The sequence below is a fragment of the Cervus elaphus genome, chromosome 9 (assembly GCF_910594005.1).
Source record: "Cervus elaphus chromosome 9, mCerEla1.1, whole genome shotgun sequence".
Classification (NCBI taxonomy): domain Eukaryota; kingdom Metazoa; phylum Chordata; class Mammalia; order Artiodactyla; family Cervidae; genus Cervus; species Cervus elaphus.
This window is the reverse complement of record NC_057823.1, coordinates 30,233,839-30,305,927: the sequence shown is the minus strand read 5'-3', so window position 1 is coordinate 30,305,927 and position 72,089 is coordinate 30,233,839. Positions and strand designations below refer to the sequence as shown.

Below are 72,089 nucleotides of genomic sequence, written 5' to 3'. Positions count from 1 at the left end.
TCTAGTAAGACTAGGTCCGTGCAGCTGTTTAGATTTAAATATATATTTATTGAACAAAAGTTAAATAAAATTATACATTCATCTCCTAAGTCACACTAGCCATATTTCAAGCACTTGATAACCATTTCCATCATTACAGAACGTTCTGTCAGACAGCACTGCCCTAGATTCTTATGGGTAGCACTATTTTTATCCACTCCTCCACTCTGGGATGCTTGTTTTTGATTTACTGTTTTGACAAAGAGGAATGGGGTGTTGTTTCAGAGGCTTTTTTTTGGAATTCCCCAACATGAAAACTCCATAAACCACAGACCAAAGACTCAATGTAGAGGTTAATCCAACTGTGACATGTGTCACCCCAATCCAACTGAACATTCAAGGACCAGAGAATTGACCGCTGGATAGGTTAACACACCCAGTGGACCCACCTTAAGCAAGATGTTGGTCAAAACTCCTTTAATTACTTGTTCCTTCAATGGGCTCCACTCTAAGAGGGGAGCCATGACACTTTGCTTCTGAGGGTATTAATGTCAACTTGGACTCTAAACCCAACCACTCCTAGACAGGCTGGGGTATTTCCCTTTCCTCAAGGTACAGCTACTCAAGTAAATTAATGTAGATCTTTATAAAGAGATCACCACAGTGTATACTTGCTTTAAGCATCCTTTCTCAGGTTTCCTGTCTAAAAACCAGCTTGATTCAGAACCTGGATAGAGGATCATGATTCTTTATTAGGGCAAAAGCACTCAGCCTCTGCACAGTGTATCTTTGCTTTCTTCTGATGGCTCAGGGTTAGCAGTACCCATGTTGACTTCTCAAATATTTTGCCTCTAGGAATACTTTATTACATCTCCATATTCCCTATAAGTCACATCCTCTTGTCTGTCACGCCAACCCTGCAACTCACTATGATAATTGTATGCATGTGGCTTCCTGCATGTAAGAGTAGCCATTTGGCCATTATTGTTTCAGGGTCCTATCTGTTCTGTAAGGCATTTCCCTACTATCAGTCCTGGCTAACAGAAGAGAGCCACAATCTAGCTTTATACTGATATGTGTGCTCCTCTCACAAGTGCATTTCTTGTGGCCTTTCCATGAGACACAATCACCTGGTGGGTTTTCTAGCTTTATGTATCACGTATACTCTAATATGCCCACCTTCTTGAGTGTCTCCATTTCTTTCTCCACCATCTGCCAAGACAATTCTGGCATTTCAGTGTTACAGTGTGAACCATCATTTCTCTGTGCTTTTAGGAACCATCCTCGTCACCAGTTCACCCATTTCCTTGGATTGTTCCCAGGATATTTCAATCTTGTGTATCTCAGGGAAGTGCTCCAATTTAAACTCTTCTCTATACAATCTTATAGTCTGCTCTCCTTAACCAAGGACTCCCAGATTTTGGTCCTTTCCAATACAAGCTGGCTACTTCTTACAGCCCCTTTGGGGAATTATCCCTTTCTTTCCTTACCGGACTCACTTGATCATAGCTGGATTATGCAATGACTCAACCCAAGTTGCAAAGCTATTAGCCAAGAGGCAGTAGAGGGACAGATTCTGAGGCTGGTATTGTCCTCAAGTAAGGAGGAGAGTGCTAGGAATTGCTCTGGCCCAAAGAGAACTCCCTTACCCAAAAAGAACTCCCTTGCCCAAAGAGAACTCCCTTGCCCAAAGAAATGCCCCCTTGCTGCATTTGATGGCTGGTTAAGTACGGTATGTGTGTAAAGGGTCAGTACAGCGCCTGAGCTCTCTGTGGACCATCTAAACTCTCAGCTGAAATTGTATTGCAGCTTAAGTTCTCCCTCTAATCTTGGTTCCCTTGTGTTCTCAAAGATACTTTTCTCTAAGGTACTCTCCAGTATCCTCCCCGCATGCACTTTTTTGTCTCAGGGGGTCTACTTTCCAGGGAAATGTGAGTTAAGAAAATGAACACATTTTATTTGTGCTCTCATGTCCCATTATGTACCCCTTCATATAATCTACCCAAATTATAGGCAAAATGCTGAAACTCATTTGCAAGTAGCAATATCAAAGACCAAATAGAATAACAAATTAATGCATGTGTAAAATACTGAAAATGTGAAGAAGAGTTATATAGTGCTTCTAAGGAGAATAACTAGCAGGATGTACTTGTTTGCAAATGATGAAGGAGTGATTTGTAGGCAGACAGTGAAGCAACTAAAAAAGAGAGAGGAAGAAATTTGACATCATAAAGGTATATGTGAAAGAACAATATTTAAGGTGATTGAAATGCAACCGGAAGCCTGATTAGGGGAGTAGCACCTATTAGAGGTCACTTGGGTATAACATGTGAAGAGACTGTGAGTCAGGAAAGCTTGCGGGCGCTGCCCTGCAGTACACCCAGCCCATGTCAGAACTGATGGAACACCTGGAGCTTTATACTCCTAGCCAAGCTACATCACACCTCATTAATGGTGTATCTATTCCCTTTCTTCCCTCAGCAAAACATTAAAAACTTGAGATGAAAGCATGTCATTCTAAAACATATTTGGCTCAAAGAAAAAGATGCTTCCCAGAACTACAAAAGATATTTCTGTAATGAAACTTTAATTAAACTTTGCTTTAATTTGGATCACAATGCAGAAAATAAGGGGCTTTTCATCTTGCCCCAAGTGGAAAGTGTCAGTGTGTGTCGTGAATAAAACGGCTGGCATGGAAATCTCTTACCATCTTTTAGTTTTGTGAGCCTTGTTGATAACTAACTATGACAACAAACCAATTGTTTGCAATTTCATCTACAAATAGATATATCTTTAGGATTAATGAACTACCAGAAATATAGTTTTGCCTGCCCTCTAACACTCTAATAAGAACTATGGTAATTAGAAGGAACAAAGGCTGGGAAATATAATTTGGAGGGGATCACAGCTCCATCCCTTAGGGTTAATGAAACAATAGTTGACATCATTTAGTCCCACTCAAAAGGAGCAGTCAAATGGCAACAGACAATTAGCAAGCAATAAGGCTATTCAGAACAATTCTTAGGTGCTAAACATTTAAAATTATCTATAAAGAACACATATTTGAAAAATGTCAACTTTAGAAAAGACTCAAGCTCAGCAGTTGAATGGATCATGTTTAGAACTGGGTCTGGTTCATAGAGAATGTTCTTGCTGTCAATAGTGGTGTCTGTTACCTCTTTACTGAGAAGTACTCCATATGTCTCAGATTCGCCCTGGACCACAGACACTTGCCAAGAATATGTAGGATATGCCTCCTCATTTGTGTGAAGTAGGAGTAGAAAGTTTTTTGTTGTTTTTTTTTTAAGGAACTGAAATGCCTCCTGTATACTGAACATCATGTCGGATGTGGGTTACAGAGTGGAACAAGTGAGATGCAGACTGGTCTTGAGAATTGAGAGATGTTATTAATGGGTATCTTTTCCCCCAAACACATCTTTCTTAATCATTTTGCTCCAGTAAGACAAACATTGAGAAAGGACTGCTTTCAAAACTAGAGAAAGGTCTGCAAATGACCAAAGCCAGCCCCTGTTTTTGGAAATAAAAGTTTTACTGAAACAGATTCATGCTCAATTTTTTATGTATTTTCTATGATTGTTTTTATGCTTTTATGCTACAAAGACAGAAACAGTATGTTTTACAAAGCCTAAAATATTTACTGTCTGGCCTTTTACAAAACAAGTTTGCAACCATTGATCTAGGGAAAGAAAAGCACATTTGAAATCAGATTCTTCCTTTTAGGTGGCCAGTACCAACAGCAAAGCAAAGTAATAGCCAGAGCAGTCACTAAAAGACCTAGACACATGTTGCTTATAATATAGTTTAAATTTATGAATGCTTCTGATATGAAGTAATTTCCATAAATTCATGTCTCATTCTTTTTGCTTTGGTTGTTACATATATACACTGAATAAATAATTATAACTTGCAGTGAGATTAGCAAACAGTCACTATACTGTCAGCACACTATTCATTTTCCACATATTCTATTCACTCTAATGTAGCCACAGTTAGTATTCTCCTAAGAACTAAGTAATGTGTTGAGCATCAGTGGAGAAAAAGAGCTTTCTAATAGAAGAGCACAAGGTTAGATAAGGTTAGAGTGCTTTCACTCAGAATTCAGGAGCTGTTCTTTATACTCTAGCCCGTGTTTCCAGAATACCCTAACAACGGTCTTCACTTAGAATGCTTTCTACTCTTTCACAATCTTAGAGGTAGGAGCAGGAGATTCCTGGCCTGCATACCTATAGTTTCTGGGCATGGCAAAGAGAGGGCATTGAAACATCAGCGGTGTAGTCAGGAATGAATGTCTCACTCCTTCTGGGTGATGCCTCTCAAGACGCCTAGAGCTCATAAAGGAGTGAGAGGAGATCCCTAAAACAAACGTGCTCACAATGGCAAGTTAACTAGGATATTATTTTGAGATATTTATAAGAAAAATGCAGAATGTATGGACCTGAGGCTTGAGAAGTGGAAATTATAGCATGAAAATGAGGACCAAAAAAGTAGAATTACATCTCAATGATGTCCAGGGCTTCAGAGGGTGACCTGGAGCAGACCCTCATCTGGAAGCAGTGATGCACATGAGCACTGTCTACTCTCCCCTATGAACTGAGTGATGATCACAGACAGAAGGAAGGGAGAGGGAAGAATGATGATGTTGCTGAATATAAGCCCTGAAAAGCTTTTTGAAAATTCTGAATTAACAGCATTTAAATGTGGGCTTAAATGAGTTCGAATGAGTTTAAGCTTACTCTGACAATTAGCTGAAATGACCTCAGAGCTAAACTAAATTAGAGAAATTTCAAAAGGTGCAATTTTGCACTTATATTTGTGACTAGAAATTCATGCCAGCCCATAGATAATATTTCTAAAATTCTCCCTTCACTTTTTGCCTCTTATCATACTGTGTGAGTTTAACACATGTCGGATTTAGAGCAGGTTAAATTTGAGAACAGATCTCAAGGTAACTCGGCTGTGGAGGGGAAATCGCCACAGTGGGGAAGTGTTGGCCAAAGAATATTAATCACAGTCTCCATTGTAGCCTCCTCAACTATTACTCGCTAAAGTCCTGGGCTGCTGTCCTCAAAGACTCTTCATTGTGTACAGATAGCAAACATCCTCAAAGGTGCCAAGCCTTATCTTTTTTTTAAGCTTTCAGGACCCCAAAGTCCATGATGAGAGAGAGAACCAAAGTAACTTTTTAAAAGTATGTAAGGTAATCTTGAAAAGACCCTGATGCTGGGAAAGATTGAAGGCAAACAAAGAAGAGAGTGACAGAGGATGAAATGGTTAGATAGCATCACCGACTCAGTGGACATGAATCTGAACAAACTCTGGGAGATAGTGAAGGACAGGGAAGCCTGATGTGCTTCAGTCCATGGGATTGCAAAGAGTCAGACACGAATTAGTGAGTGAACAGCAAGTTAATCTGGTTGGCCTGCTGTTATCTGTGGGCTATGAATCTGAGGATTCAACAGGCTGGACCACAGATCTGATTTCCGTTGGTTGAGTGGTGAACTCAGGGATGTGGAGGGCCAGGCTTACTATACCATTTTATGGCCTTGAATAACCCTAGATTTTGATATCTGCAGGAGGTCCTAGAACTAATATCCCATGGATACTAAGGAAGAATATTACTTTAGATAAGGGAAATACAATGTCTTTTCTCCCATCCAACAGTTTTGTGCTTACTGCTATAATAGCACAGAGTAAACTTCATTTTAATTATCTCTGCCTATCCCTTGCCTCTAATGGAATATGAACTCCTTAAAGATAGAAGTAGAGCAATTTCTTTCATTGCTGTAGCCCAGTACTAAACCAGCCCCCCACAAATAAATGATTCTTCATTCCCCTTCACAAATCCCCCAGAGCCAGTCAGTTTCTCTCTCTCTAAATCTCTCTTTCTCTCTCTTGTTCATTCTGTGTAATTTTTCCAGGGGACTGGGTATTTCCAAAATGGAACCTGCTACTTTAAATCAGCATAATAACAGAAAAATATCATTTTCCAATGGGGAAAAATCAAATTTATACCTCTGCTTCCTTGTGTGAGAAAGGTGGGATGGTTTAGCTAAGAAAGGTCATAATTCTCAGAGTGAAAGAGCAGGTTTTCCTCACAGGGTTGGAGCTATCATGCCGAAGAACTGGAAGCAAGAACTCCCAATGGCAGATGGGAGATCCTCTCAGCCTTTGGAAGCCTGGGTAGGGCCTGAGGCACCTGAAACACTGGGACTGGTCTCCTTTGGCTAAGAGTGGCCTTCTCTGTTCATTGTGTTATATTCTACAAGAGTTACAGCATAAGGAAGGACAGGAAACACTGAAAAGTGAGGAGGTTTCCACAGCTTTGAAGCTGCTACGTGAGTATTGATAGGCATCTGTGGCATTTGAGAAATGGGCCTCCTAGTTCATGGCAAAAGGTTATAGACTCCAGCCTAGGTGGAGGCAATGACCCCAGAGAACACACTTTTTGCTTCTTCTCAGCACACACTTCCTCTGTGGGTATTTGGCTCCAATGAAGAGAGTTCTTACTACAGTGCGTCCTGATCCAGTCACAGCATGTTGTGAACTTGCGTTTCATCATTCTTAATATAACCTAGTGGGCTTTATAACCCAAGGGTTCTGATTAAAAAAAAAAGAAAAGTTTCTTGTACAGGAAAGAGTCAGCAGGCTTGGTTGATCAAACTTTGCACATTCTCCAAATTAACCTGTTTTCAAGTCAGCCCTTGGCCAGCTTCTGGGATATGAGCTCTGAGCCTTGGAATATTCTGCTTTATGATAGTCATTTTGTATGCCTGAGACTTAGGTCACAATTTACCACTTTGATACTTTATGCTAACTGTGGGGTTTTGTGTGAATGCCTGGCTTTTCTGTGAGACTCTGGAGTCTAAATAGCTGAGGTAAGTCAAGTATGTGTGACTGACCTCCAGTAAAAATCCTGAACACCAAGGTAAGCATTTCAGGAAAGCATTCTTAGCAGCATTTTGTTTTGTTACATTTTAACACGGAGTGAACATCTAACTTGACATGACTTGAATTTTCTCCAAGCATCTCCTTTATTACTGTCAGTTTGGAAGTTATAAATCTAATTTCCTAGATTTTTATTTTCATCCCTAGTTTTATGTTTAAAACCTTCACTCCAACATCCTTTAATCAGTCTGAGAGTTCTCCTTTTTCTTTGGTTCTGCCCAATCCCTCTTCTTCAGCCTTCCATTCCCTCAAGCCTTTCACCTGCCAAGGTATTGTATGCAAGCCTGAGTCTTTCCTGATTAACCTGACTCTGACCTGTTAATATGCTCAGTCACCCTTGAAGCAAGTTCCATTGTCAAACGAGTACACCAAATGTGTTCTTTTCTTTTAATTTTTACCCACCCACGCCCACCCCATCCCCTGATATAATTTACTTATTATCAACCTTTGGCACAGTATTTGTTCTCAAGATAATCTGCTTTTCTATCATTAGGAAATAAATAATCTAAAACTAACCACAACATTCTAAGACATCAAGTATATTCCAGAACAAATTTTCTGTATTTTCCTCCAAGACTATGACCATTTTATACTCAAAAGAAAATTCATTTTTTCCAATATTGCAGTATATTTGTGAACAAAAACAGTCATACATTCTAGACACTTTTGTTAAGAAAAACACCAAATCTTCCTTAGTAACTATATTAGCTTTTCTATTGTTGCTATAGCTAGTTACCATATATTTAGCAGCTTAAAACAACACATGCTTATTGTCTCACATGTCTGTAAGTCAAAAAGTATCTCTGTTCTAGGTCTTATAATGTCAAGCAGTCTGACTTTCACTGGAAGGTTCTGGAGGAGAATAACTTCAAAATAGAGTCAAACTGTTAGCAGAATATTCCCTGTGCTTGATTGTATGACTGAGATCCTTAATTTTTTTGTTAACTTTCAGCTAGGAACAATCTTTAAGTCCCCAAAACTTCTCTGCATGTGGGCCTACATCAGAAACTGAATTCTTCTCACTTTGGGATCTCTCAAACTTTGCTCTGTTGCATGAATCTTCTAATTCTAGCCAGAGAAGGTTCTTGGCTTTTAAGGGCTCAAGTGATTATATCAGGTCTACATTTAAATTCAGAATACCTTTTTATTTTAAGATCTGTTCTCTTAGTTATATCTGCAAAGTTTCTTTTGCTATAGAAGGTAATGTGTTCACAGAGAATTAAGGGCATGGGCATCTTGCCATTATTCTGCCTACCATGGTAATTGCAACTCAAACAACGAGACTGAAAAAATCTAGTGAGTAAACTGACCTTTAGAGAGAGCTGAATCTATTGATTGAAAAACATCCACAGGACTCTGTGACTCTCTATCTTGGTAACATTTTTTTCTGATTTAACTTCATTCTTAGCACCCCCTCTCCAATATAATGAAGAAGAAGGCCATCACAAGACCTCAGTTTATACAGGTTCAGTTAAGAGGTACATGTGCTGAATGTTTGTGAGATGAACATGGGGGTCATATTTTTAGTTCTATTCCCAGCAGGATGTGATACCCTATCACAGAAGTTGAAACATCCATCTCATCACCACAAGCCTAGAAACAACAGACTTGGATATGGGATATTAGAGCTATATTTCTTTAAGAGGACATGAACTGGAAGACTGTAGAAAGTGGTACATTTGTTGTTAGAAATAGAATACAGGTATGATATCGAATGTGATCTATCTTGTCATTTTCCATCCTTACAATGTAGGAAGTAAAAGCTTAGGACAATCAAGTAATCTCAGTTCTTACAGTGACACCAATTGATCAAGTAAAAATGTATTTCCTTCAGGTTCAAAATTGGGCTGACGTAATCTTTGTCTTGACATCATTATACTTTGAAACCTTAAATATCTTTAAAGAAAGATAGGTGAGTTAGAAGATATTTTGTCTACACATCACAGAAAACACAGCAAGCAAAGTAAAGAGTACATATATGTATTATCCAGCTAGCAAAAGAATCAACCTACAATGCAGGAGACCCTGGTTTGATTCCTGGGTCGGGAAGATCCCCTGGAGAAGGGATAGGCTACCCACTCCAGGATTCTTGGGCTTCCCTGTTGGCTCAGACAGTAAAGAATCTGCCTGCAATGCAGGAGACCTCGGTTGGGAAGATCCCCTGGAGGAGGTCATGGCAACCCAATCTAGTATTCTTGCCTGGAAAATCCCCATGGAGAGAGAAGCCTAGTGGGCTACAGACCATGGGGTCACAAAGAGTTGGACACAACTGAATGACTAAGCACAACACACAGGTATGTGTTATTTCACTTAACAAAATGCCATCGGAGGAGGGTAATTCCAGGACTGGGAAAGCAAACATATCTTCCAAGAGAAATCCTTTCTGTTTTATTTACTTCCCCAGAGTTTTGACTTGTTGTTTTAAGTTTTTTTCTGTTCCAGATCCTCCTGTGGCTATCTCAGCTCCAGGAATCACATCCAGAAACAACGTTACAATGAAGAAAAGGAAATATTCCTTTATTTGTCTTTTTCACAAGTGAGGAATCTTTCTGGAATTGCCTAAACATCTCATTGGCCAGAATCTGTCACATGATCACAACCTGATCAATTAATTACCATGGGAGATAAAGTCACTAAGTGGCTTCAAGATTCTCCCTTAGGGATACTTTTCTAGAAGTACTTGAACACTCTTTAATGAGGAAAAAAAAAGTCAGGGTATTGACAATGAGGAATAAGATGGAAATGACTACTGGTTAGATGAGAATTTGTGTCTTTCACAGAGTGTGAAAAATATTTTTGTTTTCAAAAACTTCACGGATCATAAAGTAGTGAAAATACACTGGGTTAGAGACTCAGAGCAGACAATATTTACCTGTCAGCAGTCATGTAACCTTTTTTAGTGTATTTAGAAGAATTAATGTCTTTCTTTATAATCTAATGACAAAGTCTTAGTTTTTTTGAACAAATACAAAGAAGGCCTTGGAGCATCCTAAGAAAATGCAATGAGATAAAAGGTACAGACACATAAGATCCAAATAGCAAATATATTATTGCCATATATGTTCTCCTAAGGGTTTATCATCAGGGCTAGAGGGAGAATAAACTACATATGAGTATTAGGGTGCATGTGTGGGGATCTTTATGAAAGGAAGAGTACTAAAATTTATGTATTATTCTCATGGCAGAGTCTGGTTCAGTCATAGTCTATATATTTTTAGAGTCCACATAACCTTGTTGGTTAAATAATCCTTTTAAGTAAGGATTTTTGTATGTATAACCGCTTTCATTGTTGGTAAAAACTTAGAAAATATGAGGTGAAAAATTCAAAAAGCCCTGATAGGCTATCTGTTTCATTTACTACTCAAATCCAGAGTTAATACAATATAGATAGATTGGAGAAGGAAATGGCAACCCACTCCAGTATTTTTGCCTGGAGAATCCCAGGGACAGAGGAGCCCGGTGAGCTGCCGTCTATGGAGTTGCACAGAGGTGGACACGACTGAAGTAACTTAGTAGCAGCAGCAGCAGATACATAGATAGATGATAGATATATAGACAGAAAGATATTCTGCTGCTTAGGACAAAAATCTGGAAGCACACCAATTCATAGCTGACTTAACAAGTATATTTGTGATAGAAAATATTTTAATTTGTCCTTACAACAAACTGGTGTCAAGACTAACATCTATTTTGCATAACTGATAAATGAGTTATCTGATTTCAGATAGTTTTAGAATAAAGTTGAAGCACTATTTTCATTACAATGGCACAATTCTTACATTTATATCCTTCCATAAATCTCTGACTCAAGTTTTGTTAAACTAAAAGTTATTTGACATAGAATTAAAAACAATACCTTCAGTGTTCTACTTTCCTCAGTCATTGTCTACTACTATTATTTTCCATATTATGCCTGGATTTTATGAAATAAAAGTTGAGTTACAAAACCCATAAAGCATATGTAAGTTCCAACCAACGTAATAAAATCAATGAAATTCCAAGTATGTCTGTGGCCGCATCCAGAATTCATCTCAGATCCCAAGTGATACAGTACAAATGAAATGGAACACTTCCTCCCATTCTACAAATTCCCTCTGAAGCCTTTACAGCAGGATGAGTTATGGACCAGCTGAAAGAGTCAGAAGCTAGGTGCTTTGTACTGCACTCGTTTTGTTACATGTGAACATGCTGGGTCTGTGAGAGTCTGGACTAAATTACGGTTTGCTCTAGGTTTGAAACAGCAAGCACTTACATGGATCAGTTCTTCCTTGGGGAGTGAAGGTGGGCAGACTGAATCCTCTCAGAAGCAGCATCATCCTACTAGGACCCAGGCTGAGGCCACACTGTGCCTGTTGCCACACTGGGCACATTGCCTGCATCTATTTCATACATTTTCTCTTGGCCCCCTTTTCTCACAAGCCGAATGCTGGAAAGTGACAGGTGCACGGATAGACCTGGCTGGCTCAGTGTCTGACTGTGTGAATGGCTGGGACTTTCCATCTGACAGGATTTATCTAGTCATGATGGATGGCAGCTAAAGCAGAGGAAAGAGAAAGGGAAGGTAGAAAGGAAACTAACTGTATTATACCATGGGGGTCTGTAAAATGCCCACCTATGAAATGATATGAGGAGCTCAATATCTGACAAGAGTTGAGGGAATTAAGAGTAATTTGATTACAGGTGCTCAACTGGCATTCATTTTCCTCTTATTATCTGAGAATCCTCCCTCGAGAGAGAGCACTAACCTTCAAAAGGAGCAGATGAATGGCTCTATTAAAAGCACTGTAGTTTGTTCATGGCTCTGTAGCATCTGACCATTTTATGAACCCAGTGGAATTGTAAATAGGATACAGAAGAGAGGAAATGTCTTCCTCAAACAGTGTACAGATGACTCTATCTGTCTTTAGTGATTTGTAATCCTGAAAGAGAGTTTGCACATGGACAGAATAATGTGGAATAGCGATATCTGCTCCCACTCCTCAGAGCCCCCAACCCTGAGTATATCTCTTACATGTCAAGTATTTCAATACTGTGTTACATAAATTTGTGATGGTTTCTTATAAAAAACAAATGAACAAAATGCCTGTTAGATGAGCTTGATTTTAAATCATTTTTGTTAATACTTTATATATTTGATTCATTTTAATCTCAGTTAAAAATAAATCTCTAGGTATATTTTGCTAGCTACTTTCAAATACAATTTTTCCAATAGTGACAACCACTAATGAAAAGATCTTACCTAAATGATTCATAAATAAACCTCACTGGTTTACCTATAGTGAAACCATATGACAATACTAACTTTCCCTATTCTAGTAAAAAGCAGGAATAATAAAACTTATTTAAAACTGTGTCTCCACTATTGGTATTAATCTTAGTTTATGTTATCTTAATTTGGAAAAAAGGTAAAAATTTCACTGGTGTTAAAACTTGTTTAACAGCTCCCTTCTGATGAGTCACTGAAGAAGGTAAATTAGTATCTATATGTTATCAACAAGAATAAGAACTCAAATACTAATCTACATCATATGAAAGAGTGCTCCAGGATTCAAGAAAGTCAGAACTAAAAATTTATGTGAGGTATAAATAACTATGTAAGCTCATTTATTCTCTTAAACAAACCTGGAGTTGGGATAAAATCTAATGTCTTAAAATCCTGGTAATAGAAGTAAAGAAGCAAAGTTTTCATCTTTAATCAAAGTACATTAAGTATATATAAACTATAATCATTATTTAAATACATTAACCATAAAGCTTGCTATAAATGTGTATATTTATACACACTGTAATTAACGTATCTAAAGGTGGTAACTGATCAAAAAGATTCTGCTTAAGATTCAGTTCAGTTCAGTCGTTCAGTCGTGTCTGACTCTTTGTGACCCCATGAATCACAGCACGCCAGACCTCCCTGTCCATCACCAACGCCTGGAGTTTACTCAAACTCATGTCCATCGAGTCGATGATGCCATCCAGCCATCTCATCCTCTGTCGTCCCCTTCTCCTCCTGCCCCCAATCCCTCCCAGCATCAGGGTCTTTTCCAATGAGTCAACTCTTCCCATGAGGTGGCCAAAGTACTGGAATTTCAGCTTCAGCATCAGTCCTTCCAATGAACACCCAGGACTGATCTCCTTTAGGATGGACTGGTTGGATCTCCTTGCAATCCAAGGAACTCTCAAGAGGCTTCTCCAACACCATAGTTCAAAAGCATCAATTTTTCAGTGCTCAGCTTTCTTCACAGTCCAACTCTCACTTCCATACATGACCACTGGAAAAACCATAGCCTTGACTAGATGGACCTTGTTGGCAAAGTAATGTCTCTGCTTTTTAATATGCTGTCTAGGTTGGTCATAACTTTCCTTCCAAGGAGTAAGCGTCTTTTAATTTCATGGCTGCAATCACCATCTGCTTTGATTTCGGAGCCCAAAAAAATAAAGTCTGACACTGTTTACACTGTCTCCCCATCTATTTTCCATGAAGTGATGGGACCAGATGCACTCAATACTTTTACTACCCAAACTAGTTCTGAAACTCTCTCAATGTCTTCAAAATTTGTAATATTTTATTCAAAACATGACAGACATAGCCAAAAGCTAAAAATTAATATTTTGCCCAAAGAATGAGATGGGTAGCACAGAAAAATGATCTGAATTTCATTTTGAAACAATAATAATGACACTAACTTTTATTAAGCATAATCTGTGTTAACATGAATCCAAAAATATTTTCATAATTTAAGAAAATCACACACTGTGTAGTAACCTTATAAATAGTCATTACTTATAGTACTACACTAGAGATATAGACTCTAGACTAGAGATATAGACTAGAGATATAGTCTATAGAGTATACACTAGAGATCTCTTCAAGAAAATTAGGGATACCAAGGGAAAATTTCATGCAAAGATGAGTTCGATAAAGGATAGAAATGGTATGGGCCTAACAGATGCAGAAGATATTTAGAAGAGGTGGCAAGAATACACAGAACTGTACAAAAAAGATCTTCACGACCCAGATAATCACGATGGTGTGATTGCTCACCTAGAGCCAGAAATCCTGGAATGTGAAGTTAAGTGGGCCTTAGAAAGCATCACTATGAACAAAGCTAGTGGAGGTGATGGAATTCCAGTTGAGCTGTTTCAAATCCTGAAAGATGATGCTGTGAAAGTGCTGCACTCATATGCCAGCAAATTTGGAAAACTCAGCAGTGGCCACAAGACTGGAAAAGGTCAGTTTTCATTCCAATCCCAAAGAATGCTCAAACTACCGCACAATTGCACTCATCTTACACGCTAGTAAAGTAATGCTCAAAATTCTCCAAGCCAGGCTTCAACAGTATGTGAACCATGAACTTCCAGATGTTGAATATGGTTTTAGAAAAGGCAGAGGAACCAGAGATCAAATTGCCAACATCCGCTGGATCATCGAAAAAGCAAGAGACTTCCAGAAAAACATGTATTTCTGCTTTATTGACTATGCCAAAGCCTTTGACTGTGTAGATCACAATAAACTGTGGAAAATTATGAAAGAGATGAGCATACCAGACCACCTGACCTGCCTCTTGAGAAACCTATATGCAGGTCAGGAAGTAACAGTTAGAACTGGACTTGGAACAACAGACTGGTTCCAAACAGGAAAAGGAATACATAAAAGCTGTATACTGTCACCCTGCTTATTTAACTTATATGCAGAGTACATCAAGAGAAATGCTGGGCTGGAGGAAGCACGAGCTGGAATCAAGATTGCCAGGAGAAATATCAAGAACCTCAGATATGCAGATGACACCACCCTTATGGCAGAAAGTGAAGAGGAACTAAAAAGTCTCTTGATGAAAGTGAAAGAGGAGAGTGAAAAAGTTGGCTTAGAGCTCAACATTTAGAAAGCTAAGATCATGGCATCTGGTCCCATCACTTCATGGCAAATAGATGGGGAGACAGTGGAAACAGTGGCTGACTTTATTTTCCTGGGCTCCAAAATCACTGCAGATGGTGATTGCAGCCATGAAATTAAAAGACGCTTACTCCTTGGAAGGAAAGTTATGACCAACCTAGATAGCATATTTAAAAGCAGAGACATTACTTTGCCAACAAGGTCCATCTAGTCAAGGCTGTGGCTTTTCCAGTGGTCATGTATGGAAGTGAGAGTTGGACTGTGAAGAAAGCTGAGCACTGAAAAATTGATGCTTTTGAACTATGGTGTTGGAAGAAGACTCTTGAGAGTCCCTTGGACTGCAAGGAGATCCAACCAGTCCATCCTAAAGGAGATCAGTCCTGGGTGTTCATTGGAAGGACTGATGCTGAAGCTGAAATTCCAGTACTTTGGCCACCTCATGGGAAGAGCTGACTCGTTTGAAAAGACCCTGATGCTGGGAGGGATTGGAGGCAGGAGCAGAAGGGGACGACAGAGGATGAGATGGCTGGATGGCATCACCGACTCGATGGACATGAGTTTGAGTAAACTCCAGGCGTTGGTGATGGACAGGGAGGTCTGGCGTGCTGTGATTCATGAGGTTGCAGAGTCGGACATGACTGAGCGACAGAACTGAACTGAACTGATAGTACTTGTATGATACACATACATGAGTTTTCAAGAGATCATACATAGGTAATTATCTAATTCAATTAGTTATATAATCTAAAGAGTATAAATATTAGATTATTTTTCCAAACTACTTAAAAAGTTACTGCCTACTGTAAAAATTTAGTTTAAACCAAATGGTAATATTGGTGCTGTATTTTTTTTTTTTTACTACAGCTTACTTCTAACAAACATTTTAATATTTAGTGATTATCTACTGTAAGAGCTTTCCTTTTATTATCATATTTATTTCCCACAATGTACTATCATTGTCTTCATTTTACAAATGAGAAAACTGAGTCATAAAAAGATTAAGAAACTCGCCCAAGGGTTTAGGAGCCTCTTTAACAACCATAAAGGCCTTTATCTTCAGTGTACAACTGATGCTACTTTATTTCTCATGGGAAACAAATAAAATTAATACTGTATGATTATTCTTTTGTTCAAAGGTCACACTAAAATCTGTATCTTTCTTAGAAGGGAGAGGTTTCATTTTCATTATTGTGAGTAGAATATCTAAAGTCTGTGAGTTTTCTGTAGAGGGAAAAATCTCTTCAGAAAAGGTAAAAAAAAAGTATGTGTTTTTAAGATTATTACTGTAAATTATAGAGACTTGTCCATTGAACTTACCTCAAATGAGAAAAATGGAGTGATTTGTTGTCATCACTGCCATTTATTTATACCCCAAGAGAGGTTACAAAAGCAGATGACACCTTCTTCCTCAAAAGCATGTAACCTGTTGTAGTCAAAATTCTTCACATCTCCAATATCTAAAAGGTGGTGGCACATATAAAAGTTAGATGACTTCTCATAAGTTCATGGCTGAAACTAGAGAAGAAATATCTGATGTTTCATTAAATTTCTTTTTTAGTTTTGGTGTTCTGAAATGTCCCCTTTGTTGCCCATGTAAAGAACAGAAAGTTCAACTTTGCCCTATAAATGGAATCATTCCCACCTTTGTCCAGGACCTAAAAATTCAAAGTCATCAACAAGTTGAATGGGATTGCTGGATGTGAATTTTCTGACTCCAGAAACAACTTTCCATTCCTGTTTTACACTGATTGACTCTTCTATGGCAGTATAATCAGGTAGTCATTATTGGTTCAATTTCAGGGTAATAAATGACATCTAGAAGTAGCAAATAACTTGCCATTTTTATCCACTAATTAGGTGATGATACATGGATTCCAGCCCTGTTCTTCAGGACTCTTACTACTATACCACTGTTTCTGATTAGCAATCTCATTATTAGGGAATTAATTCCCCTGGAGACAGGAATGGCAACCCACTCCTGGTTCTTGCCTGGAAAATTCGATGGACAAATTTGCCTGGCAAGTTACAGTCATGGGGTCACATAGAGTTGGACACAACTGAGCAACTAACACTATTTGGGAATTGACATTCATTTAGTGTCTATTATGTGCCAAGCTTGTGTTATATATTTTATTCAAAATACTGCATCTGTAAAATAACAGAACAAAACAAAACTCCTTGAGGAAGTTATGGTCAAGGAGGAAGAAAATTTTCTCTACAATTCTATTTTCTTTTGACTGGTCTAAGAATTAAATTGACATGAGACAGGTGGACAGTAGTAAATCAAACAAAAGCTTAATAACGTGTACATTGGAGATTACAGGAAAGCTGTATAACTCCTCAAAACAGCTAAAACACTCACCTTTTACACCATTTCCGGCTAAAGACAAAAGGACACTGGGGTATGGATTTGAGACTTCAAAAATGAGCAAGGCAATTCACACAGAGGTGAAAAAAACAAATGTTTGGTAAACAAATGTGTGCTAGCCTATGCAAAGACAATGAGACACAAAGAGGAATTTTAACAAACTTTGGTAAGATCCTCCCTGTCTTCAGACCTAGTTTATACCTCATAGTATAATATCTATCATGATAGCTCCCTTGCTGGGACAGGTTCTCTATCTTCATTCTTTTAGGCAGTCAGTTCAATTCGGTTCAGTTGCTCCATCGTGTCCGACTCTTTGCGACTCTATGGACTGCAGCACGCCAGGCCTCCCTGTCCATCACCAAATCCCAGACTTTACTCAAACTCATGTCCATCGAGTCGGTGATGCCATCCACCCATCTCATGCTCTATCAGTTAAGTGAAAATGAAGTCACTCAATCGTGTCCCACTCTTTGTGACCCCAAGGACTGTAGCCTACCAGCCCCTTACCTTAAGGGGAAGGTAAACTTTCTTTCTGAGTCTTTTGGGCCTTGACCTCAGTGCGAAACAATACACAAATCAAAGAGACATTTTGAGTTCTGCTACATTATTATAAACCTCATTTTAAATGAAAGGAAACAGGATCAGAGGTAATTTAAGAAATCTTTTAGGTCATTCAGCTTAAATAATGAAGCCATATTACAAAAACAACACAGAGGACAAAACATGCTGCTGCTGCTAAGTTGCTTCAGTCGTGTCCGACTCTGTGCAACCCCAGAGACGGCAGCCCACCAGGCTCCTCTGTCCCTGGGATTCTCCAGGCAAGAATACTGGAGTGGGTTGCTATTTCCTTCTCCAATGCATGAAAGTGAAAAGTGAAAGTAAAGTCGCTCAGTTGCGTCCAACTCTTCGAGACCCCATGGACTGTAGCCTACCAGGCTCCTCCGTCCATGGGATTTTCCAGGCAAGAGTACTGGAGCGGGTTGCCATTTCCTTCTTCAAAACATGCTAACTACCCAAAATTTTTGCTTTGCCTTACAACTTACTACAACTCCTAGTGCAATACTTTCAAAAAGAAAATAAAAATTAAATAAAACTAAACAAAATTTATATAAAATTAAAAGCTAAAGAAGTCTCAAAACAATAAAAAAAACTCATGAGTAAGGAAGTATAAATAAGAAAATAAAAATCTCTAGAATTTTTAAGAAAGTTCCAATAAAAAAAACTTCAGGGAAATGTAACAAGATATCAAACTATAGATAACATTATGATTACTCTGGTATGTCCCTTGGAAAATCTCAGTCAAAACATAAGAAACTTAAACTTGGGGCTTAGTTTTATCTATGCTTTAGTCACTTGCTCTCGAAGGTAAATGAATAAGTAGAGAATTGGTCCGGGCCATTTCATACACAAATACAGAGTAGATATGCACACAAATTCCTGCATGCATTCAGTTATATTCTGCATAACATTTACTAGAAACATCTACATGTAAAGGATCAGTGAATAATTTACTTAAAGAATGGCTACTGTGGCAGAGACATTTTTGGTTCAACAACTACCATTTGTCCCTTAAGATTTCCTAAAACTCAAGCAGTTGTATGGACTTACATGACTGGATTCAGACAATGAACTATGAGCAGAATTAATGAGAGTCATTTCTAAGTCAAAGCATGGAAGAGCAGGTACAATAACTCCATGCACTCTCTTCTCTTTGCTATAGAGAGTGGAAAGGTTCCAGATGGCAGAGTCTCAGTCAGTCTGAGTTCCTTAGTAACTATGTGGAGCAGAGTCTCCTCCATCAAACAGCATTAGAAATATAGCATGAATGATAAATAAAGCTTTTAGTGTTAGACCATTGACACTCTGGGGTCAATATGTTATTTCAGCGTACTTGGCTTGTTTTGACTAGTGCAAATACCTTCCTATTTATAGACCTAGAGATTTAAGAGCTGCCAACAAACACAGAAATTCTTACTTATGCCGATGCCAAATAAATTCCAAAAATGTCCATGTTGTGGTGAAAATGTAAAACGAGTTCTATGCCAAAATTAAACCTTGTCTTTTCAGCACATTTTGAATTGCCAAATGATCTCATAGGTACTTCCTCTTTGAGATCATAAAAATAGAGATTACTAGTTCAGTATGAGGTATATTGAATGAGACACAGGACTATTAAGGAATCCATTTATTTAAAAAGTATTGATTGAATACCTACTATATGGCAAGTACTCATTTCAGTGTTGTACATCATACTCAACTGAGAAAAGTTGAAAGCTTTTTCTCTAAAGTCAGGAACAAGACAAATGACGCCCCCTCTCAACATTTCTACTCAACACAGTGTTAACAGTTCTAGCCACAACAATCAGATAAGAAAAGGAAACAAAAGGCATACAAACTGAAAGAGAATAAGTAAAACTGTCACTGTTTGCAAATGACATGATATTCTACGTACAAAACTCTAAAGTCTCCACTCCAAAACTATTAGAGCTAGTAAATGAATTCAACAGAGTTACAGGATACATGGTTAATACACAGAAATCTGTTGCTTTTTTATGTGTTAAGAATGGAATGCCAGAAAGAGAAAGTAGAAAACAAGCCCACTTTAAATCACATCAAAAAGAATAAAAGACAAAAAATAAACCTAACCAAGAGAGTGAAAACTCCCAATGAAAACCATAACATATTAATGAAGGAAATTGGAGATGGTACGAAGAAATGGAAAGATATCTCCAGAAGAACAATTAGGAAAAGATTGTTTGTATGACTAAGGAATAACATTTGTGCTTTCCTGTATATTTTCTTAAGTGGCTGCTCCATTTGACATACCTACCAGCAATGAATGAGGATTTCAACTTCTCCACATCCTTACCAGTATTTATTTTTTGTCATTTTGATTTGAGCCATTCTGGTGAGTAAGAAATGGTGTATCATTGTGGGTTAGATTTTCGTTTCCTTAATGAGTAATGATTCTGATCATCTTTTCAGGTACTTATTGGCTATTTGTATATTTATTTAGTAAAATTTCTATTCAAATATTTTACCCACATTAAATGAGACTATTTGCTTTCCAAATAAGTTACAAGAGCTCTTTATTCTCATATAAGTATTTATCAGATATATTGTTTGCAAATATTTTCTCCTAATCCATGGCATGTCTTCACTCTCCTTATAGATCTTTGAAACACAATTAAGCATACCAACATATGTGTAGTGGTAACTTCAAAGGAGACAAGAAAGAAAAAGACACAGAAAAATATTTGAAAAAATAATGATAAAAATTTCCCACATAACATTAAAAATATTAAATAACACATTAAAACAGCTGATGAATTCCAGGTAAAATAAAGATAAAGAGATCACACATAGGTAAATCAAAGTCAAGATGTTGAAAGCCAAAGATAAAGAGAAAAACTTGAAGGCAGAAAGAGAAAAACAAATTGACTCATATAAAGGAAAACATTTGGCTTAAACACTGCATTCTCATCAGAAGCAGTGGATGGTAGGAAGTAGGATGACATATACAAAGTGTGAATAATAATTTTTTAAAACCTATCAACAAAAAGTTCTATACCCAGCAAAATCACACTTCAAAAATAAAGTTGATATAGAGAAATTCCCATATAAACAAAGACTGAGGTAATGTGTTGCTTACAGATCTGCATTACTGAAAGTACTCAAGCAAGCCCACCAGGCTGAAGGAAAATGACAGTATGTGTTTATTTGAATCCACATAAAGAAGTACAGAAAAACATAAAATATAATTATATAGGTAAATAAATGTACAATACTATATAATTATAACTTCATTTTTTTCCCTTAGCTATTTAAAAGATCTGTATTAAAAATTATAAATCTGTGTTTTATAAATAATAAATCAGAACAAGAATAAATATAGCTATATTGGACTAAAGTTTCTAATTTTATTAGAATATGCTCATTTTAATCAGAAGAAATCACATACTGTAATTCCTAGGAAAATCAATAAGAAGATAACTCAAAAACAGTAAAAAAAAAAAAAAAAGAAGGAACTAAAGAGTACATTACTTAACACAAAACAAGCAGTAAAGGAGATACAGAGAAACTAAATAGACATGAGCACATTTAAAATAAATAGTAATAAAAAAGCTTTGATATATACACACACACAATTGACTATTACTCAGCCATTGAAAAAATGAAATAATGCCATTTACAGTAGCTTGGATATACCTAGATATTGTCATACTGAGTGAAGTAAGTCTGCTTATAGGCAGAATCTAAAAAGAAATGATACAAATGTACTTATTTACAAAACAGACACACAGTCTTAGAGAACAAATATCTGGTTACCATGGGAGAAAGGTGGGGAGAAGAGATAAGCAGGGAGTTTGAGACTGAAATGTGTACACTGATATATTTAAAATGGGTAGCCGACAAGCTCCTCCTGTATAGCACAGAGAACTCTAGCTCAATATTACATGACAACCTAAATGGGAAAATAATTTGAAAAAGAATAGTTACCTGTGTATATACCTGAATCAATTTGTGTACATGTGAAACTATCACAACATACTTGATCAACTACACTCCAGTATGAAATAAAAAGTTAAGAAATAAAGTAAAAGAAAATACCAAAACCACACACATAAATTCAAACACGTCATTAAGTGCATTAGATATATTAAACAACCAAAAAATAAGGATTGACACATTGAATAAAAATTAAGATACAACTGTACTGCACATACGAGAGACAAAATTTAGATTCAAATACACAAGGAAGATGAAAGGGAAAGAATGGGAAAATGTATCGTGTACAAATAACAACCATATTAAACGGATAGGTAAAATGGTTGCATTAATATCAGAAAAGGTAGAATACAAAAATATTACTAGAGACAATGAGGGTGACTTTAGAGTGACAAAATGATTAAGTAATCAGGAAGCTACAACAATTATAAATATATACAGCTAAAACAATGACCAGAATACACACATACAAATTGGCTGAATTTATGAGATAGACAATTAAAAACAATAAGTTGGAGAATTCAATGTTTCATCTCAATAACTGATAGAACAACTGAACAAAATCAGCAAGAATACATAAGACTTGAATTATACTGCCAAGCAATTCATCCTGACATTTACAGAACAGTACAGAAATAACAGCAGAATAAATATTATTTTTGTGCACACATGACCCAGCCTCAATGAATTAAAATGACTGAAAGATTAAGTATATTCTTCAGCTCCAACGGAACTTTTAAAAGTATAAAATTATCACTAATCATCAGGGAAATTCAAATCAAATCACAATGAAATATCACCTTCCACCTATAAGAATTGCTATTATCAAAAAGGCAACAAGTAATGCATGTTGATAAGGATGTGGAGCAAAGGGAATCCTTGGGCTCTGCTGAATTCCGATTTAGATATGTTAACTGGTCCAGCCACTATAGAAAATAGTATGGAGTTTCTTCAAAAAATTAAAAACAGAACTCCCATATGACACAGTAACTCCATTCCTGGATATTTTCCAAAGAAAATGAAAACACTAATTTAAAAAGATATATGCACTCCTATCTTCACTGCAACATTTTTTATAGTAGCCAAGATATGGAGGTAACCTAAGTGCCCACCAAGAGATGAATGGAAAAAGATGTGAGTTATAGATCAGGGATATTGAAGGATACAACTTTTAGTTACAAAGTAAATGAGTCACAAGGATGCAATATACAGCCTGGAGGACTAAAGCCAGCAATAATATAATATCTTTGTATGGTGACCGATGGTAAATAACCCTAGTTGTGGTGAGTATTTTATGATGTATAGATATATCCAATCACTATGACCAGGAACTAACAGTGTTATACGTGAATTGTACTTCAACAAACAAATAAACATATAGAAAAAGAAATCAGATTTAAGTTTATCCACGACCCAGATAATCATGATGGTGTGATCACTCACCTAGAGCCAGATATCCTGGAATTTGAAGTCAAGTGGGCCTTAGAAAGCATCACTATGAACAAAGCTAATGGAGGTGATGGAATTCCAGTTGAGCTATTTCTAATCCTGAATGATGATGCTGTGAAAGTGCTGCACTCGATATGCCAGCAAATATGGAAAACTCAGCAGTGGCCACAAGACTGGAAAAGGTCAGTTTCTACTCCAATCCCAAAGAAAGACAATCCCAAAGAATGCTCAAACTACTGCACAATTGCACTCATCTCACATGCTAGTAAAGTAATGCTTAAAATTCTCCAAGTCAGGCTTCAGCAATATGTGAACTGTGAATTTCCAGATGTTCAAGCTAGATTTAGAAAAGGCAGAGGAACCATAAATCAAATTGCCAACATCCGCTGGATCATCGAAAAAGCAAGAGACTTCCAGAAAAACATGTATTTCTGCTTTATTGACTATGCCAAAGCCTTTGACTGTGTGGATCACAATAAACTGTGGAAAATTCTGAAAGAGATGGGAATACCAGACCACCTGACCTGCCTCTTGAGAAACCTGTATGCAGGTCAGGAAGCAACAGTTAGAACTGGACATGGAACAACAGACTGGTTCCAAATAGGAAAAGGAGTACGTCAAGGCTGTATATTGTCAGCCTGCTTATTTAACTTATATGCAGAGTAAATGAAGAGAAACGCTGGGCTGGAGGAAACACAAGCTGGAATCAAGATTGCCAGGAGAAATATCAAGAACCTCAGATATGCAGATGACCCCACCCTTATGGCAGAGAGTCAAGAGGAACTAAAGAGCCTCTTGATGAAAGTGAAAGAGGAGAGTGAAAACGTTGGCTTAGAGCTCAACATTTAGAAAGCTAAGATCATGGCATCTGGTCCCATTACCTCATGGGAAATAGATGGGGAAACAGTGGAAACAGTGTCAGGCTTTATTTTCTTGGGCTCCAAAATCACTGCAGATGGTGACTGCAGTCATAAAATTAAAGGACGCTTACTCCTTGGAAGGAAAGTTATGACCAACCTAGATAGCATATTAAAAAGCAGAGACATTATTTGCCAACAAGTTCCATCTAGTCAAGGCTATGGTTTTTCCAGTGGTCATGTATGGATGTGAGAGTTGGACTATAAAGAAAGCTGAGCACTGAAGAATTGATGCTTTTGAACTGTGGTTTGGAGAAGACTCTTGAGAGTCCCTTGGACTGCAAGGAGATCCAACCAGTTCATCCTAAAGGAGATCAGTCCTGGGTGTTCATTGGAAGGACTGATGCTGAAGCTGAAACTCCAGTACTTTGGCCACCTGATGAGAAGAGCTGAGTCATTGGAAAAGACCCTGATGCTGGGAAAGATTGAAGGCAGAAGAAGGGGATGACAGACGATGAGATGGTTGGATGGCATCACCAACTCAATGGACATAGCTTTGGGTGGACTCCGGGAGTTGGTGATGGACAGGGAGGCCTGGTGTGCTGCAGTTCATGGGGTTGCGAAGAGTTGGACATGACTGAGTGACTGAACTGAACTGAGGAGGTAGAGGAGGAAGAACTGGATAAAGGTGTTCAAAAGGTACAAGCTTCTAGTTACAAGAAAAACAAGTATTAGAGATGTAATGTACAACATGATAAATAAAATTAATACTATTGTGTGTATACCATTACATGGAAGTTGTTAAGAAAGTAAATCCTAAGAATTCTAATCAGAAGGAAAAATTATTTTTCTTTTTCTTTTTGCATCTATGTGACATAATAGATGCTCACTAAACTTATTGTGGCAATCATTTCATAATCTACACAGGTCAAATCATTATGCTTTTCTCCTTATACTTATTCAGTATAAGTATACTTATTCAGCTTAAACTTAGATTCTAACCATAAAAAATGCAAGCTTTATTAAAAAGCATTAAGTTCTAAATACTATTCTTGCTTACTTATTTTCTTTAAGTGTGTAGTTGACTCTAAAGTATTTTTATCTAGGTTGTGATTTTCATCAGTTGTTTTCTACTAGAAATAACTGCTTAAAAGAGAGATGCCTTAAGACAAGTGCTCGGGCCTGGTGCACTGGGAAGACCCAGAGGAATCAGGTGGAGAGGGAGGTGGGAGGGGGGGATCGGGATGGGGAATACATGTAACTCCATGGCTGATTCATGTCAATGTATGACAAAACCCACTGAAATGTTGTGAAGTAATTAGCCTCCAACTAATAAAAATAAATGAAAAAAAAAAAAAAGAGAGAGAGATGCTTGGGCTGATGAGATTTGATGAATTGGTAAAGATACAGCAAGTAGGGACATGATTTTGGATTCATGAAGATGGAAATACATCTCTGGTATCCTACTTGGCTACTCCATGAAAACATTTTACATTACTTTAATAATGCTAATACTGTTTGTTTTCTCCAGCTTTCAGAATATATAGCCCAAACTCATAAGATATAGTTACTGATACCAATTTTGGTAATATAGAAAATAGCGGATACTAAGTGGGGACAGGAGGTAGAAGGAAGGGTAATAAACTCATGCCACAGTAAGGAGAGTAAGGAAATAATACCAGAGTTTGTAGATTTCTTACAGCACATTATACATAAAGGCATAAATGGGATCATGAAAAATGTATTTATGAAAATATGGAGGGCTTAGATATAGAGTACTTTAAAGGGGTGAAATTCTACCATTCCATTCTGGAGTGTACTTTTTTAAACATTCTGCATTTTATTTCAAATTATTGAGATGACCTAAAGCATTACAAACAGGAGTGATTAAGATTATTTATGGGAAATAGAGCAGCGAAGTGGCAGGACAGGGATTGCTATTTTTCATTCATGGTCCTTTCATATAATTTGGTTTCTGTCATGTGCACCACATTTATTTTGATTAAGTAACAAATAAAACAACAAATATAAACCCCACCAGTTCTGACTTTCACTTCATGGTTAAGGGATGTTCCACACCTCAAAAGAGAATAAATCAAACCCTATGCAACAGATATGAGTGTATTAAACTATTTCATGGTCTATACTTGTACCCATGGTCCCTTAAGGGCTGTGAGGCTAATTCTATGATATTATAGTTAAAGAAATTGTGGCCCAGATAAGGTAATGCTTCTAGCCAGGAAAATAGTAAGGAGTATAGCACCAGTATCCTAAGCTCCCAAGTTGACCCCATGCTATATATGAAGACACATAAATCTCACATATTCTCACAGCACATATTAAGGAAGAAAGCCATACTACTGGAATTGTGTTGATCTAGGTTCCCCAGATGCAGAGCTTGGGATAGTTAGTTTATCCTGTAAGCAAGGGTAAGGTGGGGGGAGGGTAGAGAAAAGAGGAGAAGTTACCATCAGCATGCACCACTGAGATTAACCTTGTGGGCAATGAAGACTCAGTTCTAGCAGCTCTTCCCTGAAAGTAAACCACATACTTTCCAGAATTGTCAGTCCAAAGTGTAGGGACTTGAGGCTTTGTCTTCAGCTGACCTTTCCCTTGGTAGAGGGCTGTCATGGAGGAACTAACTCCCTTGCACCTCAGGGCTATGCTGGTACACTTGGGCAACTACAGAGAAGCTCACAGTCAGAAATCAGAGGACAGATGATAAATATTTGGTGGGACTCTGTCAGAGCACTGAAAAGTTCAGCAGAGATCTGCCTAAAATCAGAGGTTCAAGAGGGGTTATGATGTGATATGGAGCAACAGAAGCATCTGCTAGAGGATCTTAGTAAAGAAAGGCACCTGACTTTGCCATGTTTCAAAATGATTTATAGCCTGTTCTGCCTCATCTCTATTCCAGTATATATTTCACAAAATAAATAGACATTTAAAATGCTTTTATATATATAAGTATTCCATTACATAAAAGGGGGGCATCAGTCTTATGTTTGTTTACTAGTGATTTGAAATATTCTTTAGATATTACAATTTGAATATACATTGTGAACTGAGTTTCGTTTTGCATGCCATTATAAACATATGGCTATCTTGAAGACAAGGACAAAAATTTTATATGCCCATATTTCTTTTTTGACATTCTGCTCCTCCCACAGGCTATGTTAGTCTAGTAACAAATACACAGTTCTTTACTAAATTTTATTCACATTGATTATATTGCTATCCACTAGGTGACCTTTGACACATGATTTTCATATATTTCATATTCATTACATAGAGGGTAATACACACAACAAGACATTTTATGAGATAGTTTAACACACTTATATAAATGGATGTTCACATGGAAGTTAAGCCTATCTGTAAATACACTACAAAGATACATGACAAATATAGTACCACACAAAGTTTAGGAGTGAATATGCTTTTCTTTATTACACATAAATTCCTAATAAAGAAAATATTATTTTAACAAATATTTCTGTATTTAAAAAGTTAGTTTTGTCCCTGTAGCAGGGGTCAGAGGGAAACTACAATTGCTATGCTCTGGAAATGTAATTAAAAAAATAAAACCTGCTCTCCTATATACATGAAGCCATCAGTCATCACAGGTATTGCCATGTTTTCTTTTTTCCTTTCTCACTAGTGCTGACAGATTGGCCAGATTTATCCAACTCAGCTTACTTTCCTATGATCAATGGCAAAGCCATTGTTAAGTGAGTTGAACCCTAAGCTCCTTTCCAGGTCTAACATTCTACTCTTATTCTAGTTTAGATTTATGAGGTGGTTGGCTACAGTTGGAGACATAATCTATCCTCACTGAATAGAGAAAACTCAGTAGCCTAGACTGTCACTGTATTTACCACATCACTAGTTTCATATCACCAACAAAATAAAATATCAAAATAAAAGTTTTCAGTGACTTTCCTGATTAAAACAATGTACTATGTACAAAAGAAGAAAATTCAACATTTATCGAAAGATTATTTGTTCTGCCACAAATCCATCAAGATTCTTTATCCAGTATGATTTGAGCAAATATAAGTTTCAAGTAAAGCAATGTCTAATGTTCATGTATCCTACTTAACTGTAAAATTCCTCTAATTTTGACTATATAGTTATAGTTACTTTTCTTAGTTCTGTTTTAAAATTATCACTTATATTTTACATTATGTTATTAAATGCAGCCTAACTATAAGTTGTCACAGGTCAATTGTGGACTTATTTGAAAAGAAATAAGTGAGAAAAAGAAATCTAGTGGGAAGAAAGAAAGAGGAAGGGAGAGAAGAAGAAAGGAAGAAAGGCACTTCACCAAAATTGCACCAAAATTACTGCAAATTGTCCAAGAGTTTAGGAAATATTATAACTTTCCATTAATGTGAGAAAAGATAGAGACAGGGAAGAAATGGACAAAAAAACCAGAAAGATGGATGTTGAAGAAAGATTTTAGGACTACGAAAAGGGATTCTTCCTTCCCTTGTATACTGGAATGGTGGGTCTTTCCTAGAGGAAAATATGTACAATGAACAAATTCCACTTTAACAAAACATCATGTCTCTGTCAAGGCCATTATTACGAGATTGACATATTTTACCAAAACTAACCTAAAGAAATGATGCTCATTTTTAAACTCAGTCCCCTTTAAAAGGGGGACAAAAAGAGGCTAGAAGAAACAAACCAGGGATGACTTTCATTTCATGGGAAATGGCCACATAGGGCTCTGATTTCCTACACAGTTCAGAAAGGTTTCATGTAATCCTGAGGTTTCAGATGGTCTTTTGTCATTTCAGGGAACATACTTACCCACACTCTGTTTAGAAATTACTTGCTTGGATTCTTCCAACCAGAGCTGCTTGAAGTACTGTGAGGGAGCGCTGGCCCACCTACCTCTGCATCATATTTGGGAGTGCATGGCTGCCTTACAGGTGTCTACACAGCTGCATATTCACTTAAAACTACTCTTCTATCTGCTGCCAAAGTTGTAAATTTAATGAGAGCACCTGCTGCCCCCTTGCTTAGTTAATTCACAGTGATCTGCGTGAACTAAAGAAAATTTCAGAAAAGCCTCTGTTCTCCAGTAATAAATTACCCATCTCTACTTTGGCCTGAAGTGTCTTTGATTCATGTCATATTACACTTACACTAAGCACTGATGACAGTGGACACGTTTAGTTTCTCTAAGTAGTGTTGGAGCTGGGGAAAAGGAAATGGCTACTAAGATTAAATGAAATGAGAAGATCAATTGTCTGCTTGAATATTGACAGCTGGAGAACTAGTCATCCTTGACCTCACATTGGAGGCATTTATTCACCGAGGAGTAAAAGTACTAGCTAACAATTTTTTTGCAATGGTGATTGGCAGAGTGCAAAAGAAACAATTTAACATCATTTATTTTTTAAGAAATAATTTAAGGCTATACTATGGAGCAAAGATAGTCTTTTTAGCAAATGGTGCTGGAACAACTAGATATTCAGATGCAAAAAAAAAAAGAATCTAGACACAGCCCTTATACCATTACAAAAATGAACTCAAAATGGATCATAGACCTAAATGTAAAACATAAAACTATAAAACTCCTAGAGAATAATAATAGAAGAAATCCTAGATGATCTTGGGCTTGGTAATGACTTTTTAAACACAACACCAAAGGCGTAATCCATGAAAAAAATAATTAGTGAACTGAGATGGCAAAAAAACCAGGACAAAATCTTAAGGACCAAGCAATTGGTTGATGAAACAAGAACAAAAATGGCTTCAAAATAATAGTAGCTTATAATGAAAGTAAAAGTGAAAGTCACTCAGTCGTGTCCATCTCTTTGTGACCTCATGGACTATGCAGTCCATGGAATTCTCCAGGGCAGAATACTGGAGCGGGAGCCGTTCCCTTCGCCAGGGGATCTTCCCAACCCAGGGATGGAACCCAGGTCTCCCACATTGCAGGTGGATTCTTTACCAGCTGAGCCCTAGGGAAGCCCTCAATATAGACTGAAATAATTAGGAAGAATGAAATTTTCATAGAAAAGTGACCCTGGGTACTATGAATTTGATGAGCTCCAGGTGCCAATGAAGCATCCATGTGAGTATTGCTTAAAGTGAAACTGAAAGTGGAGTTGCTCAGTCATGTCCGACTCTTGACGACCCCATGGACTGTAGCCTACCAGGCTTCTCCGTCCATGGGATTTTACAGGCAAGAGTACTGGAGTGGGGTGCCATTTCTCTCTGCAGGGGATCTTCCCGACCCAGGAATCAAACCCAGGTCTCCCATATTGCAACAGACGTTTTACCCTCTGAGCCACCAAGGAAGCCCAAGTATTGCTTAAGCTGCAGTTCAATATGTGGGCGTGAACTGGAGATAGTTGGGGGTTTGTATATTATTTTCCCTAGAGATCTGTACAGAGATGACGGCTGAAGCTGTTTGCTGGGATGAGATATTTAAGCAGAATGTAAGAAGATGAACTTGGGGGATGATAACTTCAGGATACAAACAAGAACAGAAAGAGCGGGCTGAGATTTGTGAGAAATTATTAAGCTGGGAAGATACCCAAGATAGCAATTTTCAAGGAAATTTTTAAAAAGAAGTTAAAAGAATCACCAACCATAATGTGAAGTCAAAAGAACGTGAATTAAGAAAAAAAAAAATCCTTGATAAGTAAAGGGAAAGAGAGGGTAAATGAGAGCCAAGATTCCAAAAGAAGATAATAGACAGAAGAAGGAATTTCAGACTGGAAACATAGCATTATTCTATGATAGGAGAGAATAAGAATGAGTAAAGATAAAAGATAATTAATGTGACAAGAGAGAAAAGGGATAGAATTCTCTGCTGTTGTCTATATATTCCTAAAGCAAAAAAGTTAAGAGTGAAGATGGCATAAAAACAGCAGCAGAGTAGTTTTCACAGCTGTGAGGATAGGAACCTGCAGACAGATCTGAGTGTTATCTAACCTGAGGTTAGACAGCATAAAATAATTGGAATTCCATTTGGAGAGAAGATTTTTAAGATATATACTGCATAACATATATTCTACTTGTTTGAAGCTTGCCAAGTATGATGTTAACTCTTGCTTTGTTAATAACGATACTTGAATATTCTTTCCCAAAGAAAACTAAATAACAAAGTGCTCATTTTATTAAAATCATTTAAAAACTTCCAGGATTTTTAAAACCCAACCTCATTTAAAATAAACATTTTCTTATTTTCTGAATATTGTTTTTCCCTCATGCAAATGAAATAATCTTGAATATAGAAAAGAAATAACTACAGTGAAGAGGCTGAATTTACAGTGATAAGGTTATTTTTCTGCTTTTAGAAAAGCTTAAGTTCATGGATTATTTCAAATCTTTGTTGTGCAAAACTCAGAATTTTATTTCCAGTAAAATTTATATTTTATAAGGAATCAAAAAATATGTAGTAAGCCTGTGGAACAAAATGCTCACGAGAGATAGTTAACCTGTCGAACCTGTGAATAAACATTTCTTTGGTAGCACATGGTGGTATTCACACAACAATTGGGTTCCAAAATATGTTTCTTCAGTGTTACATAAAAACATTCAGTTTGTGTAATGAACAACAATAGTGCCAGTAATCAAAGAAAATCAGGATTGTCAACAAGGAGAAATAATGTCTCCTAGCAACCAAGTTTCAATTACTCTTTGTTTGCTAACAAGCACTGAGATATTTTGTGCTGGTAGCTTTATTTCAGAGAGTAATGCATCATCAAAGACCATAAGAGAGAGCTCCTGTTTTAATCGGCTCTGGTTTCCAATCAAACATCTTGCAATTAATTTTATTAGTGTTTTAGAACTAATTTACTTTGAATAAGCCATAACTATGATTTGTTATTTTCATGTTCTAAAAGAAATTGTAAGGTAGGATAATTATTTGTTTAAATAATGGAATCATTGGCACACAGATGATACTCCAAAGAAGTAAAAATTTATTATCGTTAATAATAAGATTAAACAAAATCATATCCCAGAATAGATCCCAAGAGGACCCTTTAGCTATTTTAGTTGAACCAGGAATAATACTAATTAAGATATAATACTGACTGTCATAGCAATAGTCACAAAGGCCATTTGCTAGTGCCTAATAAAAACTGACTATTGCCAACATGGATACAGTATGAAAGAACACCCTGAGCTGAAATCAGTCTACATTTTGAACATTACATATCAAACTTTAGATTCAAGACACCTGTATAAATCCCTTTAAACCATTCAAATTTGGAAAATGACTAGAGAAACTGAGCTGTTTCAGCTGTACCTCCTCTGTGATTGGTGGGTTAGGTTTTTATCTCTTCTTTACATAGAGGCAATTTAGGAGACTGAGCACCCCGGGAGCGCATTGTCTGAGTAGAACTATGGCTGCATTGCTGCTGCCACAACAATTATTTCTCATTGGATTTTTGTAATCTGTCTCATCTGAACCTATTGAAGAGAAAAGACTCATGGAAGATAGCTGCACAAACACACATACACAAAATACTAGAGGCCAAAATGATAATTAGCAAAAGTCCATATCAAAGTGGTCAAAGTTAGAGTTGCGTAGCCACCCAAAGTAACATTTTCAGACTGGTCATTTGGAGATACATTTCTGTTAGTTGACATCTCACTTTTTGTTTAGTGACACTGGAAGGACATTCTATGTTTCAGATGTGATTCTGTAGCTGCTGAGAGCTATTCAAATTAGTGTTTGTAAATATTTTAGTTAATTTGTCTATTATCTATACTATTGCCTAATTAATAGGGAAAGATGAGTGCTCTGACATAAATTTACCTCAATAAATAAAAGTATTGATGTAAATGAACAAAATTATCAAGCTGAAATGCAATAATTTCTCATTAAATGTTTCTTATATTTCTTATCATAATTACAGTATAAGAAATATTAAGGACTTTTTCTTTGTTTCCTTCCCTGATTGCTTTCTTCAGCTACAATGGCAAATCCTCTACCTTTTTTGGACTTCTGAATATAAATGTGTTCATTCATGTCTTAATAACATCTATGTCCTAAAATCTATGTCTTATTACTTCCTAAGCAGGAACAATAAATCTTATGACCCTCTTTTAGCCTACTTCTAGCCCTAAACTGCATAGTTGACCTTGCCAAGATAAACAGTCATATAAGCACATATACGAGGTTAACTATAGAAAATGATTAGATTTTCTATGTACCAGAAAGTCCAAGGATTGTGCCACTTAAAATTATTATTATGAAGCAAAGTGAGCAGTGGTATATTGGATACATGATTTCAAAATAAATACATTTCCTGGCCAACAAATTATTTTTCTATGTGCAAGAAAGATTTTAATAAAACGCCATTTTCAGAAGAAAGTTATAATTTTACCATGTTTGCCCAAATGCTGTTTTTACAAGAGATACTAAAAAATGATCAAGCACAGTTTGCTTTTAAGCAGAGCTAGAGCAAGAATCTGAGTGTGCAAAATCATCATCTTTCAGAGGGACTTCCATAGCCATCATTTTTACGGTTTTAATATGAACCTTTGCAAAAATACTTGCCAGCTGACTGTGACAAATATAAAATGATTTGTCTCCCTACCCTTGAGACAGTAAACAAATGTAAAAAGAATTTTAAAAAATACACAAAACAGAAAAACAAGAGTCATGAGTCAAGACTTACTTTAAACCCAATAGAACTGGGTCTTAGGTAAATTGTGTAATTTCTTCGGGTCTTAATTTTCACATATGTAAAACTTTGGTGGGGGGGGGTGTGTGTGCATGCGTTCGCATTTATATAGAATGAGATTAATTTTCAAAAAATGCCTTTTAATTTAGCACAGACATGGAGATGTTCTCTAGGGGTAAGGTGAGGAGGGAAGGAAAACTGGGACAGTGAATTCTGTGTTTCTTACTTGCAGAAGCAGGGTGTGAATCAACACGTCTCTGAGGAAGACAGAAATACTTCCTTGACAATTTCTTTCCACTGGGAATTCTGATGAATCTGGAAGTCACTGATTGGCCTGAAAATTCTTTTACTCTCAGTATAAACTAACAGGTTCCTAGTTGTACACATTTATACATAAAAATGTGCCTAGGCCAGAGTGTAAAATGAGTTTTTACTGGGGAACAAGTCATACAGTGGAGACTGGAGCGCACCAGGCTTCCTTCCAGACTGCCACAGCTTTGTTTTTGAACCATTACCAATGCCTTTCAGCGGTGCTGTCAACAGAGCTCAGATAGGGTCTTGAACTCCAGAGAATGAATGAGATATGCCAAATGAAGCATAATTACCTTATTGACGTCATTCAGCTTTCAACTCACATTTAACGGGGGAGCTTCAACTGTTTGAAACAGTGGGCCGTTTGTAGCACATTATGCAAATGATAAGACTAATCTTTTGCATTATACATAAGAGCTGCTTATTGTGCATTAACTAATTTATCTGACTATGCAGGGGCTATGAATGCTGATTTTTATTAAGCTTTTCATTAAGTGAAAACTTAGGCATAGCAAGTGCATATATTAGCATGTGCCTATCTTGCGTGGATAAATAAACACATACTTGCCTCTAGTTACCAAGGGACATTCTTTTGGTGTTAGAAATCATCAAGTATGATTTTTTTTCAGTCATATCAGTAAGATGTGAAAATGAGAATTAAATAATCAGAGGAAAAGACTCCTGTATTGTTAATATTCATCACACATATTTTATCATGGTCACAAAATTTCTCTTTAAAATCACACAATGTATAGTCTAAAGTCAATAATTTGAGTCTTACGTAAGTACCCTTTAATATAGTGGTGACTATTTTTGTGATAATCATAAAAAGCAGATGAAGAACCACTGATCACAAAGTCTAATTAAAGCACTTTAGTTTTAAGATAAGATTAATTCATTTGAGGAGAATAAAGGGAGAAAAGAGCAAAATAATATTTTTATTAAATACTCTCTAATTAACTTGGTTCAAATCTAGGCATACTAACGGCTAGACAGACATTTGAATGCTTTATATAATGCTCACATAATTAGCACATTTCATTAAAGTACACATTTGAAGCCAACATAGACTCTCTACATAGTCTCTGTTCTTCTCAGTGAGTTGTTTTGAATTTGACCACCAAATTTCACAAGAGAAGATATAGAAAAATAACCACATATTTTATCTGCTTTATTATACTGATACAGATTTGATTTATTTTAATCAGTGGATATATATTGAGAATTCTCTATGTGCAAAATTATTATGAATACTTTGAATGTATTAGTGTAAAAGCATATTTTAACTATGTAGTTAACAGCCCACTAATAGGAGGTGAGTCAGTGATTACTTTTATAACAGATTTTTGAGGTGAAAGGGCTAGCAGAAGTAAGGCAAGTATCTTCAAATAAACATTGACATTTATAGTATCTTCATATCTTCAAATAAACATTGAAGATACTAAATAGCAACAGTGATTAGTAAAACTGACTGAAGAGGGTCAGAGAAACCTAGTATACTCTCCTAACTTCAAATTTGAGTTCCCAGTTTTAGTTCATTACAATTAATGACCAATCAATTGATTATCATGCATGAGAACAATTTGTTCTTTTAACAATCAGGTAAACTAAAACACACATTACTATATCCATAACACAAACCTAGCCTTGGAATTTGGCCAGGAGCCCAACTTAACTGCAAAATGTTTATTAAATTATTAAAATTTATGGGTTGATAGCACTCTCAAGCAATTTATTATAGCTGTAAACCATTTTTAAGTTTTGAAAACACAATAAAGTTGATTTAATAATCCCCCTAATCTTATACATAACTTCCTCCAGAATTGTCTTCAATTACGCCTCATAAATAACAATTTATTGTGTATTAGAGAAACACTAAAAAACAAATACTTCATGAGAATTTCATCAGATTCATTTATTCTGAAACATTTGCCAGGAAGCATAACAAATTCACATGTGACCCCTGCACTCAGAAGAGCTGAAGTTCAAATCAAAGCCACAATGGAGAGTTCCTTTGCCAAGGATAATAACTAAAATCTTCCCTTAACTTGAGCCAGGAACTCAGCTTTAATGAATGCAAGGGCGAAGGGGTCGGGAAAGGGGGAGAGAAAAAATTCTAGTGAAATTCTCTCCACTTTAAAAACAGTTTGAATTGCAAAGCACAGATAGTCACATCACCTCTTTGTAGGACTTTGTTAAGGAACAAGCAGCTAAAAAGAGGGAACACAAAGACAGTAATTGTAAGCACACACTGTGTTTTCCTCAGGTTCAGTAAGTCACCAGATTAAGCAAATTCACTTATATTTAATGACATTTACATGAACATTCCATACTTTAAAAAATAAAATTGACCGTAGTATAGGAAGAATAATCACTATTGGTAGAATAATTTAGAATCTGCTTCATATTTCTTAGTGACTCAATTAGGGCAGAATTATTTAAGAGACCTAGTGGGTTTCACAGCTTATAGGATGTTATTTTCCAAACTGAAACATTGTTTTTTGTTTCCAAACTGAAACAGTATTCTTTAAGTATAACAAAAAGAAAATGCATATATAGTAGATAGTTTCCCTAGCTAGAAGGAAGAGGAGGGGCATAACTGTGCCCTGAGGAAAGGCTATATGCCAGTGGCAGGAAATACCACATCTTCATTCCTCAAACATTTCAGTTTTGTGCCCTAATACTCATTTTAGGAGGCTGGAGGCTGAAACCTCTATTCAAGCAAACCTATCATTAACTCCATTTATGCTAAATCTACAGCTGGTGATTTCCTGGTTTTCCAGAACCAGATATTGGAATGAAGTTGGCTCTGAGAGAACCTCTCAGAAGCAGAGAATTTCTTCTAAAATGGTATCTCTTTTTACTTGAGGGAAACGCAGGATGTATCTTTTTCAAAATGAGCAAGATCCCACCATAAAACATGAGAGTAATCAAGAAAAAGCAATGACAACTTCATTACTTAGTCACACCATGATTAAGGCCATAGTGGCCCATTAGTGTCAGTTTAAAGTAGAACTCCATAGAAGACAAAGTTGGGCTTTCATTTCCCTCCTTCCCTCTTATTTATTCTTCCCTTAGTTCTTGGTGCCCTAAATACTTGAATTGACCATGATAAATGTTACTAGAGGATCATATCTAGCTCTATTTTCTTTCTCATGCTTGTGCCTGGGTGTCCATTCCTATACTATACCAAATGACTCTCATCTTGGCCACAGTAACATCAGGTAGACACATCCAGTCCAGGTTGGGCCAATCAAATTCCTCTCTCTGAAATACTGTGCCAATCAATATATAAGGCTAGTCCACGGGGGAGGGAACATGGAAGGGAGTTACAGAGAGAAAAAGAGGTAGAAAAATATGATGCCATAGAGAGTTAAAGAAAATAGTTGCTGCATTAAAAAGAATAAAATACCTAGGATAAACCTACCTAAATGGTTTTTCCAGTGGTCATGTATGGATGTGAGAGTTGGACTGTGAAGAAGGCTGAGCGCCGAAGAATTGATGCTTTTGAACTGTGGTAATGGAGAAGATTCTTGAGAGTCCCTTGGACTGCAACAAGATCCAACCGGGCCATCCTAAAGGAAATCAGCCCTGGGTGTTCATTGGAAGGACTGATGCTGAAGCTAAAAACTCCAATACTTTGGCCACCTCATGTGAAAAGTTGACTCATTTGAAAAGACCCTGACGCTGGAAGGGGTTGGGGGCAGGAGGAGAAGGGGACGACAGAGGATGAGATGGCTGGATGGCATCACCGACTCAATGGACATGAGTTTGAGTAACTCCGGGAGTTGGTGATGGATAGGGAGGCCTGGAGTGCTGCAATTCATGGGGTTGCAAAGAGTCGGACATGACAGAGCGACTGAACTGAACTGAACTGAATGAGGCAAAAGTTCTACATTCCAAAAACTATAAGACTCAAATGAAAGAAAATTAAGATAACACAAATAGATGGAAAGATATACTGTCTTCTTGGGTTGGAAGAATCAATATTATTAAAATGATTGTATATCCAAGGCAGTCTACAGGTTCAATGCACTCTCGATCAAAATACTAATGGCATTTTTTCACAGAACCCAAACAATAATTTTAGAATTTGTATGGAAACACAAAAAACTCTGAATAGCCAAAACAATCTTGAGAAAGCAGAATAGAGCTGAAGGAATCATGTTCCCTGACTGCAGACTATACTATAATGCTACAGTCATCAAAATATTATGGCAATGGCACTACAACAGACATAGAAAATGGCAGAAAATAGAGAGCCCCAAAGTAAAGCACTTGGTCAATTAATCAAGCACCATGCAATTAATTCACAACAAAGGAGACAAGAATATACAATGGAGAAAAAACACTCTCTTCACAAAGTGCTGCTGGGAAAACTGGACAGCTACATGTAAAAAGTGAAATTAAAACATTCTCTAAAACCATACATGAAAATAAACTAATCATCGATGAAATAAATGTGCCTGATATTAATTTTAAAAATTACAGTATTAGATCATAAAATAAAAACCAGCAGTACATTTCTAGTCACAACTGAAAATGAAGGACTTAATTTTCCCCACAAGTTTCAGTGTTTTTAGTAATCAATTCTATGCATTTTATATAAATAGAAATATATATATATTACACATAAAAAGGAATAGCCTAAGATTAATTTAAAATATTATTTACAGATGGCAAATTTATGGAGTCACTATTTAAGTAAACTTGCTGCCCTCCACAGCCTTCTAATTTTATTTATCTGGTCCAGCAGTTTACTGGTATCTGCTCGCTTGTTGGAGAAGAATCAGTGCTGGCAGCACATGTTTAAGAAACACCAAGGGCAAAAGATTGATGTTTGTACCAGGTACAAAACTGGCACAGGGGAGGAGCCAAGATGGCGGAGGAGTAGGACGGGGAGACCACTTTCTCTCCTACAAATTCATCAAAAGAATAACTGAACGCAGAGCAAACTTCGCAAAACAACTTCTGATCGCTAACTGAGGTCATCAGGCGCCCAGAAAAGCAGCCCATTGTCTTCGAAAGGAGGTAGGACAAAATATAAAAGATTAAAAGTGAGACAAAAGAGCTAAGGACGGAGATCCGTCCCGGGAAGGGAATCTTAGGCGGTATTGCTTGGAGTAGGGTCCGGCCCGAGTGCCCTGAGGGCAATCGGAGGGAGCTTCTGTGAGTTGCCAACTTGAACTTGGGGAGACCAAAGGAGAGAGAGTAAATTAAACGGCCCGAACACACTGCCGGCCGTTCGCAGAACAGAGACCGAGAAAGTCCAGAGAAGAGCTCGCAGGCTGCGGACCGGCCCAGCCCTGCCAGAGGCAGGAGGCAGGGGGGAGGGGAAGGTCGCGGCGAGACACAGGGCGCAGGCACCCGACCGGCGCGGGCGGGGACTGGGGCTGGGGACGCGGAGGGCGGAAGGCGCGCGCATCCGACTGGCGCCAGCGGAAACTGAGACTGGGTCTGTGGAAGGGAGTGGGCGCGCCACACCTGGGGAGAGTGCTGCCCACCAAGCCCCTCGCTGCCTGGACCGCTCTGACGGGGAAGGCACAGAGAGCAGGCGCAGCTTTTCGCTTCGCGCTTTTGTGGAACACCCGAGGGCTGGAACCTAGCGCAGCGCGGGGCGCGCTCCATATGGAACAGCCGGGAGCCTGAGCAGCGGCAGACGGAGAAAGCGGCGTCAGCCCCTCCCGGCAGCGCCAGTCCTTCCCTGCGCGCAAGCCCCTCCCTGCACCGCCAGCCCCTCCCTGCCCCGCAGAGCGACGGAACTAGCTACCTGAATAAGAGTCCACCTCTGCCCGCCTGTGTCAGGGCGGAAATGAGGCTCTGAAGAGACTGGCAAACAGAAGCCAAATAAACAAAGGGAACCGCCTCAGAAGGGACTGGTGCAACAGATTAAAATCCCTCTAGAAAACACCGACTACACTGAAGGGGCCTGTAGATATCGAGAAGTGTAAGCTGGAACGAGGAGCTATCTGAAACTGAGCCGAACCCACACTGACCGCAACAGCTCCAGAGAAACTCCTAGATATAATTTTACTTTTTTCTCTTTTTTTTTTCTTTTTATTTTTTCTTTTTTATTATTTTTTCTTTTTTATTTTTTCTGTTTTATTTTCCTTTAAAATCCCCTATTACTCCCCCATTACTCCTTAACTTTCATTTCCATAGATTTTTACGATTATTTTAATTAGGGGAAAAAAAAATTGTTTTTTCTTCCTTTTTTTTTTTCTTTTTCTTTTTTTCTTTTTTTTTGTTTCCTTTTTCTCTTCTATTTTCTATTTTTCTTTTTCTCTTATTTCTTTTAAAGTCCTCTAGTACTCCTCTACTACTCCTTAATTTTCATTTTCAATACACTATAACCTTGCAAAAAAAAAAAAGAAGAGAAGCCCTATTTTTAAACCAAAGATTATTCTCTCCCAATCTTGACTCTCTGTTTTCTACCTCAGAACACCTCTATTTCCTCCTTTCCCCTTCTCTTCCCAATCCAATTCTGTGAATCTTTGTAGGTGACTGGGCTACGGAGAACACTCTGGGAACAGACAGCTGCGTAGATCTGTCTCTCTCCTCTTGAGTCCCCCTTTTTCTCCTCCTGCTCATCTCTATCTCCCTCCTCCCTCTCCTCTTCTTCATGTAACTCTGTGAACCTCTCTGGGTGTCCCTAGCGGGGGAGAATCTTTTCGGCATTAACCTAGAAGTTTTCTTATCAGTGCTGTATAGTTGGAGAAGTCCTGAGACTACAGGAAGAATAAAACTGAAATCCAGAGGCAAGAGACTTAAGCCCAAAACCTGAGAACACCAGAAAACTCCTGACTACATGGAACTTTAAGTAATAAGTGACTGTCCAAAAGCTTCCATACCTACACTGAAACCAACCACCACCCAAGAGCCAATAAGTTTTAGAGCAAGACATACCACGCAAATTCTCCAGCAACGCAGGAACATAGCCCTGAACGTCAACATACAGGCTGCCCAAGGACACACCTAACACATAGACCCATCTCAAAACTCATTACTGGGCACTCCATTGCTCTCCAAAGAGAAGAAATCAAATTCCACGCACCAGAACACTGACGCAAGCTTCCCTAACCAGGAAACCTTGACAAGCCAATCGTCTAACCCCACCCACGGGGTAAATCCTCCACAATAAAAAGGAACCACAGACCTCCAGAATACAGAAAGCCCACTCCAGACACAGCAATCTAAACAAGATGAAAAGGCAAAGAAGTACCCAACAGGTAAAGGAACATGAAAAATGCCCACCAAGTCAAACAAAAGAGGAGGAGATAGGGAATCTACCTGAAAAAGAATTTAGAATAATGATAATAAAAATGATCCAAAATCTTGAAAACAAAATGGAGTTACAGATAAATAGCCTGGAAACAAAAATTGAAAAGATACAAGAAATGTTTAATAAAGACCTAGAAGAAATAAAAAAGAGTCAATTAAAAATGAATAATGCAATGAATGAGATCAAAAACACTTTGGAGGGAACCAAGAGTAGACTAACGGAGGCAGAAGATAGGATAAGTGAGGTAGAAGATAAAATGGTGGAAATAAATGAAGCAGAGAGGAAAAAAGAAAAAAGGATCAAAAGAAATGAGGACAACCTCAGGGACCTCTGGGACAATGTGAAACGCCCCAACATTCGAATCATAGGAGTTCCAGAAGAAGAAGACAAAAAGAAAGGCCATGAGAAAATACTCGAGGAGATAATAGCTGAAAACTTCCCTAAAATGGGGAAGGAAATAGCCACCCAAGTCCAAGAAACCCAGAGAGTCCCAAACAGGATAAACCCAAGGCAAAACACCCCAAGACACATATTAATCAAATTAACAAAGATCAAACACAAAGAACAAATATTAAAAGCAACAAGGGAGAAACAACAAATAACACACAAAGGGATCCCCATAAGGATAACAGCTGACCTATCAATAGAAACCCTCCAGGCAAGAAGGGAATGGCAGGACGTCCTGAAAGTAATGAAAGAGAATAACCTACAACCTAGATTACTGTATCCAGCAAGGATCTCATTCAGATATGGAGGAGAATTCAAAAGCTTTACAGATAAGCAAAAGCTGAGAGAATTCAGCACCACCAAACCAGCTCTTCAACAAATGCTAAAGGATCTTCTCTAGACAGGAAATGCAGAAAGGTTGTATAAACGTCAACCCAAAACAACAAAGTAAATGGCAACGGGACCACACCTATCAATAATTACCCTAAATGTAAATGGGTTGAATGCCCCAACCAAAAGACAAAGATTGGCTGAATGGATACAAAAACAAGACCCCTATATATGCTGTCTACAAGAGACCCACCTCAAAGCAAGAGACACATACAGACTAAAAGTGAAGGGCTGGAAAAAAATATTTCATGCAAACGGAGACCAAAAGAAAGCAGGAGTCGCAATACTCATATCAGATAAAATAGACTTTCAAATAAAGGATGTGAAAAGAGACAAAGAAGGACACTATATAATGATCAAAGGATCAATCCAAGAAGAAGATATAACAATTATAAATATATATGCACCCAACATAGGAGCACCGCAATATGTACGGCAAACACTAATGAGTATGAAAGAGGAAATTAATAGTAACACAATAATAGTGGGAGACTTTAATACCCCACTCACAACTATGGATAGATCAACTAAACAGAAAATTAACAAGGAAACACAAACCTTAAATGACACAATGGACCAGCTAGACCTAATTGATATCTATAGGACATTTCACCCCAAAACAATCAACTTCACCTTTTTCTCAAGTGCACACGGAACCTTCTCCAGAATAGATCACATCCTGGGCCATAAATCTGGTCTTGGAAAATTCAAAAAAATTGAAATCATTCCAGTCATCTTTTCTGACCACAGTGCAGTAAGATTAGATCTCAATTACAGGAAAAAAATTGTTAAAAATTCAAACATATGGAGGCTAAATAACACACTTCTGAATAACCAACAAATCATAGAAGAAATCAAAAAAGAAATCAAAATATGTATAGAAATGAATGAAAATGAAAACACAACAACCCAAAACCTATGGGACACTGTAAAAGCAGTGCTAAGGGGAAGGTTCATAGCATTACAAGCTTACATCAAGAAACAAGAAAAAAACCAAATAAATAACCTAACTCTACACCTAAAGCAACTAGAGAAGGAAGAAATGAAGAACCCCAGGGTTAGCAGAAGGAAAGAAATCTTAAAAATCAGGGCAGAAATAAATGCAAAAGAAACTAAAGAGACCATAGCAAAAATCAACAAATCTAAAAGCTGGTTTTTTGAAAAAATAAACAAAATTGACAAGCCATTAGCAAGACTCATTAAGAAACAAAGAGAGAAGAACCAAATTAACAAAATTAGAAATGAAAATGGAGAGATGACAACAGACAACACTGAAATACAAAGGATCATAAGAGACTACTACCAGCAGCTCTATGCTAATAAAATGGACAACTTGGATGAAATGGACAAATTCTTAGAAAAGTATAACTTTCCAAAACTGAACCAGGAAGAAATAGAAGATCTTAACAGACCCATCACAAGCAAGGAAATCGAAACTAATCAAAAATCTTCCAGCAAACAAAAGCCCAGGACCAGATGGCTTCACAGATGAATTCTACCAAAAATTTAGAGAACAGCTAACACCTATCTTACTCAAACTCTTCCAGAAAATTGCAGATGAAGGTAAGCTTCCAAACTCATTCTATGAGGCCACCATCACCCTAATTCCAAAACCAGACAAAGATGCCACAAAAAAAGAAAACTACAGGCCAATATCACTGATGAACATAGATGCAAAAATCCTTAACAAAATTCTAGCAAACAGAATCCAACAACATATTAAAAAAATCATACACCATGACCAAGTGGGCTTTATCCCAGGAATGCAAGGATTCTTTAATATCCGCAAATCAATCAATGTAATACACCACATTAACAAATTGAAAGATAAAAACCATATGATTATCTCAATAGATGCAGAGAAAGCCTTTGACAAAATTCAACACTCATTTATGATTAAAACTCTCCAAAAAGCAGGAATAGAAGGAACATACCTCAACATAATAAAAGCTATATATGACAAACCCACAGCAAGCATCACCCTCAATGGTGAAAAATTGAAAGCATTTCCCCTAAAATCAGGAACAAGACAAGGGTGCCCACTCTCACCACTACTATTCAACATAGTGTTGGAAGTTTTGGCCACAGCAATCAGAGCAGAAAAAGAAGTAAAAGGAATCCAGATAGGAAAAGAAGAAGTGAAACTCTCGCTGTTTGCAGATGACATGATCCTCTACATAGAAAACCCTAAAGACTCTACCAGAAAATTACTAGAGCTAATCAATGAATATAGTAAAGTTGAAGGATATAAAATTAACACACAAATCCCTTGAATTCCTATATACTAACAATGAAAAAACAGAAAGAGAAATTAAAGAAACAATACCATTCACCATTGCAACAAAAAGAATAAAATACTTAGGAGTATATCTACCTAAAGAAACAAAAGACCTATACATAGAAAACTATAAAACACTGATGAAAGAAATCAAAGAGGACACAAACAGATGGAGAAACATACCGTGTTCATGGATTGGAAGAATCAATATTGTCAAAATGGCTATTCTACCTAAAGCAATCTATAGATTCAATGCAATCCCTATCAAGTTACCAATGGTATTTTTCACAGAACTAGACCAAAGAATTTCACAATTTGTATGGGAATACAAAAAACCTCGAATAGCCAAAGTAATCTTGAGAAAGAAGAATGGAACTGGAGGAATCAACCTGCTTGACTTCAGACTCTACTACAAAGCCACAGTCATCAAGACAGTATGGTACTGGCACAAAGACAGAAATATAGATCAATGGAACAGAATAGAAAGCCCAGAGATAAATCCACAGACCTATGGACACCTTATCTTTGACAAAGGAGGCAAGGATATACAATGGAAAAAAGACAACCTCTTTAACAAGTGGTGCTGGGAAAACTGGTCAACCACTTGTAAAAGAATGAAACTAGAACACTTTCTAACACCATACACAAAAATAAACTCAAAATGGATTAAAGATCTAAATGTAAGACCAGAAACTATAAAACTCCTAGAGGAGAACATAGGCAAAACACTCTCCGACATAAATCACAGCAAGATCCTGTATGACCCACCTCCCAGAATACTGGAAATAAAAGCAAAACTAAACAAATGGGACCTAATGAAACTTAAAAGCTTTTGCACAACAAAGGAAACTATAAGTAAGGTGAAAAGACAGCCCTCAGATTGGGAGAAAATAATAGCAAATGAAGAAACAGACAAAGGATTAATCTCAAAAATATACAAGCAACTCCTGCAGCTCAATTCCAGAAAAATAAATGACCCAATCAAAAAATGGGCCAAAGAACTAAACAGACATTTCTCCAAAGAAGACATACAGATGGCTAACAAACACATGAAAAGATGCTCAACATCACTCATTATTAGAGAAATGCAAATCAAAACCACAATGAGGTACCATTACACGCCAGTCAGGATGGCTGCTATCCAAAAGTCTACAAGCAATAAATGCTGGAGAGGGTGTGGAGAAAAGGGAACCCTCTTACACTGTTGGTGGGAATGCAAACTAGTACAGCCGCTATGGAAAACAGTGTGGAGATTTCTTAAAAAACTGGAAATAGAACTGCCATATGACCCAGCAATCCCACTTCTGGGCATACACACTGAGGAAACCAGATCTGAAAGAGACACGTGCACCCCAATGTTCATCTCAGCACTGTTTATAATAGCCAGGACATGGAAGCAACCTAGATGCCCATCAGCAGATGAATGGATAAGGAAGCTGTGGTACATATACACCATGGAATATTACTCAGCTGTTAAAAAGAATTCATTTGAATCAGTCCTAATGAGATGGATGAAACTGGAGCCCCTTATACAGAGTGAAGTAAGCCAGAAAGATAAAGAACATTACAGCATACTAACACATATATATGGAATTTAGAAAGATGGTAACGATAACCCTATATGCAAAACAGAAAAAGAGACACAGAAATACAGAACAGACTTTTGAACTCTGTGGGAGAATGTGAGGGTGGGATATTTCAAAAGAACAGCATGTATACTATCTATGGTGAAACAGATCACCAGCCCAGGTGGGATGCATGAGACAAGTGCTCGGGCCTGGTGCACTGGGAAGACCCAGAGGAATCGGGTGGAGAGGGAGGTGGGAGGGGGGGATCGGGATGGGGAATACATGTAAATCTATGGCTGATTCATATCAATGTATGACAAAAAATAAATTAATTAATTAATTAATTAAAAAAAAAAAAAAACTGGCACAGATTTTTTTGTTCAGGGCTGTGTTTACTACCCTGAAATGTCATATTTTCTGTATTTCACTTCCAAGACTGTGATGTCTTGTTAAATTGACAGTAAATGATAAACTTCAGTGTTTTCATAATATAACAGTCCTTTTTGATAAAGGCGTACCCGAGTTAAATACACTGCTCTTAGCTGATTCTAATCATGGACTTTTTAAAAAGAAAAAAAAAAAATCCAAGATCCTGCTAAAGTCTAAATTTAGCATATTGACAAAAGAATATGGATTTGTACCCTCTTTAAAACCTTTTTTTTTTTACCAGTTTTCTTTTGTGTTAATGCTCTCTTAAATAAAACACTGCATGAATTCCAAGTTGCATATTTGCATACTATTTTAATTTACAAATTGTTTTTTAATCAAATATCCTGGTATTTTGTTTCTTTTTCCTTCAGGGTGTTTAAGTATGTTACTGTAGTAGCAAAACTTTTTCATTTTAAAAATCTCTACTACTAATTCTAAAGTTGGTTTGTGTTAAGTAAAAGTTAAATCATACACTGCAAGGTGTAGGAAGATTTGTTTTAAAGAACCCAATGATATAGGTTTGATTACTAAGTTTGAGCTATTAACTGTTTAACAATTTTAGACTTGTGGCTTTCTTTCTTTGGTTTGTTTGTTTTTGCTTTTACTTCTATGCTACACTAGTTTGCCATGTAGCAATTGCACTGTGCAATATTACAATAAGGACTGGGAAAATTTTTATGGATGTAATGTCTATTACGGTTTGCGATAGTATTTCTCTCTAGTTCTCAGTGATTTAAATGTGACCAAGCCTTCTGTACTTTGTCACAAAAAGCGGGTTTTCCAGGTGACTATTTTGGTGAGTGTCAAAATAAGAATTTATGGTGTATTACTGTCGATTCACTTTGAATTAAAATATACATATTGCAAAAAAAAAGAAAGAAAATAAACTCAAAATGGATTAAAGGCCTAATTATAAGACTAGACACTATAAAACTCCTAGAGGAAAATAGAACATTCTGACAAAAATTATACCAAACATTTTTTGGCCCTATCTCCTAAAGTAAAGAAAATTAAAACAAAATGAATAAATGGGACTTAATTAAACATATATTAAAAAAAATTGCACAGCAAAGGAAATGATTGACAAAATGAGGTGACAAGCTACTGAATGGGAGGAAATATTTGCAAATAATACGACTGGTAAGAAATTAATATCCAACATATACAAACAGTTTATATAACTCAACATCAAAATATCAAACAACCAATTTCAAAAATGGGCAGAAGATCTGAATGGACATTTTTCCAAAGAGGAAATGTAAATGGCCAATAGGTACATAAAGAGATACTCAAGATTGCTAATAATTGCCTCTGCTGCTGCTGAGTCGCTTCAGTCGTGTCCGACTCTGTGCGACCCCATAGACGGCAGCCCACCAGGCTCTGCCATCCCTGGGATTCTCCAGGCAAGAACACTGGAGTGGGTTGCCATTTCCTTCTCCAATTTATGAAAGTGAAAAGTGAAAGTGAAGTCACTCAGTCGTGTCCAACTCTTCGCGACCCCATGGACTGCAGCCTACCAGGCTCCTCCGTCCATGGGATTTTCCAGGCAAGAGTACTGGAGTGGGTTGCCATTGCCTTATCCTGCTAATAATTAGGGAGATGCAAATCCAAACCACAATGAGATATCACCTCACATCAGTGAGAATGGCTGTCATCATAACGAAGACAAACATTAATAGCAAATATTGGTAATGATTCAGAGAAAGGGAACCTTGTGCATGATGGGAATGTAAACTAGTACGTCCACTGAAAAACAGTATGGAGGTTACTCAAAACACTAAAAACTACAATTGCCATATGATCTAGCAATTCCATAAAAACAGCAATTCGAAAAGATACATTCAATTCTAGTGTTCATAGTAGCATTACCTACTATTGCTGAGATATGAAGCAACTTAAGTGTCCATCAACAGATGAATGGATAAAGAAGATGTGGGAAAAATATATATACATATATATATATATATATACATATACATACATGTGTGTGTGTGTGTCTATATGGACTACTACTCTGCCAACTGTACCAACATGGATGGACATGGAGGGCACTATGCTAAATGAAATAAGTCAGACAGGAAAAATACTGTGTGGTATCACATATGTGGAATCTAAAAAATACAACAAACTATTGAATAAAGCAAAAAAATGAAGCAGTCTTGCAGATACCAGTGGCAGGATTGAGGGTGGGGTGGTGGTTGGGTAGAACACAGTGAAGGAATAATGAGAAGTATAAACTGTTACATGTAAGATAGCCTTAAGGATGTATTGTACAACATAAAACATGCAGCCAATATTTTGTAATAACTGTAAATGGAAAGTAACCTTTAAAAATTATAAAATAAAATGAGTTGCCCTCTTTTTCTCCTATGCCTTATCAGTTTCTATGGGGTCTACATATATTTCTAATTCTTGGATCCTTTATATTCTTCTGCTCTATAAGCCAAATTTTAATTTGAGTCAGTGTACCTAGGCTCTGTTCCTTAAAAACCAATGACACTGTGTCCATGAACGGGGAGATGGAGTGTAGTCTGTCCTCATTTTACTGTAAGTCTGCTGCAAGCACTGGTGACAGCAAACTCTATGCACCACCAGCAGGAGGAGGAAACACAACCACATAGGCAGGAAACATGCTAAGCTCTCACCACTTGTGCTCACTTGCCCAGGAGGCACCAGGTAATACTGCTCTGCCAGGTACCAGAGACTTTCTGGACTCTTGATGGCTATGTTCTGTCCAAATTAACCCCTACTTCACAGCCATAAATATCAGTTTTACAGCTTCCACCTCCAAGTTCTTCTTTTATGTGGAGCTAGGTCAGAAGTTTTATGTGGTCTACCTGGAAGTATTATGCCATCTGTACTTTATCCAAGAAGATCAAATCTGTGGATTGTCCCCAAAAATTCTGCAGTAAGTTGTGGCACATATACCAGAAGTTTCAGAAGTGACCATAAAGTGTTTTCAAATGAGAAGACCTACATAAATGAGACAGTAATAATCACCAGTTTGAATTCCGGTCACTTCATATATGGCTAAAAGATTTTATACATACTCCAGCTATGGAGGAATGACCAAAGCCAAATTTATCTTTTCATATAAACAACTAAAATAACAGATTAAATATACAAACTAGTACATTTTGTATAATGAATCCTAGGACACACAAAATAGAGATCTTTGAGAAAAAGAAAACAAAAGGTGATCCCTGCAATTGCTTCAGCTTAAAGTGCCTCAAGTGACTAAACAAAGTGTTTCAGTCCTGGTCAAGGAAGATATAATCCAAACAGAGCCCCATGATCTTCGTGAGTAGAAAAATAGAGTTGAATATCTCAGGAGTACATGTGGGCTAGAATTTACAAAACAGAACAACAGAATTTGTGAGGTGATATCTCATTTTTTCTCATAAAAGAAAAAAAAAAGCTACAAAAATTTATAGAAGTCTTTTCTTGAGTCCTTAATTGAGGTCTGATAACTGCATTAATATAAAGAAATTACCTAAGGCCAGGGAAAGAATCACTGGAAAAAAAGAGATAGAAAAGCCTTACAGATTAAACAAGGCCAGTAATAGTACATGATCCTATAGTAGAAGTCCTTAGTAATACTGGGGACTTTAGGGAAAGAACCCTGTAGATGACAGTCTAAGTGCTAGGAAAAATTAGTCCCTGCATAAAAGCCACCTTAACAAAGCTTAAAAGCAACCCTAAAAAGAATAAAACCGTTTCCTAGTACCTTAACTGCATCCCAGAATAAAGTTCAGGAACATTTAAAGAAACTTAAAGAGTCAATACCTGATACAGTAAAATTTTTAGAACTTGGCATCAAATATAAATTACTGAGCATGAAAAAAAGAAAAAGATAAAAATAAATCAATACACACAAAAATGACATAAATGATACAATCATCAGACAAGGATATTAAAAGTTATTATAAATATGTCAAAAATAAAATCAGAAAGAAAATACATGTTAAGGAGATAATAATAAACAATCATTTTAAAAAAGAAGCTATACATTTTTAAATCAAACTTCCAGAGATAAGTAATTTGTCATATGCAAGTAACAGACGATTAGACTCTACAGAAAACTTGATTAATGAATTTAAAGACATAGAAAGAGAAACTAAGAACAATACAACACAAAAAGGAATGAAAGATTGGAAAAAATGATTATAATATCAGTGAGCTCTGAGACAAGTTCAAGCAGACTATTACTGATTTAATGTAAATTATTTGGAGTAGCGCCTAAAATTTTCTTAATTTGATAAAAACTATAAACCATCCAATTCAGGTAACTCATTGAAGAACACAGCCAAGATATATGAAGACAACTATACCGAAAGCGGAGAATAATCAAAATGTTTAAATCGGTAAAGGCAAAATCTTAAAAGCAGCCAAAGAACACAATGCTTACATAGAATCAAAAGTAAGAATGATAGAACACTCATCACTGAGAATAAAACAAATCAGAAAATTCTGGAGAACCATTCAGAATAAAGACTTCCTTAAATAAAAACTAAAAGAAAAACTTGGTAGCAAAGGTTCTAAATCTAGTGATAATACCTTTTAAAAACAAAGGTGAAATAAAAACTTTGTCAGACATAAAAACGGTGGCAAAACTGATCACACACAGACGTACATTACAATAGGGAATATTGATGGAAGTCCATTAGGCAGAAGAAACAAAAACTAGTTGGAAAGCAGAATTTATATAAAGATGGAGAGCACCAGAAACAGTAAATGAGTGGGTATAAAATAATTTTCTTGGTTTCAAAATATCCTTTAAAGATAGTTGTTTAAAACAAAATTATGAAAATGTAGGTTTTTCATGCACAAAGAAGTGAAATGAATGACAACAAGAATATAAAGACAAAAAGAAGGGAAAGAGAATACACTCCTTTAATATTTTATACAGAAAATTCAGCTACATTTTATGTCAACATTTCTAGAGCAATGTAAATTATATCTTAAAACTATGGCTGAATTTTGCATAATTTCCAGGAGATTGGCAACAAATTCCTAAATTTCCAATAATTATTCAAAAAACACTATCAGATGGAAATATAACAATTAAATCTTGCTTAGTCTTGATATTAAAACTTGAGAAAGCATATATAACAAAACTATGAATTAATCTTATTTATAAATAAAAATATATAAATACTAATAGACTTAAGCAGTGCTGTATCAAGTATTTTACCAATTATATCAGATACTTATCAAATAGTGTTTATTGATAAATGTTTATCACTTATCTTTCTATAGGTATATATAAAATATAAAAGCATTCTTTTGTGACCTATGTATTTTTTTCTATTACTAAAATACAATAACATCAAATATGAATAAAGATTCTATTTACAAAGAAATCTACTTAAGCACAATTTAAACAGACTCACAGACTAACTTATGGCTGCAGGAATAGTTAGAGAGTTGGGGATGGATATGTACACACTGCTATATTTAAAATGGATAACCAACAAGGACCTGCTGTATCGTCCATGGAACTCTGCTCAATATTATGTGGCAGCCTGGATGGGAGGGAAGTTTGGAGGAGAATGGATACCTGTATATGTATGGCTGAGTCCCTTTTCTGTCCACCTGAAACTATCACAACATTGTTTGTTAACCAATATAAAATAAAAAGTTTTGTTTTTTTTTTTAAAAAGCACTGTTTAAATAAAATATTTATTCTATTTCAAAAGCAATCACTAACCACTATATTAAAAACTAAAATAAAATTGGAAAGATACATAAAGTGTAACAAATTTTTCAGTTAGTAAACTGTATTTTTATTCACTGTTTTCATGTATTAATATTATAAAACGAAAACAAAAATTAGTCTAGCTAACTTCCATCACCATACATAATTACAAAAAAAATATTTTTTCTTATGAAAAGACAATATTTTTGTAGAAACTTTCAAATATGCAATTTCAGATACCAACTATGGTCACCATACTGTACATTACACCCCCAAAATGTACTTATTTTATAACTAGAAGTTTGTACCCATAGATTCCCTTCACCCGTTTTACCCACCCCCTTGCTCTACTTCAGTTTAATTCAGTTCAGTTCAGTCGCTCAGTTGTGTCCGACTCTGCGACCCCATGAACCATAGCACGCCAGGCCTCCCTGTCCATCACCAAACCCGGAGTCCACCCAAACCCATGTCCGAGTCAGTGATGCCATCCAACCATCTCATCCTCTGTCGTCCCCTTCTCCTCCTGCCCTCAATCTTTCCCAGCATCAGGGTCTTTTCCAATGAGTCAGCTCTTCACATCAGGTGACCAAAGTATTGGAGTTTCAGCTTCAGCATCAGTCCTTCCAATGAACACCCAGGACTGTTCTCCTTTAGAATGGACTGGTTGGATCTCCTTGCAGTCCAAGGGACTCTCAAGAGTCTTCTCCAACACCACAGTTCCAAAGCATCAATTCTTTGGCACTCAGCTTTCTTTATAGTCCAACTCTCATATCCATACATGACCACTGGAAAAACCATAGCCTTGACTAGATGGACCTTTATTGACAAAGTCATGTCTCTGCTTTTTAATATGCTGTCTAGGTTGGTCATACTTTCCTTCCAAGGAGTAAGCGTTTTTTAATTTCATGGCTGCAGTCACCACCTGCAGTGATTCTGGAGCCCCCCAAATTAAAGTCAGCCACTGTTTCCACTGTTTCCCCATCTATTTGCCATGAAATGATAGAACCAGATGCCATAATCTTAGTTTTACTGAATGTTGAGCTTTAAGCCAACTTTTTCACTCTCTTCCTTCACTTTCATCAGGAAACTGCAAATCTCTTTGTATCTGTGAGCTCAAACAGTATTTCACTTTCTCTATTCAACTTATTTCATTTAGCATAATGCTCTCAAGGTCCATCTATATTGTCACAAATGACAAGATTTTACTCTTTTTTATAGCTAAATAATATTTGCTTGTATAATATCTAACTATATATATATCACATCTTCTTTATCTTCTGTTTATCATTCAATAGATACTTAGGTTATTTCCATAAGTTGAATATTAAAAATAGTTTTGCAGTGATTATGGGGGGGGGTGTCAATAAATCTTTTTGAGTAAATGTTTTAATTTTCTATAGATAAATGCCCAGAAGTGGAATGACTGAATCAGATGATAATTCTATTTTCTAATTTTTTCAAGACCCTCCATACTGTCTTCTGTAATGGCTGCACCAATTTACAATCTGGTCTTCAGTGCACAAGGGTTCCCGTTTCTCCACATCCTTGCAACATGTGTTGTTGTTGTTCAGTCGCTAAGTCATGGCCAACTCTTTGCAATCCCAATGGCTTCCTACAGCACACCAGCTTCCCTGTCCTTCACTGTCTCCCAGAGTTTGCTCAAGTTCATGTCCATTGAGTCAATGATGCTCTTTAATCATATTATCCTCTGCTGCCCTCTTCTTTTGCCTTTAAGCTTACCCAGCATCAGGGTCTTTTCTAATGAGTCAGCTCTTCCCATTAGGTGGCCAAGGCAATTCAGTTTCAGCACCAGTCCTTCCAATGAATATTCAGGGTTGATTTCCTTTAGGAATGACTGGTTTTATCTCCTTGCTGTCCAAGGGGCTCGCAAGAGTTTTCTCCAGCACTGCAATTCAAAAGCATCAGTTCTTCAGCATTCAACCTTCTTTATGGTTCACCTCTTACATCTGTACATGATTACTGGAAAAACCATAGCTTTGACTATACAGATCTTTATTGGCAATGAGATTTCTTTGTTTTTTTAATACACTATCTAGGTTTGTCATGGCTTTCCTTCTAAGGAGCAAGTGTCTTTTAATTTCATGGCTGCAGTCATGGTCAGCAGTGATCTTGGAGCCCAAGAAAATAAAATCTGTCATTGCTTCCACTTTTTCCCTTTCTATTTGTAATGAAATGATGGGACCAGATGCCATGATCTTAGTTTTAAATGTTGAATTTCAAGCCAGCTTTTTCACTCTCCTCTTTCACTCTCATCCACAGGCTCTTTAGTTCCTCTTCAATTTCTGCCATTAGAGTGGTATCATCCACATTTCCATGGCTGTTGATATTTCTGCTAGCAGTCATGATTTCAACTTGTGATTCATCCAGCCCAGCATTTCACATGATGTACTCTGCATTTAAGTTAAATAAACAGGGTTACAATATACAGCCTTGTTTATTTCTTTCCCAATTCTGAACTATTCATTTGTTTGTAAGGTTCTAACCAATGCTTCTTGACCCGCATACTGGTTTCTCAGAAGGCAGATAAGCTGGTCTGGTATTCCCATCTCTTTCAAAATCTTTCAGTTTGTTGTGATCCATACAGTCAAAGGCTTTCACAAAGTGAATGAAGCAGAAGTAGATGTTTTTCTGGAATTCCCTTGCTTTCTCTATGATCCCATGGATGCTGGCAATTTGATCTCTGAGTCCCCTACCTTTTCTAAATCCAGCTTGTACATCTGGAAGTTCTCGGTTCATGTACTACTAAAGTCTAGCTTGAAGGATTTTGAGCATAACCTTAATAGCATGCAAAATGAGCATGACTGTTGGGTATTTTGAACATTCTTTGGCACTGCCATTCTTTAGGACTGAAATGAAAACTGACCTTTTCCAGTCCTATGGCCACTACTGAGTTTTCCAAATTTGATTACATATTGAGTGCAGCACTTTAACAGCATCATCTTTTAGGATTTGAAATAGCTCAGCTGTAATTTCATCACCTTCACTAGCCTTGTTCATAGTAATGCTTCCTAAGACCTACTTAACTTCACACTCCAGGATGTCTGGCTCTAGATGAGTGACCATTCCATCATGGTTATCTGGGTCATTAAGACCTTTTTTATATAGTTCTTCTGTGTATTCTTGCCACCTCTTCTTAATCTTTTCTGCGTCTGTTAGGTCCTTATTGTTTCTGTCCTTTTTCATGCCCATCCTTGCATGAAATGTTTCCTTGATATCTCCAATTTTCTTAAAGAGATTTCTAGTCTTTCCCATTCTATTGCTTTCCTCTATTTATTTGCATTGTTCATTGAGGAAGGCCTTCTTATCACTCCTTGCTATTCTCTGGAACTCTCCATTCAGTTGGGCATATCTTTTCCTTTCTCCCTTGCTTTTCACTTCTCTTCTTTCCTCATCTATTTGTAAAGCCACCTCAGACAGCCACTTAGCCTTCTTGCATTTCCTCTTGCATTTAACAGAATTAAAATGGAAATAAGTACATATCTATCAATAATTACTCTAAATTTCAAGGGACAAATGCTCCAGTCCAAAGTTATCAAGTGTCAGATTGGATTTAAAAACAAACAAACAAAAAAATGATAGAGAGAAACTACAATATGCTACCTACAAGAAATTCACTTCTGGGTGAAATATAGATAAACACTGAAAGTAGGGAGATAGAAAAAGATATTTGGGGTGGTTTTGGTCACTGCATCTTGTACAATGTTATGAACCTCTGTCCATAATTCTTTAGATACTCTGTCTACCAGATCTAATCCCTTGATCAGCAATATGTGTTACCTGTATATTTTTTTTACAATAGCCATTATGACAGATGTGAGGTGATACATCATTGTGGTCTTAATTAAATTAAATTTAAAGGAATTAATTTAATTCAACCTAATTTAATAGAAATAACAGCAAACTATAAATCAACTGAAAAACAGGACTAAAATGGCAATAAATATATGCCTATCAATAATTACTCCCAATGTCAAGGGACAAAATGCTCCAATTAAAAGACATAGAGTGTTAGATATGATTTAAAAAAAAAACAATGACCTACAATATGCTGCCTACAAGAAACGCACTTCAGGTTGAAATACAGACACACACTGAAAGTAGGGAGATGGAGAAATATTTGATGCAAATGGAAATGACAAGAAAGTGGAGTAGCAAAATTCATATCAGACAAAATAGACTTTAAAACAAAGGCCAAAATAAACTTTAAAGAAAGACAAAAAGTTGAACCATGTATTGATAAAAAGATCCAAAGCAGAAGAGTATCTTATGCACCCAATTTAGGAGCATCTAAACATATAAAACAAATATTAACAGACAATAGGGAGAGAAGTTGACCCTAATACAATAATACATAATACAGTAATAATACAAAAGAAGTTGACTTTAATACCCCCACTGACATCAATGAACAGATCACTCAGACAGAAAAGCAGTTAAGTATCTATTGAATGAAAAACAGATAAAGAAGATGTAATTGACATATGTATTATACAAGCAATATTATTTAGCTATAAAAAAGAGTAAAATCTTGTCATTTTTGACAACATAGATGGACCTTGAGAGCATTATGCTAAATGAAATAAGTTGAATAGAGAAAGAGAAATACTCTTTGAGCTCACAGATACAAAGAGATTTGCAGTTTCCTGAAACAGACAAGAGAATGGGCAAAATGGGTAAAGGGAATCTATAGGTACAAACTTCTAGTTATAAAATAAGTACATTCATGGTGGGGGGGTGGGGTGTAGTGTACAGTATGGTGACCATAGTTGATGTCTGAAACTGCATATTTGAAAGTTTCTACCAAAAAAAATATTAAAAGCCTCTTCATAAGAAAAAATATTTTTTGTAATTATGTGTGGTGATGGATGTTAACTTGACTAATTTTTGTGATCATTTTGTAATATTAATACATGCAAACAGTGAATAAAAATACAGTTTACTAACTGAAAAATTTTTGTTACACTTTATGTATCTTTCCAGTTTTATTTTAGTTTTTAGTATAGTGGTTAGTGATTGCTTTTGAAATAGAGTAAATATTTTTTTAAAACAGTGCTTTAAAAAAAAACTTTTTATTTTGTACTGGTTAACAAACAATGTTGTGATAGTTCCTGGTGAACAGAAAAGGGGCTCAGCCACACGTATACATGTATCCATTCTCCTCCAAACTTCCCTCGCACTTATAGTAATTGATCTGTTCAAGCTATACGTTCCTTTTTAGCAAAGTCATCACAGGTTGCATGTTTCTAGAAACGTCTATTTTTTCTAGGCTATCCAATAGATGGACCATAATTGTTAATAGTACTCTTTTAGTTTTTTTATATTCCTGTGGTATCAGTTGTTATCTCCTCTCTTTCATTTCTTGTTTTGTTTTTATGGGTCCTTTCTCTTTTCTTCTAAATGAGATTAGCTAGTGATTTGTTTCAAAAACCAGCTCTTGGTTTTACTGAACTTTTCTATTGTTCTTTTGATCTCTATTTTATTTCTTTCCTCTCTGACCTATATTTTTTCTTCCTTCTGCTGACTTTGGATTTTATTTGTTGTTCTAATTATTTTATATCGTAGGTTAGATTGTTCATTTGAGATTTTTCTTATTTATTCAGGAAGGCCTGTATTGATATAAACTTCCCTCTTAGAACAGCTTTTCTGCATCTCATAGAGTTTATACAGTTGTGTTTCATTGTTATTTGTCTTCAGGTATTTTCTGACCTCTTCCTTGATTTCATCATTGCTCCATTTTTTAAGTAGCATTTTGTATAGCCCATGTATTCATTTTTTTTCCTACTTTAATTTATGTTGTTGTTTTCTAATTTCATGCCAGAAAAGATGCTTGAAATGCTTTCTATCATCTTAAATCTACTGAGGCCTGTTTTGTGACCTAGTATGTAGTCTACTCTAGAGAATGCTCCCTTTGTGTTTGAAAAGAATGTGTATTCTGTTATTTTGATGTAGTTCCCTATAGATAACACACAAGTTCAGTTGGCTTATTGTGGCATTTAGGACCTCTTGCCTGCATGTAAGTCAGTTCAGTCGCTCAGTCATGTCCAACTCTTTGCAACCCCATGGACTACAGCACGCCAGGCCTCCCTTTCTGTCAACAACTCCCAGAGTTTACCCAAACTCATGCCCATTGAGTCGGTGATGCCATTCAACCAACTCATCCTCTGTTGTCCCCTTCTCCTCCTGCCCTCAATCTTTCCCAGCATCAGAGTCTTTTCAAATGAGTCAGCTCTTTGCATCATGTGGCCAAAGTACTGGAGTTTCAGCTTCAACATCAGTCCCTCCAGTGAACACCCAGGACTGATCTCCTTTAGGATGGACTGGTTGGATCTCCTTGAAGTTTAAGGGACTCTCAAGAGTCTTCTTCAATACCACAGTTCAAAAGCATCAATTCTTTGGCACTCAGCTTTCTTTACAGTCCAACTCTCACATCCATACATGACTACTGGAAAAACCATAGCCTTGACTAGACGGACCTTTATTGGCAAAGTAATATCTCTGCTTTTTAATATGGAGAAGGGAATGGCAAACCACTTCAGTAGTCTTGCCTTGAGAACCCCATGAACATTATGAAAAGGCATGTGAGTAGGAAGACAGTACTAGGAAGCTGGCATTATCATTTCTAACAGCACCCTTATTTAGTGACTGCATGGGTTGGTGCATAAATATCTCATCTCTCTATTGCCTGGTGTAGGATTAACTGAGCCTCAATTGGGCATAGTGATAGCATGCCTAGTAACTCTCTGCTTGGCTCCCTTCTCTCAATTTTCTACCCTTTTACTGCTGGAGTCTAATATCTCCTCCTGCATAAATCGCTTTCTCTCAATTCCTTGGCTCAAGGTTAGTTTCTGCAAATATTTTCCAAGCTCAAAATTCAGCCATATTATGTTTGTAGCCTGAAATTGTACATTGTGAGAGTATGGACACCACAAAAATGGCAACCATGACAAATCATATCTTTTGGGCTTCAGAAAGCCAGTTGCTAATCATTTACAGGTACATCACTACTTATTCTATTTCATCCTTTCCAGATGATGACACTTAGACTACAGCAGGTAGCCAAGAGTGGTAAAATGCTGAGAAGAAATGCAAATGAGAGAAAATTTCTGTTAGACCCTGTAATTAAAGAATGATGTCCCTGGAAGATAAGGGAGAAGACTTAGTAGACATCTGATTTGTATACATTATTTGAGAAAATGTTTATTTTGGACTGGAAGCTAAAGTCCAAGTGCACACTGTTGTTGGGTTATGGATCCTCATCTTCCCCATGTGTAAAATGAGGTTAATAATGGTACCTACCTTTTAGGATAGTTGTGGAGATGATCTCTTGTGAAAAGAACAGTACAGTGTCTGGCACTTAGTAGGCACCTAATAAATGTTTGCTATTTGCACATTTTGTTGTCAAGATTTAAGTAGGCAATCATAATATTTAGTATAGAAATCCTTGGCAAATGCATTCCAGAATTTATTTAATAAGATTCATTATATTAGTTTTCCCCGTGAAATTTTCTTGCATGTCTCCTATGTGTGGGCAGTATATTCAGGAATAAGAGACTTGCATAACTAGGGGATTATTTGTACTTTAAGGCTTACTGAAAGGGACGGCTGTCCTATGAGGTGTATTTCCCCAAACACTGTAAAATTGCAAAGGAAGCAACTCTTCCTCTAGCAGGGCTGCCTTTTATCTTTAGCTGCTTACAAGCTCTTAGAACTCTTTGGGGATAATTGCAATGTAATGTGTTACAGCTGCTTACTAGGTAATTTACTCAGCTGCCACCACCTGTGGAGATTAGAAAGGATTTCCCCTCCTAACACTGGGCCCCTGGAATTTACAATCTTTTCCTTTTCTCTTCTTTGGTGGTATCACTCTTTTCCCTCATGGTTCACTAGGAAGTCAGCCATTTTAAAATACACAAGTAGTGTTCCTGAAGGAGGAAATAAAAGCAAACAAACAAACTCTATGTGGGGTACGTAGGCTTTAGGGCATAATCTCTATGTGACCAGCAGGGCTAAACCTGAAGATATATTAGGTTCCTCCAAGCCCTAGAATAGTATTCTTACTTTTTTATGTTCTATAGACACTTTGTACTCCAAGGCCAAAATTTTCCTGTTACTCCAGGTATCTCTTGACTTCCTACTTTTGCATTTCAGTACCTTAGATGAAAAGGACTTTTTTTTTTTTTTTTTTAGTTCTAGAAGGTCTTGTAGGTCTTCATAGAACCATTCAACTTCAGCTTCTTCAGCATTACTGATCAGGGCATAGACTTTGATTACCATGATATTGAATAGTTTGCCTTGGACACAGAGATCATTCTGTCATCCTTGAGATGGAATCTGAGTACTGCATTTTGGACTCTCTTGTTGACTATGAAGGGTACTCTATTTCTTCTAAGGGATTCTTGCCCACAGTAGCAGATATAATGGTCATCTGAGTTAAATTCACCCACTCCAGTCCATTTTAGTTCACTGATTCGTAAAACTCTTGCCATCTGCTGTCTGACCACTTCCAATTTACCTTTTTTCATGGACCTAACATTCCAGGTTCCTATGCAATATTGCTCTTTACAGAATCGGACTTCACTTCCATCACCAGTCACATCCACAACTGGGCGTTGTTTTTGCTTTGGCTCCATCTCTTCATTCTTTCTGGAGTTATTTCTCCACTGATCTCCAGTAACATATTGGGCACCTATCGACCTGGGGAGTTCATCTCTCAGTGTCCTATCTTTTTGCCTTTTCATATGTTCATGGGGTTCTCAAGGCAAGAATACAGAAGTGGTTTATCATTCCCTTGTTGTTTTGTCAGAACTCTAAATCAAAGGCTAACAGAGTTTTGCCAAGACAGCACACTGGTCATAGCAAACACCCTCTTCCAACAACACAAGAAAAGACTCTACACATGGACAGCACCAAATGGTCAAAACCAAAATCAGATTGATCATATTCTTTGCAGCCAAAGATGGAGAAGCTCTATATGGTCAGCAAAAACAAGAATGGGAGCTGACTGTGGCTCAGATCATGAACTCCTTATTGCCAAATTCAGACTTAAATTTAAGAAAGTAGGGAAAACTACCAGACCATTCAGATATGACCTAAATCAAGTCCCTTATGATTATACAGTTGAAGTGACAAACAGGTTCAAGGGATTAGATCTAATAGAGTGCCTGAAAAACTATGGACAGAGGTTTGTGACATTGTACAGGAGGCATGATCAAGACCGTCCCCAAGAAAAATGCAAAAACGCAAAATGGTTGTCTGAGGAGGCCTTACAAATAGCTGGGGAAAAAAAGGGAAGCTAAAGGCAAAGGAGAAAAGAAAAGATATACCCATTTGAATGCAGAGTTCCAAAGAATAGCAAGGAGAGATAAGAAAGACTTCCTCAGCGATCAGTGCAAAGAAATAGATGAAAACAATAGAATGAGAAAGACTAGAGATTGCTTCAAGAAAATTAGAGACACCAAGAGAACTTTTAATGCAAAGATGGGCACAATAAAGGACACAAATAGTATGGACTTAACAGAAGCAGAAGATATTAAGAAGAGGTGGTAAGAATACACAGAAAAATTATATGAAAAAGATCATCATGATCCATGTAATCATGATGGTGTGATCACTCACTTAGAGCCCAACATCCTGGAATGCAAAGTGGGCCTTAGGAAACAGCACTATGAACAAAGTTAGTGGAGGTGATGGAATTCCAGTTGAGCTATTTCAAATCCTAAAAGATGATGCTGTGAAAGTGCTACACTCAGTATGCCAGCAAATTTGGAAAACGCAGCAGTGGACACAGGACTGGAAAAGGTCAGTTTTCATTCCAATCCCAAAGAAAGGCAATGCCAAAGAATGTTCAAATTACCACACAGTTGCACTTATCTCACATGCAAGCAAAGTAATGCTCAAAATTCTTCAAGCCAGGCTTCAGCGGTATGTGAACCGTGAACTTCCAGATGTTGAATCTGGATTTAGAAAAGGCAAAGGAACCAGAGATCAAATTGTCAACATCTATTGGATAATGGAAAAAGTAAGAGGGTTGCAGAAAAAAACATCTACTTCTGCTGTATTGACTAGGCCAAAGCCTTTGACTGTGTGGATCACAACAAACTGTGGAAAATTCTGAAAGAGATGGTAATACCAGACCACCTGACCTGCCTCCTGAGAAATCTGTATGCAGGTCAAAAAGAAATAGTTAGAATTGGACATGGAACAACAGATCGGTTGCAAATAGGGAAAGGGGTACATCAAGGCTGTATATTGTCACCCTGCTTCTTTAACTTCTATGCAGGGTACATCATGTGAAATGCTGAGCTGGATGAAGCACAAGCTGGAACCCAGATTGCCGGGAGAAATATCAATAACCTCAGATGTGAAGACGACACCACCCTTATGGCAGAAAGGGAAGAAGAACTAAAGAGCCTCTTGATGAAAGTGAAAGAGGAAACTGAAAAAGTCAGCTTAAAAGTCAACATTCAGAAAACTAAAATCATAGCATCTGGTCCCATCACTTCATGGCAAATAAATGGGGAAACAATGGAAACAGTGAGAGATTTTATTTTCTTGGTCTCCAAAATCACTGCAGATGGTGACTGCAGCCATGAAATTAAAAGATGCTTGCTCTTCGGAAGGAAAGCTCTGACCCCTAGACAGCATATTAAAAAGCAGAGACATTCCCTGGCCAACAAAGGTCTGTCTAGTCAGAGCTATGATTTTTCCAGTAGTCATGTATGGTTGTGAAAATTGGACTATAAAGAAAGCTGAGCACTGAAGAATTGATGCTTTTGAACTGTGGTGTTGGAGAAGACTTGTGAGAGTCCCTTGGACTGTAGGGAGTCCCTTGGACTGACAGTCCTCCTAAAGGAAATCAGTCCTGAATGTTCATTGGAAGGACTGATGCTGAAGCTGAAACTCCAATACTTTGGCCACCTGATGCGAAGAACTGACTCATTTGAAAAGACTCTGATTCTGGGAAAGATTGAAAGTAGGAGGAGAAGGGACGACAGAGGATGAGATGGTTGGATGGCATCACTGACTCAATGGACATGAGTTTGAGTAAACTCCAGGAGTTGGTGATGGACAGGGAAGCCTGGCGTGCTGCAGTCTATGGGGTCGCAGAGTCAGACACGACTGAGCGACTGAACTGAATAGACCCTTTGGAAGTGTTATGGGTTGAATTATGTCCACCCTAAAATATATGTTGTAGTCCTAACCTTTAATATGTCAAATGTGACCTTATTTATCTTTATTGAGGCAATCAATTAAAGGTGAGTTCATTAGGGCGATCCTTAATCCAATAGTGACTGTAGTCCTTATGAAAAATGGGCAAATATGGAAACAGACATATACACAAGGAGGAGGACATGTGAGGATGAAGGCAGATAGGAATGATTTATCTAGATGCCAAGGAATGCCAAATATTGCCAGAAAACCAGTGGAGACTAAGAAAGAGTCATGGAACAGATTCTTCCTTATAGTCCTCAGAAGAAGCCAACAGTGACCACATCTTGATCTCCGATATCTAGCCTCCAGAACTGTGAGACAATAAACTTCTATTGTTTATGCTACTCAGTTTATAATACTTGTCAGCTCTGGAAAACTGATACAAGAAATCTGTGAAGGCACTAGACTTCTCAAAATATTTTTAAATGCATAAAATAACATATAAAATGTAAGATGAAACAGATATATTAAAATATTGTTATCAAATTTTGCACAAAAGCATCTTTGTGATATAGTCATATGTATTTCTATATTAATTTCTATATGTGATCCAGTAATGGGTCAAAGAAAACCACTGCAGTTTTGAGGTATGGATTAATATTAAAGATATTTTGAGGTCTGCAGCAAATTTAATGGGATTTTAAAATATCTATGATTTCAACTGTTTATAGATGTTCCTCTTATTACTACTACTTATTGCCCATATTCATGATTGAAGGAAACAGTAAATTCCAGTCAGAAAATTAGTAAAAGTTAGGTCAAATTCATTGACCACCTGAATTCCTTCTACAAACACCTTGAAGGACTGCAGACCCTGGATTGAGAACTTTGGCTTCAGAGAGTTCATTTCAAGGAAACCTCCCTTACTGTAATATCTGGTTTATTTATAACCTGATGTCTAGTTTCCAGACTGTATATTCCCTGGGGATTAAAATGATAAGTAATCCTTCTTTATTATTCAATATTGCATAGAGGTTATTCTCTTAGATCTGGCATTGATCTTAAAGTTGTTATTGAAGATTCCCATGATTTAATGTTGCCTTTGATGTGGCTATAGAGCTTCCTACTAAAATCCCCTAAACGGTGCCTCTGCTTCTTCTCGTTTCCAAATCTGGATTGGTTGAAGTTCAATTCTTATTAATACATCTTAAACTCAGAAAACTCTATTTTCACCCATCGTATCTCACCTGTAAAGACCTGTTATTTTCTACTTCTTCACATTTCTAGATCCTCCCATACAGTCAGTTCTCGGCTCTCACCAGTATGCAGTGACCCTCCTGAGACTTGGACAATCTCCCAATCCAGCAAGAACTATGTCTGCAGTCTCCAGCTGAAGCAGATCTGGGCTTCATAGTCAAGGTCTATGGAAAAACCTTGACAGTGTTCTTGACACCCATCTATCCATTCATGTGGCCCTTATTCTTTTACCCCTCACTTCCTAAACAGGTCCTGTTTTCATATTTCCCATCTGGCCTTTTTCCAAGATTTTTCCTCTTCCCTCTCACAATGTTCCCTAAAGCCTGCATGTTGGCTCCCCTGGCTTAACCCATTGACTTGCCTTGAATTGTCACTGTTGAGTCCTCTGACTATTGACTGCCTCTCTGATTCAGCAGTCCAATACTAGATGATACCTTATTTACGATCATTTCTTTGGCCTCTCATCTCAAACCTTGCTCAGTTACCAATTTCAAGATACTTTCATGTGTTTCTATGTCCACAATTTCAGATTGTATTTACTCCTTCCAGTTGTTCCTCAGGCTTTTTGATCCCAGATACTGACGAAATGACATATGTACATGCGTGCATGCTAAGTTACTTTGGTCATGTCCAGCTCTTTGCAACCCTATGGACAGTAGCCCGCTGGGCTGCTCTGTCCATGGGATTATCCAGGCAAGAATACTGGAGTGGGCTGCAACACCCTCCTCCAAGGGATCCTCTCGACCCAGGGATCAAGCCCACATCTCCTACTTCTCCTGCATTGGCAAGCGGCACTTCTCTGGTGGCTCAGATGGAAAAGAATCTGGCTGGAATGTGGGAGACCCAGGTTGGTCCATAAGTTGGGAAGATTCCCTGAAGAAGGGAATGGCTACCCACTCCAGTATTCTTGCATGGAGAACTCCACAGACAGAGAAGCCTGGCAGGCCACAGTCCATGGAGTCACAAAGAGTTGGACACGACGAAGTGACTAACACTTTTTCTTTACCACTAGCACAACAAAAGCACAATGAAACCCTCTCATTTGTCCCTCTATCCACTCTGGCATAACTAATGGATGTGTTAAATTTTTGAGAAATATATATGTACATACAAATTTAAAGAGAATCAAGTTGATTTCAGTATTTATAATCATTTTGAGATACACAATTCATTTTGGTTTATGTTTTTCCTGTGTTATGCTAAATCCTAGAAGGATTTTTAGTCATCCCTAAAGAATTTGTATTAGGGTTCCCAGGTAGCTCGGTGATAATGAATCTACCTGCCAATGAAGGACTCGCAGGAGATGAGGGTTCGATTCCTGAGTCAGGAAGATCCCCTGAAGGAGGAAATGGCAACACATTCCAGTATTATTGCCTGGAAAATCCCATTGACAGAGGAACCTGGCAGACTACAGTCCACAGGGTCACAAGAGCTGAACATGACTCAGTGACTGAGCATGCATGCAAAAGAATATGTTTTACCTTTTTGTTTTTGAATTGCTCACATTTGTTTCAACAAAATTCCTATTCATGGTAATCACAGTAACATCATTTTAATCTGTTATTTGTGACACAGTTGTGGCTCTTTATTTAAGTGTGCCCAACACACCAGATACATGGCTGCACTGAAAACTTTTATCTTAATTCTATTAGGCTCCATGTAGGTGTCCCTACATTTTTTTCTGCTGAATTTGGATTATATTGGATTAGAATCCATTCCTTTGGCAACATTGTGTTTCTGTGGGCTGTCATCAACCCACTTATAAAAGGCCCGACAGCATGTCTGTATTCAAAGCCTGAGCCAACTTGATGAATTAATGCTTGCAGAGGAAAACTATAATGAATGTGACTTTCTCAATTTGGTGTGTGAAACTGCCCAGCAATTCAGTTTTGTTTCTATTATTTCTGTTAGCTCTTTCCCTCCTCTGTAGCAGCTTTAAAAAATATTCCAATCTCCTAAAATCTTATATATTCCAACTTCACATGCCCTGAGCATATTGTATAAATATATTCCCAGTAGAAAACAGAGATAGCAGTTGATGACCTAATATCAAACCTATAAATTTATTTGTATTTGCATAAAGACTGTCCTGTTTAACTTTTGTTAACAATATAAGAAATGACTGACCCATGAAAAGACAATGCATGTATCTGTATTCTGACTTTTCTATTTCAACTCCTCAGGGTCCTTGCTTCACCAGTATCCTTGCTTGTAGCACACAATGTCAGTGTCCTATGCCTACACCAATTCCTTTCTGTTCCCACATAAATCAATCAAATCTCATGGGAAGCCCCAAGGACTCTGCCTGATGGGATTTTCTGGCTGCAAGAGCTTGCTTAACCTGCATGTGAGTAGGAAGACAGTACTGGGAAGTTGGCATTATCATTCCTAACAGCAACCCTTATTTAGTGACTGCAAGGGTTGGTGTATAAATATCTCATCTCCCTCATGCTTAGGATAACTGAGCCTCGATTGGGCACAGTGATCTCTCAATTTTCTATCCTTTTACTTTTGGAGTCTAATATCTCCTCTTGCATAAATCGCTTTCCCTCAACTCCTTGGATTAAGGTCAATTTCTGTGGAATGGCGCTCAGTCATTCAATCATGTCCAACACTTTGCAGCCCCCATGAACTGTAGCACACTAGTCTCCTCTGTCCATGGAATTTTCCAGGCAAGAATACTGGAACAGATTGCCATATCTTACTTCAGGGATCTTCCCAACCAGGGACTGAACTCACGTCTCTTACGTCTTCTGCATTGGCAGGCAGATTCTTTATCACTAGCGCCACCTGGAAAGCCCCAGTTTCTAGTAGTAGCAGTGTTAGTCACTCAGTCATGTCTGACTCTTTGAATCCCTTGGACTGTAGCCCACCAGGGTCCTCTGTCCATGGGGATTCTCCAGTCAAGAATACTGGAGTGGATTGCCATTCCCTTCTCTAGAGGATTTTCCCAACCCAGGGATCGAATCTGGGTCTCCTGCATTGCAATCAGATTCTTTACCATCTGAGCTACAGGGAAGTTCCTTCAGTTTCTAGGGGCTCTTAACTTAATGATGGATCTTAAGCCCAATTGCAAGCCAGGGCAATGCTAATATTAAGTAGAATGACAGGACATCCTGCCATCTGCTAACCATCAAAACCTCTGTGGTAGTGTGGATAGGGTATAAATAGGGGTTACATTGATGTATTCAGTAGCTCTACACCCTGATCTCTGGTGATATGGAGTTAGCTGGCTTTTCTTAATTGAGACAGATACTCTAATGGAAGAATAGAATAGACACAGGTCAGACAACTATGGACTTGGGTTACAGTATAAAAGCTAACAGTTTTCAGTGACAGTATTTAAGGAGACTTTTATTTACTACAATAAGAGAGCAGATCCTGCCAAAAACCAGAAATCAGATTTGATTTTGAGAGTTGTGGAACTAACTGTGGATATAAGCTGTGCTTATATCACAGCTTCTGCATAAAGATAGGGCCCTAATATGAAAGGATTGAGATTCTGAGACTAGAGTTGGAGATGTATAAGTGGATACATTTAAGAACATGGAATCTTTCAATTCCCCCAAACCCTCTGGGCTGGTAAAGGTGGCCCCTTCTCTCTTGATAATGGAGAGACATGTGCCCCATTGCTTGGAAATTTTGCAGAACTCTCACCTGAATCAAATTCTTTATAAAACAATGCTTACCTCTTCAGGATGTATGCACATATTAACATTACATGTCTAATGTTAATTTAAAAAAAGAGATGGCATAAGCCAACTGAAGGTATGTATCCATATTTTACTGTAATAATTATGTTTATTAATATCATAATAATATTTTGGCAAAGCCAAAATGGCAACTAGAAGGTCTTAACCTGTAAGGAATCTGTGGCAATGGCTAATAGACAATTGTACTTCCAGGATAAAGAGACACAGGGCTCTAACAAGAGTGCTGCTTTACTTATATGTTATAAAAACAACAAGAAAGGGCAAGCTGAACGCTCATGTCAGTAATTACAATGGAGAAATCACATTAAGTTAAGTTCTCAAACTCAGATCCCATCAATTGAACAGGAAACCAGATACTTCAAAGGAAAAAAAAAGACCCACATGCAACAACAGCAAACATATTTAGTTCCGATATCCATCCTTTCAAACAGGGCTTGTGGCCATTTACCAGACCAAGTGTACCTTGGTAAAATGGGAATACCAAGATTTTTTGAGAGCTATTAGACACAGAGTCAACTAACACTGATATTAGGAGACTCCAAATCTCATTATGGCCTTCTATTATTATAAAATGGGGTTCTAGTGCAACTCCATCTCAGGTAAATACAGAGGGTCTATAGGTCTACCTTGAGTGCAAAACTAATAGCTTTATCTGGAAGCTGGAAGAGTCTTCACATTGACTTCTTAAACTTTGAGTTAAGAGACATTATGAAACTGCTCTTGCTTCTATATGGCCAACACAGTATATTAGAAAAGTGATATTGCATTTGAAGTTGATGGGAGGAATTATCACCACCCTCAAAGATTTAAAGTTTGACTCACTGATGGAGGAAGAAGAAAAAATTTATCACTGGTTATACATTGGTCCTGCTTATGAATCTGCCTGCAACGTGCTAGAGCTGGGTTCGATCCCTGGATTGGGAAGATCCCATGGAGCAGGGAAAGGCTAGCCACTCCAGTATTCTGGCTTGGAAAATTCCATGGACTGTATAGTCCATGGGGTCGCAAAGAGTTGGACACGACTGAGCAACTTTCATTTTCACGCATTGGTCAGCCAATATGTTTATGCAACCTAAAAGTGGACAGTTGCCACACTCTAACCCCATTCAAGGCAGTCCCTGAAAAAGAAGAAAGTAAATCTTCCCAGTAGACAGAACTTTAGCAATACACCTGGTTCACTGACTTGGCATGGAGGGAGAAATATCTGAGGTAAAGATATACACAGACTCAAAGGATTGGTTAGGAGGCCTGAAATGAACAAGATTCAAAAGTTAAAGACAAGAGTACAGGGAAGAAGAATATGGGTGGATCTATGTGAGCGGAATCTAAGTTTGCAGATATTTGTGTTTTACGTCAATTTCCACCGGAAAACATCTATCAAAAGTCACTTCTATAAAACAGATCACTTGTCCAGTGGATATTAGCCAGCCTTTGACCTTGGCCACCTCAGTCTTAGTACAAGAGGCTCTTGAAGAGAATAATCGTATTGGCAGGAAAGGAGGCTCCGCACATTCTCTCATCCACTGGCATCTTTCATCTGTTCTGATGTGTGTGATTTAGCCACTGCTGAATATCTCCCGTGCAGGCAGTAAAGACCAACACTGAGTCCTTGGGATGGTTTCATCCCTTGAGAACAACATCTAGACACCTGAAGGCAAATGGTTTAGAACGAACCCATTCCACCTGAGACAGGCCAAGGATAAATACATATCCCTGGTATGAATTTTCCTTCTCAACTGGCAGAGCTATCCATGACCTCACAGAGAATATGATTTAGCAACATTCAATCCCATCTTAATATCACCTTGTTCCACCTAGACTATAACCACAGATGAGAAAAGGGTCACATCTGTCATGGATATCACTATGCTCCCTAACCCTTGCAGAACTCTAGGCAGTACATAGATAATCAATTGATTGATATGTATTTTTATTTTTTAAAAAAGGAAGGCATTTTGAAAACAAATCTCTCCTCAAGGATATTTAAAAGTATATTTCACATCCTTCTCAATGAACTAACTATACATCACCTCCAGAGACAAACCCACTAAATTTTTCAGACATTATTTTCCAAGAATGAATAAAATATTAGTGAATTTCTCTTAAGTTCTCAGATATATGAGTTAGAGCAATTGGATTTATTCACAAAGGGGTGAGTAAAGAATCTAAAAGAATTTATTTCTTAAGAGAGAAAAACATGAATTTAATCTCACATTTCTGATTATGTACTCAGCTGGATAATTCATAAAAATGTGAACTGATGCCACATATGAGCAAGAAATCAAGCTTAAGTATATCATAGTGAGTTATATTGTAAAGTCCTAATAGTTTTTAATTTTTAAAAAAAGTCATCAGGTAGACCTTGGACAAAAATATCTCATATAAACTGTATATATTTAAGCAAAATAATGTGTAACCTCAAATAATTTTGTCTCACATGAAAATTCAAGGAGCTCATGGGACACCGGATATTATGAACTACATTTGATCAGAAGAAAGTTTTGTTATAGCAATTTATAAAGAGTGCTTGCTGATGACTCTCAAAGATATCTATAAAAATCTGATCATATAAATTTATTAGAGGAATAAAATCTCCATTATTCTGAATTCCATAATACAATTATTTAGCTTTAGTTGTATGGGTATAACAAGCATTTTTCTGGTAAGTTCACCAATCTTCAACTGCAATGTTGCTGTGCCGACACAAATCATTATGTCTGCATATCATGACCGAATGGCTAGAAATGGACAAAGGCATAATTCAAGTACTGATTTGCCAAGGGATCCAAAATTCATTTAGTAAATTGATTATTTACAATTTGGTATGGATGTTTCTAAAAGCACAGTTTCATAAATAAAGGCAAGTATGTAAACAATAACTCAGTATGCTATAGATATTTCTAGTGAAAACAGTATAAATAGTGGAAAATGCCAGCCAGTAAATGCTCTAAATCTAAATTTAGATTAATTTTTTTTTCTAAATCTATTTACTCACTTCTGAGAGTCTTCCTTTTCTTTTCTAGGCTGAATCCCATAGTCCAACAGTTCTACCACCTCAGCTCCCTTCCCCTCGGCTATGCTGACACAACAAAATCTCAACCTGGATGAACTTTTCTGGCTACATTCTCTGCTCTGATAAAAAAAGGTTTCTAGAAAAAAGATCACATGATCAGGTAGGTTAACATAAGCACAATTTCATGAACTTTGATATCAAATGGGGTATTAACATTGCCAATTTCCTCCACGGTTTCCATAGTCAACTCTCCTCCTCTCCTCACAGTGGCTCCTTCCTCCTCAAATCCCTATAGCATCTCTTCCAGCCTCACTCTAAGTAGGAAACTTTGCCTCTACTTCTCAAAGAAATTAGAAAATGTGGTGGAGGATGAGGGGACTATGGGAATGGACAAGACATTCCCTTAGCTTTCTTTGCCCAATTTATAAAATCATGTCTTTATTCAAAATATCTTTTAATCCTATTCACCCATCCCTTGGGGGAAATACTCACCAACAATGGGCTGATGGTAGGAATAGGAATTACGGATGTTTGGCAAAATATTAACAATTAAAATCTTCCTGTTCTTTGGGCCTATCATTGTATTTTTTAGAAATATACTCCATGAAAAATAGGGATGATAATACAAATTCAGGTATAACTAATACTGATTTTCCATATATATATATACACACACTATTTAGGAGCTTACTGTATCCTGGGTGGATATACTGAGTCAGCCAAAAAGTCTGTGGGTTTTTCCATAAGATCTTACAGAAAAACATGAATGAACATTTTGGCCAACCCCATGCTTCCCTGGTGGCTTAGTGCCAAATACACTTAGTGGCTTAGTCCAAATACAATCTACAAAAT

At 37.2% G+C, this 72,089-nt stretch overlaps 1 long non-coding RNA gene across 2 annotated transcripts; it reads left to right on the top strand.

Moving 5' to 3' along the window:
* Positions 1-30,594: 30,594 nt before the first annotated feature.
* Positions 30,595-46,673, top strand: LOC122700929. 2 transcript variants are annotated; one of them, XR_006342879.1, is made up of 3 exons: positions 30,595-30,609; positions 43,468-43,471; positions 46,527-46,673. It is a non-coding gene; the product is annotated as an uncharacterized LOC122700929 (long non-coding RNA). The 2 variants fall into 2 exon arrangements; XR_006342878.1 differs by lacking the exon at positions 43,468-43,471 and adding an exon at positions 33,209-33,211.
* Positions 46,674-72,089: the final 25,416 nt, after the last annotated feature.